The following is a 70,549-nucleotide window of genomic DNA, read 5'->3' on the forward strand; positions in this document are numbered from 1 at the left end:
TGTCAGTTCTCATCTACTCACTCATCACTCTCCCCTTAGTCGAAGCAAAGTTGCCCCCTCAGCCAGGCACTGCAGAAGTTTTCTTTGTGCCAAAAATGAGCTTTTTCTTTTTACTTAAGATTTCTCTTGATTGTATAATGTAAGGTGGTTTGCAACAGACAGAAAAATTAAATAGAACTGAAATCTATCCAAGCAAAGACGAACACTTCTTTGCATGTGAGTGTGTTTGGGTTTGTGTCAGCAAAGAGACACCATGGGATGCAAATAGGCAAGCTACACCTAAAAAAACCCACACAATTGGTTGCATTAAGATACATATAACATACTTCTCACAGTCATCCTTTTTTGCCTCACTTAATCCTTTTATAAGCACACAGGAATAAGTATTTACCTATATTCCCATGTCAAAGATAGTCAGAAATGGGTTGCAAAGTAGTTGTCTAACATCAAGAAGCATCAAAGCTTGTATATTTGGACGTCTGCAGTTGGACGTCTAAGTCTGCACCTCCCTGCCTCCTGACTGCAGCCTTTTTGACTTTGAAGACTGCATTTTCTCCCCTTGCGCATCTGTTTGTAGGCAAAGTTTAATCCCATATAAACAGCCATGGGCCAGACTACAAGCCCCGAATATTGAGTTGTTGCTTTTTTTTTTTTTTCTTGCAGATTTTCTCTGCACCATCCTCCACGTGGCTCTGTTTGTCTTTGCGTATGTAGTTGAGCAAGTTTCCACCATAAGGAAGAAATGCCTACATTTTTTTGTCTGAAAGCATCCAATTTTAGAGCGCGCGTGTGTGTGTTTGTGCGCGTGTGTATCGTCGTGCGGCTGAGTGGTTCATGAACGATTCCCTTGACAGCTCGGGAAATAATGAGATCCCTGGGGCTGAACGCAAGCTGCCTGTAAAATAACAGATGTGACTGGACTCGCTCAGCCTCTCCCGCTGCTGGAAGGCGGATGACTGACAGGGTAGGAGGGCTCTGGCGTGGGGAGGGACAGGCATGAGCAACTGGGAGGAGGAGGGACGTAGTCACCTGGGCTGACATTTGATCCCGCAGGTTGGTGATCTCCAAACATCCGTCTGACAGCTGAGAAACCCCAAATGTCAACAGCATATCACAATGAATATGTAATAGCGATGAAGATGAGACCTTATACTTTTACCTTTCTAAAGCGAACCGCATAATCTGACATTTAAAGGACATTTTTTTGGCTTTTAGATAAGAATTTGTCTATAATTACATCAAATGACCAGTCATTAATGTGACTTAAATGCAGAACACTTGTAAAACGTGTAAATGGCAGAAACAAATCTGAAAGGAGGATCCTTTCATATCAGTTGACATTTCAAAACTCCACATCACCGCTCTGAAAGATAATTCAGGATGTAGTCTCTCACTTGTCTTTCTTAAAGTCCTGCAGAGAGCCAAGCAGGGAAATGGCAGAAGCCCTCTGTCAAATGTTACCGCAAAGAGCCAGAGAAATCACAATAGAGGTCCTGTGTGAGTGGAAAAAAACGAATGGGAGTCCAAAAAARCACACTCAGTCACACAAAAAAATCCCTCTGCTCCCTGGGCAGATAGCCACAGACCCACTGCATTCCCTCTCTTGCTCAGTAGACTTTTGTCGCGCTTCCTGCAACAGGAACCTGCAGCAGAAACCTGGCAGTGTGCAGGCTGGTACAAAAATTGCCAAAGGTGTGGCGAAGGCCAACCAAGGCCAACCAATTAGGGTCAAACGAGTAGCATTCATTTTAGAAATTTGTCGTGAAAGCAGAAACTACTCCAAATTCAATGCCTGTGTGGCTGTAGATGTGCTATCAATGCAAAATGTGTCTCATTATTGAATAAAGGTGACTTAATCCAACTCTGACCCCGACTTCTGTTTACATTTACTGCATATTAACACGACCATTAGCCTAAAGTGTCATAATTATGATCTGTTTTGCCCTTTATGCAGTAATGTACAGTAGCTAATGCCTGCTCTGTAGCTCCTCTGTTCCTTTATGAGACAACATGTCATTAGCTAGATAATCAAGCTTGTTTCCATTATCTCTGCTCATTTTAATGAGGTTTTACAACCACGGAGCAGCCTCCAGAGATGAGCCATTGCAGAATAAGGCCCAATTCTCTCCAGCATTTTCTAATGCTCATCTCATTTGCCTAAATGTAGACATATTTATTTTGTAAATCTGTTTTCTTTTGAGGCAAAAAAAAAAGAGCTGAGAGTCAATCTGCATACAGTTTTTTTTTTCTTTTAAACTATTCATGTTTCAATAATAGCAACCCTCGACCCGCATCATCTCCATTTCTGCTCCATTGCCACCCAATCAGCACACACAGGACGGATATTTTCCAAAGGAAATGTGCAGAATCTCCCCATCAGAAAAGGCTTTGATGCATGACCTGTCTGACTCGGCTGATAAATGATTTATCAAAGAGCACAAACCGCCAAGCGAGCCGAGGACTATGGAGGGATGCATCAACAGGAGCACTGAATACAAGAGGACACCGTCGGAGATCCAGATGGAGCCGGAACAGGTGTGATCATCGCTGGGAATTACGCTACGCTTGTGATACTCTGCCTACACAGAGCATGTAATATTTCAACTGTAATTTCGAGCGCACACATCTCGGCACAAGAAAGTGGCTCGCATCTTGAAATCAAGGAGGGCGGCAGATGAAGACAGACAAAAGCAGATGTTTATCCTGAAGCTATAGCGTGAAAGGGGTTCAAGAACAGCAAAGAAACTGAGCCAAATGAATACAAAATAATGTTTTTTTAAAAATATTTTTAACCTAAAGAAGTAAGTTACAGTATGACCTCGTATGCCAACCCTGACATGAAATCTTAGACTTGAGCCTCGTTGGGTTCTAGGATGTTCTTGAACATCCAAATCAGTTTCAGTTCATCTGAAGGTGATGCCTGGCATCTGAGGGGTTAAAACTTGGGGCAGTTTCTTATTACAATAAGATAACGACACAAAACATTAATAAAAAACAGCTTTTAGAAAACCAAAAGCTTTCTGTGTGGCCTTTTTAAAATCTTCAAACTCGTGAAATTAGTGAAAATCTGTGTAGTCTAATCAAAAGTCAAGCCTGTGCCAAAAAAACCCAACAAGAAAACAATGTGAATGAATCCAACCAACACTGCCAAGAAGAGAGGTCAAACATTGAGCCAGAATCTTATTGCAATGAGTTGCAAGTTTCGTCGCAACTTGTAAATGAGCACCAAAAACTAGTGCAAGTGCTTTATATCTGCAAAACTGTTAAAATATGTCAAAACTCTTAAATCAGCGTTTGACTCATTACAACTGCATGGAAACTCCTGACTGGTATGTCACACTGTGTAGCCTTTGGTGTAAATTGTGCAAGAAGTAAGTGGTAGAGCTAAGAGGTAGGGGCAGGAGAAATATATACATTACAACTTAAAGGTTGCAGTAGTGACATTTAAAGAACAGAGTATTTGCTTTGCCATTAATTTTCCTCTGCAGCTGCAACCATCTCTTTTCCTTGTCGCCACACAAATCTCCCTTTGTTGACGTTTTTCTTTATTTCTCACCACTTCTTTCATTTCAAATTCTTTTCTGCATTTTTTTTGTTGTTATCCACTGTTTATTGGATTAATGGCGTTCACATATGCACAAGATGAGAACAACGTCCCTGTTCTCATGATCTCCACTTCCACAAGCCGTCTTTGTTACTCTGTTTTGACATGCATCACTGGGACGAGCGGACGTGGAGAGAGAAAAGAACGAGGAAGGAATTGAAAAATGAAATCTTTAAGTGTCGTTGATGCTCTAAATGCAAATTACAACAGCCAGAAGCTGGATGCCATATTAACATTTAGCTCTGACAATATGTTCCTTTGACTTAAAATATAGCAGCTGCTTTCTCTGCCTCCTCATCTCAGATGCCTATTATAATTGGCATTAATTCAGTGTTAGAAAGCTGTGAAAACATAATTTTCAGTTCAAGAGCTCCAATCAGAGCTTAGGCAAAGTGGAGAGCTTTACACTGTCTGTCGAATTGGTTTTGCCTGACTGAGATTGCTGCAAATCGTCTGCTGAGAGGGACAGGTTAATAGGAGAAGAAGAGAGTGCCGTACATGCAGATGAATAAAGAAAGAACAGCAGCCAGTTGTTGAAAAGGTAAAAAAAAAAAAAGACCAGAGAACCAGACGAGTTATTGACTGACTTTTGGAGCTCATAGTGCTGCTGCTTTCCAATATAAGGGCGTTAATAGGAAAACAGTGTGGTTAGATGGTCAGACTTATTTGTCAAAATTGCCTCTTTGGAGAAAATTAAGAAACCCCAGACAGGGCAGTTTCCTTTCTGGGCCATTCTTCCTTTCTCTGTCGTGTGTTTCTTCATTCTTGAGGTATTTTATCATTTTGTAGGCAGCAGCTCCCAGAAGCATTTTTGAGCCTTTGTTCCTTTTGTTCTCAGCATTGTCTAATTAATTTTAAACGTGTGTGTTTGCGTCTTGTCTGTCATCTGCTTTTCGTGATGCCGAGGTTGGATGTTTTTGTGGGACTTTTTATTTTTTTTCTCTCTCTTTTTGTTGTGTGGGCTCCTCCCTCAACACAAGTCTGTCTCTCAGGAATCCTTGCTGCTAACTGGGCAATGCTGGCAAGTCTTTGTGTTTATGAGACAGCGGGCATGTGTTTGGCCCCACCTGGCAGAGGCAGTGAGAAAGCGGGGGGAGTTGTCGCTGGGGTTGGGGGGCCTTGAAGGAGTGTGAATGAGAGGCCTGTTGTGACACTGTGGGGAGCGGGTGGGCATATTGGAGAGCAGCAGGTGCTCAGCCAATCTGGGAGGTGGCCCATGCCCCCCAAAATGGGAACCTCAAAGGGGGGGGGGCTCTGATTGGCTGATGATCAAAACTGACAAGGGTAGGGACTACGCTGTCTTGCCAAGGGTCCGGTCTGAGTGCACCTGGCCTGGAGTCACATGACCGGAGGTCCCTCAGACGGTCCCTGTGTGAGGTGTTTGTGTGGGGCTGCTTTGAAGTCCTCCATTCTGGCTGGCTTGTGTTGTGACCACATGGGTTGTTTAACTCCATCTCGCCATCTCAGGAGAGGCGGCGGGAGGGGTTTTAACAGTCTGCCCCCCCCAACGCGCAGGAGGCGGCCATTAGGCGGGAGCTTCTTTGTTTTTGAGCCAATTTCAGTTCAATTCTAAACCCTTCTCTTGTCATTTAGTGCTATTCCCCTTCACCATTATGATACAAATAAAACACCCACATTAAGTAATGAACATGGGAGCGAAATAAGCTATTTTACATGCCATTTGTTTGTTTTTTCAAGCACTAAAATAGTTTGATGGTGTGTAATATCTGATTTTACTACCAGTTCAAAAATTATGATTAGAAACAGGCTGATATTTTTATTTGTCTCATTCAGTGACTGGTTTGCAATTGCACAGGGAATGTACATCATTTTGTCTACAAAAGAGTAGAACAAAGCCTTTATCTACTTATGATGATGAATTCATCATTTTTCTTTTGCAGTTAACATCTGTTTCTTGCAAGACTAAATTATCAACTTGATTCTAACAACAACTAACTAATTATGCTCTAGAATTAACCTGTAATTAGTTTATGTAATTTTACTTTAAACTTAATGTTTTTAAGTGAGGAATGTGAGTAGAACCTGCTGATCTTGATAACCATTTGGTGGTGCAAAACGAAAAGTTTACAAGATTATTTTTTAGGGGAAACTTTGGATGCTTTGATAAAATGCTGAGAGATTTTTCTCCATGGAGAAACAGCAGACTTGGGTTCTCTTGTTGCTGAAGATCTTGCAAATTTTTGGTGGAGAGTCCATCATCTGTTTAAAATAACAGCAGCAGGGACCATTATTTTAAAACTTGAACAATCTGAACAGGAAGCATGACCTGACCTGAAGACTCCTCTGGATCCTCCATATACACTGCTCAAAAAAATAAAGGGAACACTTAAACATCACAATATAACTCCAAGTAAATCAAACTTCTGTGAAATCAAACTGTCCACTTAGGAAGCAACACTGATTGACCCGATGAAGGTCCCCGTTGTCAATCAGTGTTGCTTCCTAAGTGGACAGTTTGATTTCACAGAAGTTTGATTTACTTGGAGTTATATTGTGTTGTTTAAGTGTTCCCTTTACTTTCTGAGCAGTATATATTACAAAGACATACTGTTGGGGTTTTTAAAATTAGCTCAAGACCTGTAAAGAACCAGACACAAGACCAATGAGGTTTTTATGCCTTCCTTTGCAAAGGGAGAGATCCACAAGCTCTAACCCACTCGGGATCAAAGATTGGTGAGCTCTGCTCAACTCTGCTTGGAATTGGCTTTTATTATGATGCCCTTATTCAGTAGAACAATGGTGAGATAACAGAACAGATGGACCCCTTGAGTAGGAAATTACATTATAGATAAAGAAAGAACCTTAACCCTTGTGCATGCGAGGACTGAGGCAAACGTACAGTGTTACTTGTGTGGGGTTCGGTTGGAACCCATTTCTAAACACAACGGTTAAAGAACAATTGATCAGAGCCAGCTAGGCAACCGAACGTACTGTGATAAAACACTTGAATAAAATGATAAAGCAATGATTAGTTTTACCCAACACATACATTCCTGAAATTGAAAATATAATTGATAATCCTGATAACCCCCTTTTCATGTAATATAGCCATCTGGAGTCTTCAGTCAGAGGCTGCTTTGGGTCTGCTGCAACACAGACTTCTTTAAGAGATTATTTTTTTCTTGCAGCTTTAAACGTAAAAAAAAGAAATAAATTCTTTAAAGAAACTTTGAACAGGAAAATTGAAATTGATGACTATAATTTCCCTTTGGGTTTATACATATATTCATTAAGGGTATAAATAGGTAAAATGAAAGAGCCATGGTCCATGGAAGCATAGACATGCAGCCAGTGATATTTCACTAAGGTGCTGTATAAAAGCTGTGGTCATGTGATATAATTAAATGTTTGCCAAAGACTGTGACACATTACGCTATTAAACTGTTGAGCAAGGTTGTGAAAATGGGTCTTTTTTAAATTCTCCTTAACGTGTGTGTTTATTGAAGACTTTGCCGACTTATTTTGCTAATGCAGAGTTAAGTCATGCTGATGCAATTTGCCACTAAAAGCTAATACCATCAAAAGGGCATGTCTCCTCCCGTACAGTTCTCCATGACCTTTCTTCCTGAACCTTAATGATCCCTGACCCTGTTGGATCCGGATCCAGGGAGATACAATTACCACAGGGAAGCTGCAACCTCCCACCTCTGCCTTGCCTCTGATTCTCATCTACACCTCGCAAAGAAAAACTGCAGCTATTACCAGTAAGTCATTACTTTCAGCCTGAGTAATGAAAGTCTGTATAGTGGAAAATGAAGAGAGATAAGTGCAGAGGAGGGAACAGAAGACTAAATAGCACAGTCTATTGTTGCAAGATTGTTAATTTTTCTCTGTCAGGACAAAAGGGAAATCAATAAGAGATATTGATGTTGAGCTCAAGGCTCACTTGTATTGTTGCTGCTTGGTCATGTTTCTTGCTCTCACTGATTTGTGAAAGTGTGCAGTGTTCATGATGCGCTTTTTGGCCATAAGTCTGCATTTTCTGACAGAAGTCGCCACTTTCAAGTGCATCAGATCTTCTTAAGCACCAATAGGTGGTGTAAATGGGACAGGGGGAATATATTTTCATTTGAATTTGTCACTCAAAACTTTAATTTTAAACCAAGTCTTCAGTTTTACCCTTTCACATCAATGTGTGTGTGTGTGTGTGTGTGTGTGTCATTACAGCCATTCTATATTCCAGTGCCTTGCGTGTTACTGGTTGTAAACTGCTGCCAAAGGCATAAACTGAAATGAACATGATGGAACTGAATTCAGTTGAGATTAACTGAACTGAGGCTGCACAGATACTAAGTTCTTGGGGTCACATGGATTGTCTCTTGGTCCAGTAAAACTGTTGATTTTGTCTGTTTTGTGTGTTTCCCTATGATTGGCTGGAAATGGTGTAGCCTGTCTTTCTCTAACTTAGTAAAAAAGAGTTTAGATGAGCATGAACTGAACTGAATAGAACTGAATTGAATTAGGCTAAACTAAGAATTAACCTGAATGAAATGGAAGTAAAGATGTATGCAGAAATGCAGACTGTCTATATTTTCTTGAGAAAAGTTCTTGGCGAAAATTATTTTTTGTCACAAAATTGAGCTTGATTTCTTTTCAGATTAAAACAAAGAACTGAAAGGATACCAGTAGACAAAATACACAAATAAACTCTTTGAACAAATGATTGATTTTAACAGAGAAACCATAAAATCTCTTTAAAGAAACTTTGAACATGAAAGTAAAAACCAATGACTATAATTTCTCTTTGGGTTTAAAGAAAACTTTATTTCAATATGTTACTTTTAGCAGAAATAATAGAAATAAATCGTATTTTAATTATCTAAACAGACAAAACTGAAAACTACTGGAGTTTCATAATTAAAGAAGAGATTTTGTCAGTAAAAATAAAAATGTTTAGTTACTGAAAAAGATTCAGTTGCCACAGTCCATGGTCAAAGATCTTGTTATTGTTAAATCTCTCAAAAACAAAATGAGGAGAAACAAATTGGGAGAAAGCAGGATTTTGTTTTAGAATCTTGTTGCTATTGGAAATAAAACCTGAATTAAACTAACGCACATCTATTTCTGCACACACTTCTTCGTCAGAAAGCTCAGCTAAAAGCATTGCAGCTGTCCTCCAGCGGATGTGTGGGAGTCGCTTTTCTTTACCTGCATATCGCGCTTTGGAAATAAAATGTTTTCTCCTCTTACCTTAAAGTACCAACTATGAAAGATTCATGGATTTAAGTGTTTGTATAAGAGCGTGACCTGACCCGCCTCTTCTATAGCACCTTCTCTCCTGCAATGAATCTCAGCTTTTCATTTTTCTGCCATCTTCCTCTTCCATTCAACGTGTCGCTCAGGTCGTTTTTTCTTCCAAGTGTTAACTCAAAATAACGATGCTGCTGCCGCCATTGTTGTTGCCACACACACACACACACACACACACACACACACACACACACACACGCTATCATGCAGTTTTCCTTTTCAAACAGATCTTTTTTTTTTTTTTTTTAACAAGTGCTTGTACAGGCAGCGCTGCACACGCAAGTCTCAAAATGTTTCATGCAAACACAATTAGGCCAACAAATCTGAAATGGAATCACAAACAGTCTAATTTCCCCCGGCTGAGCCACTCTGGCCACATCTCCTGTGATAACTGGCTGTTTGGAGATGAGTCTTTGTCATTGCTGCGGCTGAAGAAGTAATCAGTGTGCAAAAGATAACGACTGAATTAGAGCAGAACAGGAGATGACAAAAGAAGAAGGATGATAGACTTGACAGAGGAAAACAAAATGGAGCGTTTTAATACAAGTGCAGGATGTTTGCATCCAAGATCTTCCTAATTCTGTTTTAAACGGCCAGTCCACTGTTTAAATTTCCCAATTCCTTGACAAAGAATTTCTATGCCAGACTAGTTTTTCTCTGTTCCCATTTGACTCAGACTGTGTGACACCAATATTGTAGAAAAATTAATAATAGATTTTAAAAAAAGAAAAGAATCTGCTCTCAGAACATTAAACTCCCTGCTATCTGGTTGAATTCAGGCACAACACAAATATCCACTCAGTTTCTAAGATTTCCATGCTCACTCGGGCCATGCATTTCGACTGGAGCACAAAAAGATATTGCAATTGATTTTCTCTCTCTTTGCAGCTGCAATCTGCCAGATGTGGCTGGAATCTGTATTTTATGAAGAGAAATTAGTTCAATCTTATTCGAAGTGATAACGGCACTAATTATTTTTCACCACTTGGGCACATAAAGCTGTAACAGTAAATATGTGTAAACATGCAAGAAAGTGATATGCAGTCAAATATGTTGTGGAAAATGGGAAGCAGCCGAGCAGCTGGGGAAATAAGCCGTAGTTAAATAAATCATGAGTTCTTTTTTTTTTTTTTTTTTTCATTAAATCAGCTAAATATCCACTTTTTTTTAAAGACTATCAGAGCTTTGGTGTTTCTGCAAGAAATCCCCTCATGTGACACATTTTCCCTGTTGATGAGGGGGACTGGTGGGCACACAACGCGACCCTCTGACTGCTGAGGTAGTCGGAACAGACCTGGGACATGGGCCGGAACCAAATGACTCTCCAGAAGTTTGTAATTGTTGAGGAGTAACATCAAATGATCTGCAAACAATCTGAAAATGTCATTATTAAACATGTTGTGGGAAACTAGTCATCCAGTAGTTATTTTTTCTACTTTTGACCTCTTTATCTTTCCTCCTTAGGACACGGTATTTAGTCATGGTGAGAAACAATGATTCAGTAGATTTCTTTTTCAAATAGACATGGGCAAAAAATGATCTTATTGATCAAGAATCCATTAAAATTTGATTAGCTTGCGGTGCCGAGTGGCGTAGCTGTTAGAGCGACGTGTGGAAGCTGCAGTCCCTGGGTTTGGTTCCCTGTCTCGGGTCTTTTGCTGCATTTTTCCCGTTCTCTCTCTTCCCTATGTACTAATAAAACCCACTAGAATCTAAGAAAATCTTTTTAGAATATGATTAGCTAAGCTACGTTTGTAGACTGTTCACACGGAGACTCATGGGTTCCTTTAATGGAATGCAGAGCATCTTTATATGAACAGAAAAATTAAAAACAATGGAGCAATCATTTGTCTTTTTAAACCTTTAGTAATCTCTGGATGATTACTTTTTTCCATTTGTTGTTGTTTTATGAGCTGCCTTTATATTACAAGCTCTTAAGTGTCTCGGCAGGCTGTGAAGTTTATTTTCTCTGTACGATCCGTCTCCTTTTTCCTTCATGTTTATCGTTTCACCATTTTCCTCTGAATTTTGCCGTGGCGAAATCCTGCTGGATGCTCGTTTGTCAGGCCGCAAAATCACTTTTTTTCCCCACCCTCCCTTTTACCAAATTTTATCACATTTTTGTTCTCCTCTAGTTTACAACCCAGTCAAAGTAAAATAACCTTTAGGTGTGTTTTTACTGCAGGAAACCTTTCCCAGGAACAAGGGTGTTTTATTCTTTTTTATGGCCATTGCTTCACACTTCTTCCAGAATCAAATCAAACAATTTGGATAGACGCTGAGCTAATGGGTGGTTGTTAAAAAAATGTTCCCAGTTTGACCTCCTCTAAAGTTTATATTTTCATTAAGTTTAAATCCTAGAGAAATAATTGGTACTTTGGTTGACATACAACACTGAAAACCAGTCATTCATAGTAAACTTTAGTCTTTCACAGCAATTGCATTTAAATACAACAATAAATTCAGAAAACCTTAGTGGAAATAATGGTTACAGAAATTACAGAGAGGGTCTGTAGAGGGCAAAGAATGAAAGCTTTTCTGGATCAACCCAGGGCGTTGCAAAATTCAACAGTTTATATTCTAAGATACAAATGAAAACGATTGCAACTCTCAAGACTTCTGCATTAAGTTTGAATTATTAAATAATAGCTGCAGCTGCTGTTACATATGTCTCAGTGAGCCAAGATCTTCTGGATTCTTAAAAAAAAAAAAAAACTTGCTCCGAGATAAAAGTGATTTCAGTTTCAGATGTGATTGCACTGATATAATCACAGGTTGCAGCTGTTGAACCCAGTAAATCTGATTAGAAGAACTAATTTCCTCCTCCACTCCCTCCCAGCACATTCAAGACACAAGATTAGCACAGCATGGTTGAAATCAGTTTTTAGTTTTTAGCTCCACAGTCTGACATGACTTTATTTAGCCTTTAAAATATTACCACTATGGGGGGAGAAAAAAATCAGAGATTAATTATGTGTTTCTCCTTCTATAATCTCGTCTTGAACTCAGGTAGTGAATTTCAGGTCAACTTCACATCACCCTGATTAAATAATTGACTAAACTCAACCCCCCAAAAAAGAAAAACACCGTGAGACTTACATTTAAGCCATTTACGTTAACTGACGCCATGTTACTCGTATTTCGAACTCGCCCTCCTTCCTACTGTTTTACATAGCAGAACGTTGTTTAAAGACCTCCACAAGGAAAAACGTGCTGTCATAGCGCAGCAGTTTAAACAACTCTACCTGGACGCCCCGCCCCTCCTTTGCTCTCCTCTTATAGAAATGGATGAATTGCAACACTGCATACATAAACATAGAGCCACCCAGTCAAGCAAGTGCCTGCAAAAAGAAGCTCACACACATTCAGTATAACAAATAAAGTGTGTATAAGCCTATTTAAGGGCTTTCGTGACGCAGTTGTTAACCTTCAGTTCGATGCAAAGAAAAAATGTAATTATTTATAACGAGGCATATGTTTGTAATATCACTGAGAACAGTGTCTCTAAAAAAAAAAGGAGCAGTGCTCAGAAAGCATACCATTGTTCTTTTTTTTTTGTTTGATAACATGCAAAATTTCTCCTGCACAGCATTAACTGCATTACCGACGGCAAGTCAGAGCCGGTTTTTGTGCTTTTATGCTGCTGCCATTTCCACTGCAGAGCATAACACCACACTCTGTAACAGCAGTCCACATAACAAGGTGCCAGTCTGTTCTGGCCTTTGAGTCTGAAAGCTTGGTGATATGCCACGATTGCTTAGTTGGGTCAGGACAGCATCCAAAAAAAAACCCTTCAAGCTCACTGAACAACACACATCCGTGTTCACAAGCACCGGGGACGGTTTGCTATGATGCATACAGCTTGAAACTAGATGCTTACACTGCTTAAAAAGAAAACAACAATCATATTTTCACTGCCTGATATTAAATTACACTAAATGTTTTACACTAAAGGCTTAGATCACTAGCAATACTGAAATAATTTGTAGTTGCAAGAAAATAAAAGAGAGGTTGTTTTGGGAGATGGTTATAATACCTGCTTCAAAATCAAAAGTGTGCATTTAGTATTTGAAGATTGCTATATATTTTTTAATAATTTGTGAATGTCCAGATGATTTCATGACTTTATAGGTTTTTTATATCCGAGTTACCAACAAGCATATCTATTTATTCATTTTAAGGGATGAAGCATAATGAAAAATTCTAAAGAAATCTTATTCTTGGGCACAATTTTTAGATGCCTGAATTTTTATCCATTTAAACAATTAAATGCAATCATAAACGTCATGGGAATTTCTGCTGTACTGTTCATGAGGAAGGTGAACTTTCTTTGGTGTAAAATGTACAAATCAAGACCAGAACAAAATCGAAAGGCCTGTCAAGATGCTGGCTAAGCTGGTGAGAGAGGGTAAGTATGATTGGTGAAATGAGTCGTGTACAGACATGGACTGAAAAGCTATTCTGCGAAGAAGAGCCCAACATCAACAGCCAGAAAACGGTTTGCAAACACAAGAAAAAAATCAAATAAAATTTGGACACATGTCCTCATGTTTCAGGAGAGACCAGAGAACGTCACTAAGAGATCCCATCACGAGGAAAGAAACTTATGTGGAAATAATTCCAAGGAAAATTTCAAGACAAAAGACAGGAAATTTACACTTTGACACGTCTGAATCTTCCGGATTCAAACTGGCTGTAATCACAGAGTTAGATTAGTTACAAAGTGGCTTAAGGAAAGAAAAACCAAGTCTAAAATTGTCAATTGCAAAGCCCTGATTTCAAACCCACAGAAAACTTGTGAGCAGGCCTGGAAAGTGTGTGAGGAAGGCTAAACTTTGAAGACAGTTTAAAAAAAAAGTCATTATTTTGTCATTTAGCTGATGGCTGTCAAGATTGAGCTTAACTTCCCGATCCACATGCAAGAATCAGACAGGAGACGATGCTTAGAAAGGCTAAAAAGTTTATTTAACATGTTCTGATCAAGTTTGGAGTTGGAGTAGAGAGGAGAGGAGAGAAGAAAAAGGTCAACGAGAGGTGAATATTTGCCTTACTGGTTTAGGAGTTGCAGTTTGTACAAACAACTTTTGCTAACTGAATGTAAGAGGCAGGATGTTTTGCTTCTCCAACTGTTTGCAGACTTGGATGTAGAAGAAAGAGGAGGTGCGTGAACAGCAAACAGGAAAGTAGGGACTGTGTAAGGGAGGCAGTAACGACTTAAGAGATCAGCCATCTCAGGAGGAAAGTCTTACAATGGACTTGAGTCTAGAAGCGCTGAGAATGTCAAACAGCTTCCTTTATTCCCTGCAGCCTAATGAGGAGGTTGCAGTCAGGTGTGAATACTGCAGCCTGCCTGGCCACACCCACAGGTGATGATTGCATTATATGTGTATATATATTATATATTTATATATATATAAAAAACCTATATATATAAGGTGTGCCGATCAGGTTTTTTTCTGCCGATTCCGATCACCCATGAGGGCCGATCACCGATACCGATCACATAATTGTTTATTTTTTTAATCATAAACACTACCGGTTACATTATGTGGAAAAAGGAACCATGAATTCACCTTAATTTAGACAAAAACTTGTTTTTAATAACTTTTTCCAAGAAGAAAACTAAACAAAACGGGCATTCTGCAAATTGTACTGCTATCGGTAATACCATCTTTAACAGACTGATAACATATGAAGGCTCTGAAGAGGCTAAATAATACAAAGAGCCAAAATAAAACCTCTCAACAGTGCCAAAAAATTCAACTATAAAACTTAACATTCAAAGGCAAATACAGGTTCCATTACAATAAACAATCCAGAGTTACTGAATGAAAACTTCCTGTTAGCATGGCGGCTAGCTGATTACTGCTAGTTCTGAGTGGCTGTTTCTGACTGAGCGTAGTAATTATGCAGAACAGGGAGGAGATCGATTATTTTTTTAGAGATTATCTGTCTCATGTTAGGACAACAAAAGTTTTAATACATATATACAATGTATTTTTTTAGTTAGATGCTGCAGCTTTAAACAGAGGTTCGGTGTGAGAGTCACTACCAGGTGGAGCAGAAGCGGCGCTCCGTCTGTGAAATATTACTACCTGTAGCGCGGAGCAGCGGTTCAACAGCGACAGCAGAACCAGCGTCTTACATCGCAGCTCAAAGACTTAAATAATTTTGCGGGTTATTTGTTTAGCTTTCTGACCGTCATGCTAATCCGGGTGAGTGTTTGTAGCTGTGCGCTGCTTTACCTGCTATCTGATTCTCCATATGTCTTTTTACTGCAGTGAGCATCGATGTAGCCAAACTTCGTCAAGTATGACATTGTTTTTATGTCGTATTAGATTCGTTGTGTTGATGCATTTTGACGTGCTTCAATTTTCCGCCGCAACACGCCTCAATTACTCAGTGCGTTATAGTTGGACATCACTTAGGATTTGCTGCTGCGCGTTTGCGCAGAGTGAAGGAAAGAGGAGACCAGCTGCACAGGCAGGCTGAGAAATGAAATGCAGGTGATCGGTTTGTGTAATCGGCAACAAGAGACCGTGATCGGCGATCACCGATCATACACTTTTTCACGGAAATCGGCCGATTATGATGGGTGGCTGATCGATCGGCACACCTACATATATACATATCTATGTAGCATAATAAAATATCTGGTTTCAACTGCAGAATCATTATGTGCAGCAACACATAAGGGAGGTTTTGATGCCGGTCTTCCTGAAATAAATCAAATTCTCGAAGTTTGTGCACTTTTTCTTATAGACTGAGTCACAGGTTGGAAAACATCTGTGACCTTTAATAATGCAGAGGCAGAACACGCAGGATGCAAAGAGAGGAGGTGGACAGAGGGCTAAACACTCTCTGGGCTGTGCGTCATGTTGGATCGTGTGCTGAAGGCTTCACAGCCCTGATTAGAAGTAACTCAATTGCTTTTTTTTTTTTTTTTTTCCCCCCCCCCCTGTACCATCAGACTGCCTATGCTCACATTTCCTCTTCGTGTTGTTTTTGTCCATCCAGCTCTAACAACATGCTGCACTTTCGCTTTGTTTTGCTGCTGTGTTTGCGTACGTGGAGTGACTCACCAATGTCAGGTAACTGACAACATGTCTTGGACCTGAGAGAGTTCATTAYCATTCTGAGGCACGTTCATCCTCATCAAAGGTGCCGTGACGTCAGTGTCTCTGTGGAAACTCACACAGCCATTAAGGGTCAGATTCACTTCTCGCCACAGYGGTATTACTATTCATACCGTCAGGTTGTCAGAAAACACTCTTTCGATAATTGTCGTTTGCTTCCTGCTCTCATAATTCATAATCGGTGGTGTTGTGCTGTGCACCGATGAAAACTAGTCTGAGAGTCTGGAACACCTGCAGAGAACGCGTACGAGTTGGAGAAACCCAACAGGAGTAAGGAGAGACAAAACARCTCGTTAGTGTGTGTTTAATTTACCTCAACTAGAGTTCCAGTCCATTGCTAAAGTCTGCAGTCTCTTTTGAGCAAAACATGAGCTTTATAGCTTCGGAAATGGGTTTTGATACTCTTTAATCACCCTTACTAAGCGACTGACACAATTTCTATCCWGAGAGACGACAAATGATGGCCTTGTCTCCCCGTTGACATTAAGAATCGGTGATGCAGGTCGCTCGCTCTTGCAAGGTGCACTGACATTATAATTTTCTAAAGTGCCTGTTCGACTACACGTTGAATGAGCCTCTGCATTTTCAATGTCACGCAGAGAGACTCATTATACGAAGCCTTTTGATTACTTTATTGTTCTAAAAGGCTTAATGATTTGGTAGTTACTTATAGAAAAATAACCCTATTTGCTCCGAGTCTAAAAAATTAATGTTTTCTCAAATATAAAAAGTATGGAGTCAAAAATTATGCTATTCATAAAACAAAAATTATCAATGAGGTAATGATCCTAACACAAGTAATGTAACCTGACTGACACAATAATGATTTAATTCACTGAAAAAAAAATCTATTCTGACTAAACCAGACTTAAGTGTAAAACTAAATACCACTAAACCTAATAACTAATAATAACCATTTACAGAAACTGGTAAATTGTTCACTTCACTCTGAATTATTGCTGGAAAACGTATTTTCTGAAAGCTGAGTGTTTCAAGAGTTAATATCGCCTGATTGCAATGACATTTAGGCCCAGACTTTGACTAGGTCACCACAAACAGCTTTCTTCATTCCTTGCAGCCTAATGAGCATTTTATGCTCAAATATCAGCATAAAATAAATATATTGAGGTTGATCAGGATGCAAAGTGAGGAGGTTGTTCAGCTGCACACCCGAACTGAGCTTCAGCCTGGATTAAAGACAGACTTCAAAACTTTCTAATAAGAGCTGACTTATACTTCATCAAAAGTCATCTAGGTTTTGAAGAAGCAACGTAGCAGTAAACCATCACACTGCCACCACCATGCTGTCATTTTCTTCTGAAATGTTTTGTCAGCTTTGTACCAAGAATGTAATGGTAAAGTTGCACTTTTGTTTTATCACTTCACAGAAATGGAAGCTTAAGCGAAAGTTCAAGCTGGAAGACTCCACCCCCTTCGTTCGCCCATCGACGTCATGCCCATCTCYGACCTCAGCGCTGGACCTCACCCGGCGCGTTCAATCAGCAATCAGGCTCTGCATAAAAGGATCCACACCCAAGCCGTCAGCTGATTCCCAGCTGCGTTCAACCCACCACCTCCCCTTCTCCACCCACATCCTTCRGCTCTAGGATGGCACCCTTTCCCGACCACCACCACCAGTGTCGGGCCCCGGGGGGAGAGCATCCCTAATCAGTTATCGGGATGTTCATCGAGTTCACATCAAATCTCAGCTCAAATTAGCTGCCGGGGTCCGAGCGCCAAAGAACTGTTATTCATTCCTGTCATTAAATCTTTTAATTGTTCCCTTTTCTCCGTCTGAGTCTCTCCAGATTGAACTGTTTTTTGGCAAATGTTTGGTGCTTCTGCAGTAGCTTTTCCATGGAACTCCCCCATGGATGCAAATTCTGTTTTGTTTTTTTCTTATTAGTGAGTCAAGACTGACCTTAGCTGAGGCAGGTGATGCCTGCAGTGCTTCACATTTTGTCCTAGGTTGTTTTTTTTCTCTCTCTCTCTCCTGGATGAGTTGTTTGAGAAGGCTGGTCACTCCAGGGAAAGTTATTTACCTTTCCATGTTTTCTACATTTGTGGATAATGGCTCTCACTGTAATTCCTGGAGTCCCAATAACCAGATATCAGAGGTTTTGTTCCTCAGCARTTCTTTGATTTCTTTAGATTGGGACATGATGTGTTACTTTTAAGATATTTTAGCCAWCTTTTTTGTTGTCAGACAGGTTTTAAGGTATTTTATATGTTTTATAGCTCAGACGGCAATAGTCAGTAAAAAAATTTWATAACTTAATTTATTCTTTGAAAAGGTGCATTTAATTTGTTTTATGGTATGACAAAAAAAAAAAAAGAAATCTGTATTGCGTCAATGACTTTTCCACAGCCTTGTACATTGTTAGGAAATTATTGTTCTTTATTCTGTTTTAWATATTTTTTGAGGTTCAAGGTTGAATGTGTTCATTTATTTTAATAAAGGCACCAAATTAATTAACCTTGAGGATAAAGTACCAAAAATTGAAACGAAGCCAACGCCATCACCACTGACCAGCGTGTGATGTAATCTACTCAACTTTAAGATAACTTGAATTATCTCCTTGGTGTTACTGCTGGTCATATATTAAGCACTGATGCTGTCTTTTAATTGATAAATGCAACTAATGTGTTTACTCAGTGCGTTATGTACATGGATGCCTGATTGATTCCTCATATCACAGCCAGCCRCAGCAGAAGACAGGAGCAGCATTATTCTGGGCACACAGTGTCAGAAACAAACACAGAAAGACGTGAGGAGACTAAATTAGTGCAGCAAAAAGACAAAGCATAGGGGTTGGGTGGCTTTACCTGCTAGCATTCGTTTTAGGGTAAACGACAGAAATGAAACACATGATGCACCTTTACCGGTGAACTTTATGGAGATAAGTCTACAGTGACACTGCTTGAGAACAAGCTGACTGCTTTTCCTCAGTCTCTCTCTCAAAAAAAAAAAAAAGCTGCTATTTGTCAAAATTATTAATGCTATAATTCTTCCCTCGTTTTTTTTTTTCTTTTAAGATGCACAAGGTCCACTGCTTCCTTTCCTTTTCTTTCCTTGTGTGTGTTTTCCGGATTAACCCACTGAAGTAATGACTGACAAAAAGCTCAATGTACACTTTATTTTTCAATCCCATAACAATGAGTGCAGTGTCGAAAAACACAAAACACCTGACCTTGACCGCACTTATTTCTACAGACATGTAAACACTCCACTGTTCTAATTAGAACAGTTGAAAATACCTTCAGGTTGACATTAAGGATGTTTAATGTCACAGATTGTGTTCTTGATATTCTCAGAGTGAATTTCTTCTTTTGTTGTGAATGTGAATACATGTCGAATAACGCTCTATAAAAGTAATATTTTCTACAAAGTTAAAACTCGGTTAATTCAATTAACATTTTCTCGTTAGTGCACAAATTAGATCTTGAAAGAACACACTGGTGAAGAGGGACAGAGAAGAAGACCACAACTGACCTTTGAACCAGGATGTTGAGCCCGGTCACATTGACAATAATAGCTTAATGAAATTTGGTAGAGTTTTTTGTTTATAGTTTTGGGTGTTGGGTGTATTAGTTTAGTTAGTGGTTAGTTTGCTGGACCTTTGTATATTCATTTTGTTCCTACTAAACTAATTTGTTGAGTCGTTCTAGTAATCACCACCCCAGCAGTGTTTTTTTTTTACCCATTTGTTTTGTCAGTTTCTTTACAGATCCTCCCATTATGCCTATTTTTCTGTCAAAGACTCTACATCATTCTGGTTTTCTCTGTCTGTACTTGTAAATTTGCTATTTTTCTTTCCCAGCAGTATTTCTCGTTTTGACGCATTTCAACAGTGCATCTCTGAAGGCGCCAACACGCATGTTTTGCAGCTGCAGATGAACTTTGATGGCCTAATTTTATACCAAAGATCAGCTGACTCATAATCACAAACGTCTAAATTACAAAACTGATGTTTTCGCTTTCTTAGGAGCTCAAAGCAAAGGGTAAGGTCGCAGCTTTTCGAGGGATCTTACCCTTTTGGGACGGATGAATAAATAATGCCCTTCTGTCTCTTGGGGGATGACAGTGATGTGTCCTCATCAATGCGCTAAACCCCCAGCCACTCACCTCAAGCTGCTCKATGCCAAATAACAAACAGCTAAAAGGCCATCTCCCTAATGTGTGTACGTGTAGATAAACAACGMYGTGCAAGTGTTATAAAAATCCCCATATATGTAAGCAAGTATATGAATTTTTGGGCAATAATTTTWATTTTTATTTTAAAGTATTCTGACAAGGCTGCACAGTGGCGCAGTTGGTAGAGCTGTTGCCTTGCAGCACGAAGGTTCTGGGTTCGATTCCCGGCCCNCACCAAATTAATTAACCTTGAGGATAAAGTACCAAAAATTGAAACGAAGCCAACGCCATCACCACTGACCAGCGTGTGATGTAATCTACTCAACTTTAAGATAACTTGAATTATCTCCTTGGTGTTACTGCTGGTCATATATTAAGCACTGATGCTGTCTTTTAATTGATAAATGCAACTAATGTGTTTACTCAGTGCGTTATGTACATGGATGCCTGATTGATTCCTCATATCACAGCCAGCCRCAGCAGAAGACAGGAGCAGCATTATTCTGGGCACACAGTGTCAGAAACAAACACAGAAAGACGTGAGGAGACTAAATTAGTGCAGCAAAAAGACAAAGCATAGGGGTTGGGTGGCTTTACCTGCTAGCATTCGTTTTAGGGTAAACGACAGAAATGAAACACATGATGCACCTTTACCGGTGAACTTTATGGAGATAAGTCTACAGTGACACTGCTTGAGAACAAGCTGACTGCTTTTCCTCAGTCTCTCTCTCAAAAAAAAAAAAAAGCTGCTATTTGTCAAAATTATTAATGCTATAATTCTTCCCTCGTTTTTTTTTTTCTTTTAAGATGCACAAGGTCCACTGCTTCCTTTCCTTTTCTTTCCTTGTGTGTGTTTTCCGGATTAACCCACTGAAGTAATGACTGACAAAAAGCTCAATGTACACTTTATTTTTCAATCCCATAACAATGAGTGCAGTGTCGAAAAACACAAAACACCTGACCTTGACCGCACTTATTTCTACAGACATGTAAACACTCCACTGTTCTAATTAGAACAGTTGAAAATACCTTCAGGTTGACATTAARGATGTTTAATGTCACAGATTGTGTTCTTGATATTCTCAGAGTGAATTTCTTCTTTTGTTGTGAATGTGAATACATGTCGAATAACGCTCTATAAAAGTAATATTTTCTACAAAGTTAAAACTCAGTAAATTCAATTAACATTTTCTCTTTAGTGCACAAATTAGACCTTGAAAGAACACACTGGTGAAGAGGGACAGAGAAGAAGATGACAACTGACCTTTGAACCAGGATGTTGAGCCCGGTCACATTGACAATAATAGCTTAATGAAATTTGGTAGAGTTTTTTGTTTATAGTTTTGGGTGTTGSRTGTATTAGTTTAGTTAGTGGTTAGTTTGCTGGACCTTTGTATATTCMTTTTGTTCCTACTMAACTAATTTGTTGAGTCGTTCTAGTAATCACCACCCCAGCAGTGTTTTTTTTTTACCCATTTGTTTTGTCAGTTTCTTTACAGATCCTCCCATTATGCCTATTTTTCTGTCAAAGACTCTACATCATTCTGGTTTTCTCTGTACTTGTAAATTTTCTATTTTTCTTGCCCAGCAGTATTTCTCGTTTTGACGCATTTCAACAGTGCATCTCTGAAGGCGCCAACACGCATGTTTTGCAGCTGCAGATGAACTTTGATGGCCTAATTTTATACCAAAGATCAGCTGACTCATAATCACAAACGTCTAAATTACAAAACTGATGTTTTCGCTTTCTTAGGAGCTCAAAGCAAAGGGTAAGGTCGCAGCTTTTCGAGGGATCTTACCCTTTTGGGACGGATGAATAAATAATGCCCTTCTGTCTCTTGGGGGATGACAGTGATGTGTCCTCATCAATGCGCTAAACCCCCAGCCACTCACCTCAAGCTGCTCKATGCCAAATAACAAACAGCTAAAAGGCCATCTCCCTAATGTGTGTACGTGTAGATAAACAACGATGTGCAAGTGTTATAAAAATCCCCATATATGTAAGCAAGTATATGAATTTTTGGGCAATAATTTTTATTTTTATTTTAAAGTATTCTGACAAGGCTGCACAGTGGCGCAGTTGGTAGAGCTGTTGCCTTGCAGCACGAAGGTTCTGGGTTCGATTCCCGGCCCTGGTCTTTCTGCATGGAGTTTGCATGTTCTCCCTGTGCATGCGTGGGTTTTCTCCGGGTACTCCGGTTTCCTCCCACAGTCCAAAAACATGACTGTTAGGTTAATTGGCCTTTCCAAATTGTCCCTAGGTGTGGATGGTTGTGTGTCCTGTGTGTCTCTGTGTTGCCTTGCGACAGACTGGAAACCTGTCCAGGGTGTACCCCGCCTCTTGCCCGGAACGTTAGCTGGAGATGGGCACCAGCAACCCTCCTGACCCCACTGAGGGACAAGGGTGAAAGAAAATGGATGGATGGATGGATATTCTGACACTCGAGGGAGGTACAGTGAAAATACAGCTTTGCTCCTGTTTTTACACTCGTTAATTGCCACGCACAGATACAGAAGTTGCATTAGCTGACTCAGTTTCTATGGCGACGATAGACAGTATAAAGGTGACCTCTCGCTTTGAAACACTGAAACGTTAAATCCAAGCAATCTGCTGATGATCCAAAAATACCGAGCATCTGTTTCCTGGGTGAGAACAGATCTAAACAGCAACATCTCGCCGTGCTCTCTGTGTAATTATCTGCTGACAGGTGGTGTGTGTGGCAGCTTGATTAGGCAGACTTAAAATATTTCTTCTGGTCTTAGGAAATCGGCTTCATGCAGCAGACTCTGTTGGTGCGAGAAGTTTTTGCCAGTAAAATGTTGCTGGTGAACAGTTGGGGCGTTGTGGTGTTAAAACTCCATCACTGTGAAGTGGATTTCTGTTTAGTTGCATATTTAGCACCTACATACATTCAAATAGTAAGAATTCTTACATTTTGCTTGCTTTTAAGCTGGTTTATTTAATTTCCATCCAAGTCCCAAAGTTACGTTACTTGACTTTAATTATTGATACATAGCATCGAAATTTAATATAATTTTACAGATACAATTTGAAAAGAGTAGAAAATGTGACATGGAGTAAATGTATATAATGTGGGACATATAGATTATACAGTTGGTGGTGGGATTTAATAAGCTTTATCTTTTTTTTAACAGGGTATTAATGTTTAGGGGGTTTTTTCTGTTTCTTTATTATTATGAGATTTTTTGTGACATTTTTCTTGCTCAAAATAAATAAAGATTTTATTTCAATTCAGAGTTCCCTGCGTTATTTGGGGACACTGTGATTTAAATTGAGTCATATGTACCTGTCTGTCTGTCAGGTCCCTTTGCTGCCAGCTTCCTGGAGCAACAATAAAACTATGAAGAGAGAAAAAACAAAAACAAAACCTTTCCATTTGGACTGAAATGTTTTCCAAGTCACACACGTCAACCCGACCCTAATCTCAAACGTCAATCCAAACAACAGATTGTAACGTTTTTTATTGAGACTGATGACGTGATGGACCAACACAAAGCAGTGCATAATTTTTAACAGGGAAGGGAGGAATGGTACAAATGAAAATGTGATGTGTGTACAGCTCGTGTGTTTAGTCCATTTCATCTGTGAATGAAGTCCAGTTAAATCTGAAAGCATACGTTTTCTAAATAAATTTCACTTGTGCATAATTTAAACTCGACTGCTCTAACAAAATAAATCCAGCTGGCGCGCGAAGGCCTCAGAGGTTTGTTAGAGAACAGTAGTTAAGAAACGGCATCGTGAAGACGAAGGAACACGGCAGACGGGTCAGGGATGAAGCTGTGGAGAAAGAAGTTTAAAGAAGGATTAGTTTTTTAAAATAATTCCCCAAACTGGAATTTACTGAGCTCTTGAGAGCCACCTATTCTTTCACAAATCTGTCTAGAAGTAGCCTGCATGCCTTTGGTGTTTGCTCTTACGTATCTCTGGACAGGGAAAGCGCTAGAAGATCTGAATTATGGCTTTTAATCTACTCTTGCAATTTATTCTTGTACTTTTTAGTTTTAAATTTCTCTACAGCACCACAGTCCGTTCTGTGTCTTTAACAGAATTCTTTTTGCAGTAGTTTGGCAATAAATATATCTATAATACTTATTCCTTCTTAAGCGTATTGCCTGCAAGTCATTTCTTTAATGTTAGCAAAGTAGTATTTTACTTTTCGTCACAAACAGTTCTCTATAGTGAGAAGTGCTCCTACGAGTTCAGCAGATGTTGAAATATTTCACAAGAAAGGTGTTTTGTTTCCCCTCTTGTCTGGCGATACTCATCTTTCACACCTCATGGATGTTTGGGGAGAATTTTTTTTTTTTCAGATAAACAGAGCGTTGGAACAATCCCCCTCTCTCTTGCTCACATTTTCATACCAAAGTGGAAATCAATTACAATTTATCAAGTGAAAAGATTTTTGTTCATTTCAAGAAGGAGTTTGTTTGATTTGCCCGGCAACAGCCTTGAAAGTTTTTGTTCTGAGTCACGGCAGAAAGTCTGCCCTCTGTTTGCAAAATCTAAACAGGGGGAAACTGAGCTCAGTATTTTTTGAGTTCAGATCTACTTTCGCGCAGTTCGGACTTACACACACACACACACGCACACACACACGCACGCACGCACACACACACACACACACACATGTAAACATTCAGATGTTTTAAACCAAATAATCCAAAATAAAACTAGCTCGTGTTAATCAGACTCTTCCTGTTTCGCAGTTCATAGTAAACAATTTGAAATTGTGCTGTAATTCTGTGTAAAGACATGCCGAGAAGTTGAGCTAATATAGACGTGGGGAAATATAGATAAACACGGGCTTGTATATTTTAATGAACATGACTTTAGGGCAGAAAGCATTAAAGATTAGGTTAATTAATCCCCCTGGTCCAGGTTTTCATTGCCTAAACACCTCGGAGACGAGTCCAGGCCCATCTCTATACCTTTTGGGATTTATCTGCAGACAAATATGGAAATATAAAGTTGGAACATTTTAAAAGGTGTCAGAGGAGATGCAGTTAGACTAATATACTCTACAAAGTTCTTACTTATGCAGTAGTGATGGTTTAGTCCAGCACCATAAATGAGGAATGCCAAAACCCTTTGCTGACTTCCTGGTAAAAATGCATTTGAGTTCACATACTGCTGCTCATTACAAATCCTCTCATGACTGTATGCAATTTGTGGCCATGCTCTGCAGCCTTTTTGTCAGCAGGCAGGTAGCTCTCTCCTCCTCTTCATTGCTCTCCTTTTTTTTTTTCTTCTTTTTTTTTTTAACACCGTGAGGACGTGACCCTGTCTGCAAATTGTCATAATTAGCCAGGAACATCTAGAATGATGGGTTTAATGTGCGAAAGACGTCAACTCTGCTCGCTCAGGCACAAGCTGACTGAACTCTTTCTGCTTGGGACATCAGAGGAGAGCAGGGAAACCAAAGAATGCAGAACCAGAGGAGAGAATCCACAAAGGTACTTCTGATTCCCGTGCGGTCTCGGCGTTAAAAGGGCAAGCGGCTGATTAGATTGCTGAAACGGAGGCGAGACATCCTGCAGTAATAATCCTGGGTGTGAGTGGGAGTAGATTGTCAAGATAATGTCTGATGCCCATCTGATTCGTCTAACAAAGCAGCTGCTGATTTGTATTTATCCTGACAGGACGCATCTAAATCAGCGTCTGGATGACTGCTGTCATAGACAAAGCAGCGGAGTTGATGTTTCCTCTGTGAAGAACACAGGCGGTGTTGGACTAATCTTCTCAAGTGTCAGTTTAAACTGCGGGGACACAGCAGGACTCGCACCTTTATAGCCCTGGCCAGCCCCTTCTTACAGCTCACTGATCTCTTTATCCATGTAGAATTGATGAACCTCCACTTTTCTATCGTGATAAAATCTTGTACCTCAGAGGCCTAAAATGTGTAACCATAGCAGCAGGAGTAGCAGCAAGTTTTCTAGGTCTTCAAAATACTGGGAAAAAGTTTCTAACAGTATTTTATTATTTGAAAAGGACAGAAAAGCCTCCACTTGCGGTTCTTGGTGGGTCACAAGCGTAAAATAAAGGAACATGTAAAAAGAAACAAAAYTACTACACAAAGTCTGAGAATAATGCCAGATGTACAGTAAGTAGTGAAGAACCCACACTTTAAAGATTTAGAAAATATTTTTTGAGATGAAATGCTTTTCCGTTCTGTGGGCAGACAGTTCAAAAATGCTGTGGATATTTATAACCCTGCTGGGGAAAAAATAAATAAATAAACATTCTCAAATTTGATATTTCAAAATGTTGCAGCATTATGTTAAAACATACCATCCCTGCTGCCTTGGCTTGTCTTTTCAGAGGAAACTCAGAGCCGAGGATTACAGATGTCAAAGTGTCTTTATAGGGAAACCAGGAGTTTCAATTATTTCATTCAGTTCTTAAATATAAAATGTTAGTTTTTTTTCTAGAGCTTGACAGATCCAACGAATGAGGAATTTGTTTTGCTATAATAAGCAAACATCTACGTGGGAACATATGTTGTACTTGTTTATTTTAATTGGCACTAACGGTGAGATTATGGATGTGTATCATGTATTCATGCTGATAAAGAACCAGCTGGACGCTTTTATCTTAGCTGAGAGGACGACTCAGAAACATCATTTTAAATTGTGATTTTTATTTATTTTTTGCTCACCAGGCGGTTTTCTGGTTCCCTTCAGACCAAAGCGAGCAGAATCTTTCATTTGCGACAAACATCAGTGATATTATCAGCGATAATATCTCTGCATGACGTTATGGGGATGCTGATTATGTCATCAAATTCACTGGAAGTTTACTTTGAGAATATTAGCATTTTTATTTGTCGCATAAGTATTTTTTTTTTTAAAGTGGTAAAACCTCTCTGTGTTTTTACAACTGAAAATGTTTTTTTTTTCTCCAATAAACAGTAGCAATGCTACTGACCTGACTGAGCAGGTAATCAAGGAGGCCTAATCAGATGAAAATGTTGAAGCAGGTGTCTATGGGAAGTGAGCATCTGCTGCGACCTGCTGTTTCCTCTTTCTCGCGTTAGTGGAAATGTGTTTCTCTCAAAAAGCCAAAGCAGACGTTCACCTAGCAGGAAGAAGGGAGGGGAGCGGCGCTCCACTGTAACCCGTGGATGCTGCTGCTTGATGGTTCTGCAATGCCAGTTTAATTATGTAAGCGCACATAATGATCATGTTGTGGCCACATCACTCCAGCTAAATGGCCTGGAGATTATATCGGCTCAGATGTTGAAACACGGAGTGGGAATGATGTAAACGGCAGAGGAGAGAGAGATGATAGAGGGGAAGGAGGTTTATCGAAACTGACATCTTCCCCCAGTGTTTTTGCACCCGTATTCCATATATACAACAAGATTTATTATTTTTTTCTTATTTGACACCTTACAGATTGACTAATTCAACATTTTAGAGAGAGAGAGAGACTAATTTTCAGCTTTGGATTCAGCCTAAAGGTAAAACTGTTGTCAGGTAAAGATAATAAATCTCTGACAAAGGATGGATTCTGTCGGTTTAATCAGAGCTGCTATCTAGTTGTGCTGCAGCAACAGAGCTGTTCTGTTTTAACTCTTGCCATGCTGAAACAAGAAAAAACAAGAAAAGAGAGATTTTCAAATCTTAATAGAGGGAATTTTGGTTTAGATGTAGTATTTGCAAATTATTTGCTTTTTTTTGTCAAACTTGGCGGCTTCAGGTCACCAAATATATTTTCCTATTAGATAATGATGAGCTAATCAAATATAGGATGCGGAATTGAAATGAAGATTTCATTCATTGAGAGGGAAGAAAACTGTGTAAACCAAATGGCTCTATGTCATTTAACTGACTGATCTCTGTTAAATCATCATTTCATTGTGGGCTGCACAGTGGTGCAGTTGGTAGAGCTGTTGCCTTGCAGCACGAAGGTTCTGGGTTCAAGCCCCAGTCTTTCTGCATGGAGTTTGCATGTTCTCCCTGTGCATGCGTGGGTTTTCTCCGGGTACTCCGGTTTCCTCCCACAGTCCAAAAACATAACTGTTAGGTTAATTGGCCTTTCCAAATTGCCCCTAGGTGTGTGTGTGCATGGTTGTTTGTCCTGTGTTGCCCTATACGACAGACTGGCAACCTGTCCAGGGTGACCCTACCCCTCGCCCAGAACGTTAGCTGGAGATGGGCACCAGCAACCCTCCCAACCCCACTAAGGGACAAGGGTGAAAGAAAATGGATGGATGGATGGATCATTTCATTGTGGTTAGCCAGATTTTTTGGGCAATTTCATTTACCCACAACTCAACAGACTGCTTAAGTTGAACCTGTCTAACAAACTGAAATAGGCTAGGTTACTACTGGTGGCTAAAAGGTACACAAATATGATGTTAATATGATGAAAATGCATCTTGTGGATCCCCAAAGCGTTTAGAAAATATTCTTTGGATCAAAAAGACAAAAGTATTTCATTGAAAAAAAACATCGACAGACAGGAGGCAACAAAGTTCTGGATAGATTTCTGTAATTAATGAAATCATAATTTCAGACTCGTTTTTTTTTTTCAGTTTGCTCAGATATTCAAGATGCACTTTATTTTACCTTTAAATTAAACCTTTAAACTTGTCAGGAAAAAAAAGGAAAAAACAGAATAAATCAATCTGCAGCATGTTCAACGCCATTGAAATAATGAAAACAATAAAATACAGTTTAACCAGAAATTACACTTTCCCAGAGTCCAAGCACAACAAAATAGCCCCGGTTTTTAAGCATTTTATTTTCCCACAAATCTTTAAAATTGTGTTAACAGCATTAATCCCAGTGAATCAAACTGGCACAAATGGAGCAGATGAGGAAAAATAGTGTTAAATTGGAGGGAAAAAAGAAAAGGAAATACAATATTTTGTTCCTAAGATGCACTTTTGGTGATAGTGCTCACACACACACACACACACACGCACACACGCACACACACACACACCATTAACAACATTTCAGTCTCCTTCCACCACCTGCTCTTAATAGACTGTCATCATTCAGATAAACACCAGAGTCCACTTTCAGCATAAATGATGGATTTGCTTGTTTTCCTCCCAAATTTAGCAACTTCAGCCAGCCGAGCAACGCCTCCCGTGGAAAAACAACAAGTTTCATTCGCTGATATCCTGAATCAACACGGCTCCCCTCACATGGCCACTTCCCGCTCGCCGCCGCCGCCGCGCCATCCTTCTCAGGAAATTAATTTCACTTTAATTCCCTCAGACGAGACCGCACTTCCACTATCGGGGCTTCTGCATTTCCAGAGGGTTAGTCCAATTTGCCATGGTTTCAAAACAACACAAAGAAGTAAACAGCTTCTAAAGTATGCGCACGCACACACACACACACACACACACACACACACACACACACACACACATACAGCAAAAAAAGGGAAATAAAATCCAAAGCATTTGTTTTCACAGAGCAGTGTTTTTTCTCTTCTCCCTCATCTAGAGTGCAAAAAAATTGAAAATGCACAAAACAAAAAGAAAAAACAAAACCCTCTCAAATAATAAATAGACTTTCTCTTTCATATATTTCTGTTTTGTGTATTTACATATATACTGCATATCACTGAGGCCGGGGCTCTCTCTACATTAGCGTACAGCTCTTGGCCCGGTCCTTTTGGATGGCCGGGGCGGGGTCCGTTTGCTCAGTCCGACCCGTCAGAGGCGGCAGGGGCAGATGCGAAACCCTCTTCAGGCCTCTGCGGGAACTGCTGCGTTTCAACTGAGGCTTATGCGGCTGCCGCACCGACGCTAAGGTGGTGATGTGGAACACGTCGCGGACGCTGTTCTCCGAAACCTTGGAGGTGCACTCCACGTAGGCCACTGCCCCCATCTGTCGGGCTATCGCGCTTCCCTGGAACAAACAGAGAGGGGAGATGAAGTTAAGAAAGCGGCACGGTTTAGCTTACCAACCACAGAAATGACGTAAAAAAACATTTTTGATGGAAGTGTCCTAGGCCTTGACACTCATAGAGAAACATCTCAATTCTTTGGTAGGATAAAATACAGAGCAGCTTCGCACCAAGCATGTGAAATACTGCTCCTAATCTTGACAGGAAACGGGCAGAACTGACTTCCCATTGACGTCACATGCATAAACACAATAGGAATATGTCGTTTGAGTAGATTTCTGAAGGTGCAACCAACATCCATCCATCCATTTTCCTGACACCCTTGTCCCTCAGTGGGGTCGGGAGGGTTGCTGGTGCCTATCTCCAGCTAACGTTCCGGGCGAGAGGCAGGGTACACTCTGGACAGGTCGCCACTCTGTTGCAACCAACAGATAAGTTACATTTTTGTTACTTGATTCTCATGGAAACCAACACTGCAAATAAACAGAATATGACATCTTCATGTTTGTTGTAATCTTTAAAAGTTGTTTTGATCAGAGGTTTTCTACTTGCACTCAGTCCAGTACTTGGTTGTTTCAGATTAGTGTTTTATGCTTTATAAGTCACTAAATCTGATCCATAAAAAAATTATATAAATACTCATGGATAAATGAGTGCAGTGTCTACACATAACAGATAACTTGGCAAAGAACCGAATTTAAATCACATTCAGGCACTTGGTTGCCAACAATCTGACTCAAAGGCATTTCTTAGTCTTGGTTCTATATTTAGATCTAAAAATACTAAAGAATAAACATTTTGACATAGAAAAAGTAGGATTTTAGGACCAAATAGTAATTTACAATACAGTAGGTAATCAACTGAAGGAGGCTGAATCTCTTGGGTCCCGTGTAACTTAAAGATCGACATATTTCCTTGAACTGGGTTCCTTCAAATTTTTCACTCCAACATTTCAAAGCACAAATTCCTAAAACTCTAATCTATTAGCCCAAAATTAATCTATAAAATCCCAAAGCTTGTTATAACTATAGAAGATATTTCCAACAATATCAGACTTTAAACATGAAACTTGTCACGTTTAAAGTCTGATATTCATCTGAATTTCCATCTGATTCTTCCTTGCTGGTCGATGCTCAGACTGAAGTAAGCAGATGTAAACCCGGGCAACACCGAGTCAAGTTTACCTCAAGATTATAGAAAATAGTCCATAGCAAAGAAATTACACTCAGTTTTAAATGTGTGGACAGTTCAGACTGCTAAATGTAACTTTTGCACGAAGCGTTCAAGTTGCAGAATGCAACAATTAGTGAATAAACAAAGGCCTTTTGTCACAAGATGAACACAGATGCTGATTTCTCAGGAAGAGGAAGCGCCTGATGTTGTCAGTGAAGCCGTTCAGAGAGACTAAACTCAAACACAACTCATCTAGCTCTGAAGATTACCCCTGAGTAATGTAACAATAAACAGAGATAATTAAGACCGCAAATTGTTCGCTTAAGATCGAGTGAAGCAAATTTAATTTCAAAATCCCTCGGCCCCACTCAGCGGTGCACTTCAGACTCGGCTGATCTCTCGTGTTTCGCGAGCGGCTTTTAATTCGCATGCAGAGGTTGTGGGACACAGGATGCRGCTTAAAAACCGCAYGATCTCCAAACGGCGCTTACATCCTCAGCTGACGCGGTTTGATTTCTATCGCGGCGCGCGCTCCCAGGTTGGTGTAATGAGCAGCGAAGCCTTCATCGGGTGGAAAAACGGTTTTAGACTCAGCTGCGGCAGGTTGGAGGGGGYCCAGCTGATCGAATCTCCAGCAGATTAGAGTGGAAATACCTGGAGTTCACCCAGTGGTCACTGTCGCTGGCGACTCTTCAGCTCTACTCTAAATCAATTTGAGATCAACAGCAGGATAACAACACAAGCTATTGGATTAGAGCGCCAAAATGTTTGTGTGCTCAGYTCTGGTCTCTGCTGGTAGACTCAGTTTTTTTGTGTGTTTTATTTGGGGGGGGGGAGGGGGATCTTCAAACACAGCTGCCCCGAAACAAAATTGAAACCAAAACAAGTGTTTCATGTGGTCTGCATACGATCTGCTCCTCTGTTTATCTGGATTTTGTTTGTTTAATCTTTTTATGTGGCTGAGCTTTGGAGAAAAACCTTGACTTGTACACCGAACACAGAAGGACAGTAACGAAAGCACAATGAGAGCTGATTAAAAAATTCCCAGATTTACAGTTTATCATCAGCCTCCTGCCCTCTTCTCTTCCCCCGCGTCCTTGGCTTAGAGGCCAAGGCTGAATGCGATAAAAGGACTCGCCCGTTTATCAACGTCCGTTTTCTATTCATTCTGCATTTTTAAAAAGAAAAACCTCTACATCTGCATGGTTATCGTGGACGTAAACTCCACTGGCCGCTTGTTCTTCTGTGGCCTTTTTTTAAAAAAAAAAGAAAAGCAGCCTTGAATTACATATCAGCACATTCTTGGTCAGTGGGCCAACCACAGAAAGCATCCTCAGGGGATTTTACACTGCACTTTTTGTGCTTCTGTAGTATTTGATTGTTAAGAATGCAAAACCAAATGAATATCCCTGGTGGCTTCCCTTCTGCTTTAGTTGATGTTTCAAGAAGTGTTTCTTCCAAGGTTTCTCTCTGGAAGCCATCTTGGAGGAAACGCTATCTGTGTATTTATCCCAACGCCCCCTTTYCATCTCAGATATCCATCTCCAGCTCATCCTTACCTGCTCATGAGTGACAGGGATTAGTCGCTGCTTGGAGAGTTCCCTCAGGGTGTTGACGTCTGTCCTCATGTCAAGCTTACAGCCCACCAGCACCACTTTGGCGTTGGGACAAAACTCTTGCGTCTCTCCTTGCCACTGCAGAGACAAAAGGGGAAAAATAAAATCTATATTCACACATCACACACAAACACACAAAAGCTGAGGTACATTTGAAACTTCTGGCTCCCAGATGGAGTTTAATGCTGCATTTATGCAGTTTTTTTTTTTTGGTCATGCAGAGGAGCTGGAGAGTAATGAAAATTGTTTAGYTGTGTAAAACTTTGCATATAACCTTGAAAGTTGTGTTTCTACGAACAACCAAGAGGTTAATTTTAACTACTTTTTCATTTTTACGTTGCATACTTTTTGACATTTCCTTGAAARAGTTTGCACATTTTCAAGTTCTTGCCAATTTCAATTTGATATAGAAAAAGTCTTTTCAACAAAGACTTCCTTCTAATTTGTTCCAACAATCCACAAACATGCACAGATGAACATGAARATATATCTGGAAGGCCTTAAATTGTCTTGGAATGAATTATTTATTAGCAGTAGTAGTTTATTATTTAGGGAACGCAAAATGAGAAATTCAAAAACCCAAGAAGTCTTGATTAAACTGAGAAAACATTTAGGAAATTTTGGATGCGGGGTTCTGTGGGTTGTTATCAGCTGTCAGTATCTTACCATTGTTAAGGGGCATYTGCCAATTTTACAGTTTTTAAGATCTCTTAATGTTTGAATGAACCAGAAAGTTGTTGTTTTTTTAATGCTGCTACTCTAAAATATCAGAACTCTGTTTGGAAGCAGCTCCACTYTGACTGGCAAACAGCTCAAACCCAGAGTGAAACGAAGTTTCTGAGAAAGAGAGTAGGCTGAATGCTGTTTACAACAGATGCGATTGTGAATTCTGGAAATAACCCACAGAACTCCACTTTAACAAATCTGGGCCATTAATGYAAAGAACTGATTATTCWGRAGTRGTGATATACAACTGCAGATTTTTGGAAATATCTGAGTTATAGAGTTGATCACGTTATGATTAGGGGAAGTATTTATTTTTACAAAGCTTTGAAAATCATCACCCTAAARAGAAAKAAATAAATGTCATGTCCTGGCTCAGGGTTACTGTCAGTTCCTCCGTTTCTCAGGCTTTTATTGAAGGAAAACTGCCGTATAGTTGATGAAAGGTAGGATTTGTTGGCTGTTTGTTCTCAGAGGCAGAGCCCCCAGAACAAAGTGTTTAAATATCAGCCAGAATTGCAACCGCAAAAAGAAAACATCGAGCAATTGTTTTTGTTTTTTTTCAGAGTTTGAATATTTTATTTCCTTTTGATGGTTGTCCAAGTACCTCAGTCCGATGCTTCAGCTCCAGAATTCAAAATGCTGGAGCTGAACACTATGAAGAAATATGCAATATATAATAAAGTAATGGATATTACTTTACTATTAAAGTGTTATTAGTAAATTATTACTCAAAAATAAATTAGCCTCTCATTGTTTATTTTATTGCAACTCTAAATGGAGGCYGTTCCCCGTGAGCTGATTCTCTTGGAGAGGTCTCCGGTCCGCTTGGCATTCACATGTTGTTTGCCAAGCGCYTCCACTTTGCAGAAAATGGAAACACTGAAAATTTACTCAGAAACAACAACTTCTCTGATTATGATGAGAAAAATGTTTTTGCTCTTTTCCTTTCATCAGCCGCCATATTTACCAAGAGGCTGCRCTGATGTTTGTCATATCCGCAAGTAAAAACGATTTGTTGAAATCACTTTCCTTCTGCCTCTGTCTGAAGCAATGCTCAGTGTTTCACTGCGCGAGCTCAACCGGGTGTTATCTTGTGCAGCTCAGATTTCCACTCTACCTAGAAAACATTACACATTCCTCATGCATTCTCCGTCAACAGATCTATTTCAGGTTCTCCTCAGAAAAAGGTCTAGGTGTCTCCCTTCTAAACTCACTTCAAGATTAAATGTCACTCTGAGACACGGCTCAACCAACACCGTCGCTCTTCCCGGCGACCCAAATGCAAGGAGGCTCAGAGTTATACCGCCTGCCGCGTGCAAAATGTCACGGTGTCCGCTCATCCTTCACGCTTAGCGCCACCTTTAACCTCCCAAACGGGCCCCTATTCTGTTGATATGGCCCAGTCAAAAGCTTTGATTGTTTAACGCTCTCTCCTCCCCCAGCTGTCATCCAGCGACCTCTAAGGCCTCCTCGCTTCTGCAGGTCAAGAGTCTAATTTGGGATGCGGATTGTGCAACAGGTTTTCCATGCGCCCCCTGAGTTTCAGGGATTACCGGGGTGACAACGAGGGGCMAGGGGTCACGGCAGCCCCTCCTGCGAAGTAATTCCTGGGAAAAAAAAAWGTTAAAACGAGAAGCAGGCAATGCTCCCCGTTGTTGAAAGAGGCCACCGAGATACGCYGTCAAGGGTTAGACCTGCAAAAACTTCAAGGGAATTTTACCAGCTCCCCACAGACCTCTAAACACGTCAACAGGGGAGCTGTGGGAAAGTCTTTAGTCTGCAAAGTGTGTAATTTAAAGGCGAACACATTCACATGGACTCAAGATGCAAAGCCAGTAAAAAGAAAAAGCGCCTGTTCACATGATAGACGTGCAAGCACAGAAAACTCATCAAGTTGGTAATTTAAACACCTCAGATATTTCTCCATTTGTGGCCCACAGGCTGTAAAAAGTTCACAAACCACAAGGGGGAACTCCACCCCTCTATCACTCGCACTGCAATGAATTCTAACATTTAGCCCTCACATCCGGACAGCTGTTTAGCTAAACTTAAATTTGAAATTCTAAAAGCTCAGTTTGTAGTAGCGGTCGCTGAAGCAACCCGTCGGATATGGCTGACTGATTTGCATTTTAGATATATTTCTCGAAGCCACCCGGCTGCAAAGCCTCCCTTCTCATTCTTCACGCTGACCTTTTATTTCTTAAGGCGATGCAGGTCAAGTATCCGTGGACATTTTGATGAAAAAAGAACGGGAGGCTGTAGCCTCTCATTTGATCAACCGTTGGAGCATGAAAAGCTGCTGGCACAGAGATCCGTCATTATGAGATGCTGATCGGGTGGATTTTCTGGTTGCTTTTCCTCCATAAGCACATATTAAGTGCTGATGTAAAGCGCTTGAGAATAGAAATAAAAACACTGACCTTTTTAATGACACTGTCCAATGTTTCTGGTCGGCTGATGTCGAAGCAGATGAGAACAGCGTCAGAATCGGGGTACGCTAGTGGTCTTACGTTGTCGTAATAAGAGGAACCTGTGGACACACATGGACACATAGTATAAGGTCATGGCGAATTTGGGAAAAAAAATCTTGTAAGGATTTATTTTGAACCAGATTTAACCCCACAAGGTTGTTTTATATCAGTGACGTGGCTCGTCCTATCAATGAGAAATTTCCTGAGAGGTGACTGAAAGGTCATTAGTACGTGCAAAACACATTAAAGCATTCACAGTACCATGCACTCGAACACACTCTGCGGATGCAAATGAGTCCTGATCTTCACAGTTATGCGTGCATATCTTTGTGTAGTTTCCTCTTGGGTTTTTCCAAACAGCTGTGACCTCTTCTTATCACATGAGAGGGGCAGCTCAAAAAATTACACACACAAAACTGAATTTTAGAAGGCTGATTGGAGACTTAACCCATACTCATCTCAAAATGGCTTTTGAGAGGTTGAAGTAAACGCTCATCAGTCACTGGTTTTCGCTAAAAACCGTTGTTTGTTCTTTCAAATCGCACATTTTCTAATAAATTTGTGTAATCCACTTCTGCATTTTCCCAACGCTTGAGTTTTATTATTGTGCCTTGATCAAGTTTAAAGAGACATGTACAGCCACAGACTTCTCGGTTATGCGACCCAGCTCTCATTAGGAGACTTGTAAAAATATCTGGGCAATCGTAGGAATGTGACTGCGGCTGTGGAGGGAACCCTCCACACTCTTCCCCCCACTAGGACTTGACAAGGGCTTGATGTCCACGACTGCACTTCAGGGCACAAAGAAGCAGTTGTTTGCTAAAAATGTTCCCATTTTACACCCCTTGGAATGCAGGGAAATTAGTAAATCAAATCAATTATTTGCACACGTCAGTAAAGTGAAAAGCTCGACTACTAGATTTATTCCCCTAATGTTATTTAGGCTGAAAGATTAGCGCAAGGCAGGAAATCACTTGTGCCTTTGTCTCGTGAGGTAAATCGAGTCTGCACAAAAGAAATAAAGTGTTGTTTTTAGCAATGCTGGGTCCTTTTTGTCAGCGATGGAATGACACAATGACAAAAGCTGCACAATGACAAAAGCTGCCTCGTCATTTATCCAGCTGTCCTGCAGTGACAGCTGGACAGTAGATCAGAGCATCTGTTGAAAAATCACTGGATGAATAAATAAGAGTCGCAGTTTAATTCTGAATTCATTTCTTGCCTTATTGCACTTTGTCATCTCAGGCTACAAATGCACTGAATACCAAAAAGCATTTGTTTACTGCACACTTCAGCTGGCAATAACAACTTAGAATGTTTTTTTATTCTGTGGATTAAAGTGTGCTACCCTGTGTTAAAAAGGTTGTGCTGTGAAAAAGCAGGGGTTTTTTTCAGTGTCACACTTAAATGATCCAGATTATTAAACAATTTAAAATTCAATAATAAAAAAAAAGCTGAGTGAAAAAACTGTTTTCAAATGAGGATTTTATTTACTGCAGAAAAAAGTGATAAAAACCAACCTGGTCTAGTGAAAAGCTTAATTAAATCATGAAACAACTACATTTAGCCACATAGCTGGATTCATGGTTACAGCCAGAACTATTTTAATTGTGAGTTAGGGTTAATTGTGACAGTTAATCCACTTACGATTAACTAACTGTCTATTAATGATAAATTAGAAAAAAAAATTCCAAATTGATTAATAAAGTCTGCTTAGAAATTCTTTTAGTGTTGTACTTTGGCCGCCATCCAGCAGAGGGCGCCGATGGTAATCCTTAACCACAGCGGTTGATACAAGATGGCGGAACCATGTCAGAACAGGAAAGAGATGCGGTCCAAACGGAGTCCGCCGTGGGACGAGATCAACTTCTCATTCAAAACTTACTTATGTGCTACTAAGGTGAGGATCTAATGAAAGCGTTACGTAAAAAGTTATAATGTGACGGAAAAAAATACATAATGCTAATAAGCACAGTTGATTTTGAGGGCGAGTTCATGCACTTCACGGAGTCAACTTTTATTACTCCGAGAGCAACTACAGAAGATACTTCTGTATAGATATCTCTGCTAATTGATGGGGGATTAAGTGTTATTCATATTTTATCCTTTTTATCTTTTATTTTTCTATTCAGTAATCTAATATGTTTGTACTTTTTATGTTGTATATCCAATATAAAGCCAATTTTTTTTCTGTTTGTGCAGTCAGTATTTAGTACAACTGACACATAAATAATAATTTAATAATGTCTGTTTTTTAATTCAGCGTAGCCTATGATGAAATATTTTGCTCTTTAAGTTAGTTGGAACCCTTGATACGAGAGTAAACTCAGATTTTAAGAATTGCCACCTATGAATTAATCGTAAGTCGATCTATTAACTTTAGAGTAACTCATTAATCAATAACTCGCATCCCTATTGTTGAATGCTTGATTTTCCTTTTTAAAACTGTTTTTACAACTCATTTTGATTTGTTGTTGCTTTTTAAAAGACTGTTAAGTGAAAACCCCTAAATAAAACAGTTTAAAACATTTCATGTTGTCACAGAGAAGCCTTTAAAAACTACCCAGATACTGTTTTTACAGTGAGTTAGGCTAAATATTACAGGACGGTTTCAGGAAATCCACTCTCGATCTCATTACCTCAAGATTGCCTCTTTTCTGTACTGCTGAGACCGCAGACTAACAGCCAAAAGAAACCAATCGCATGAAAGTCCAACAGTCAGCAAACCTCACATTGTATGACAGCAGGCCCTGATTGGTGCCGGTCTCACTTGAAGTGCTGTAGCTGTGCAAGCTTGTCTTTAATATGTATTACGCACTTGCAGACCTCTATTAAGGTATAGAGTTGGGGAAGAAAAGAAAGTCAGTACCTGGGGTGGAATGAGGTAAAAAAAAAAAAAAGAGAAGCAGCTATAGAGGTAAAGCAGAATCCAGAGAAAGTTGAGGAAATGTCAAATGAAGCAAAGATGAGACAACTGTACTCGTTTGAAATGAGCTTGTAATAAGAACCTGAATTGAGCCCATTGGGGCGAATTTGCTGAAAATGATTGGCAGGTAATTCATCCGACAAGTCTTGTCAAGCCAAACCAATGCAGAGCTCATTTCTGTCCTGAGTGACAGCAAGGCTACATCAGCACTTTATAAAAAAAACCCCACAGAAGTGCACTGAGGGACAGGATGAGCAAATTGCAGTGTTTGAAGCAAGTTGAAGAGGTGCAAATAAAGTACAGCAATCACCGTAACAATCACGGGAACGAACAACAGAGGAAAGCAGCAAAAAGAGACCCTGACCAGGCAAAAAGGAGAACGACACTGCAGAGGAAAGGATGAGCGGCTGCATGGACAGAAAATGAAAGCTTTGGACTCGGTAGGACAGATTACAAAAAAACAAAGTCTTGGTGAAGCTGGTTTGAGCCCATTCAATGTGAGGTGGAACAAAAGGTCAATTGAATTTAAGACGGGGGCAGGTTGAGATGGATGTGGCAGGAACAGGCCGAGGAGGAAGGAGCAAACACCCTGGCAGGGGCTATTAAAAACCATCATGCCTGGCAAGGAGGGAGCACCCTGCCATAGCGTGCCAAGTGAAAGCATAAAACATCCCTCAAAAAAAAAAAAGAGGTCTGCGTTCGCTTGATTTAACGCATGCAATCTTCTCTCCCTTTCAGAAAGAGTCGAGCTGCAGACGTATTTGCAGGGAGGAGGTGACAGAAGAGGGAGGAAAACATCACCCATCAGTTGGGCTTCATCCAAACGGTGAGAATAAACCGTAGGATGCTGAGGTGGACTGGAACTTAGTATAGTACCTTAATAAGGCCTGAGGGTTTGTGGTAGGAGTTCATTTACGCTCTTTGTCTCCTGAGAAATGGACTCCCCTCCATAAGGACAGTCTGTCTGAAACTTGACATCGCTCTAACTGCTCGTTGAACAGCTCCTTAGGGATATTTTGGCCATGCAAGAACAGACAATAAAACAAGACAGTAAAACTGAAGTGAGGCATTTGATTGGGGAGGCAGAGTGTGTGTCGCTACTTTACGAAGCCTCGCCCGTCTCACTGCATTACTCTGTAACCCCAAAGCATAGTTTATATCCTTCCAACACTTCGTAACCAAGAAGGAAACCATTAAACCAGCGTTGAGCTCATGCAACGGAAATCCTCATTAAGCCATCAAGAACCTTTAAAAAAAAACCTCGGTAAATGTCTGAAAAATGCTCGCGCAGATGACAACAGCAAGCCCCACTTGATCTTTGTTCTTCTACTGCCTCTGTATCCCTCTCAAAATCCACCTTCAAAGTTAAGGGGAGGCATTTCAAGTTGTGCCGGTAGAGTGTCGTAGCAACCTGCAGGGAGCCAAATGGTTTCATTGTGAGGCATTAAAAGGAAGTTAGGAGGAGGAGAGCGGAGAAGCGACGGGGCTCTGGCGGCACTCTGCTGCCTCGGTGATTAGAGGACGCTCTGAAAGAGGAAGTGACTTCAGTCGTTGCTCCTCTCTTTCACAGGTTCTGAACCACTGTGGCTTTTTTTTTTTTTCCTTAAAAGTTTTGCCTCAAACTGAGGTAAACAGTTTGAGGCAAAACTTGCTGAGGCACCTTTTGGAGATGAGGTGGATTTACTTTGACCCCGGTGCAAGCCCTTTCCAATACAAACCAGCATGTGTTTCATTATGTGAAAGATGGGCTGCACAAAATTTTATCTTGCATGTCACCGCCTCCAGAAACCAATATTGTTTAGTTTAAAAGCCCCTGACCTTATTACCAGCACAAAAATTGTCAGTTCACACTTCAGAATGAAGCAGAACCCGCCTGGGTAGATGTGCATAAACTTTTTCTTGCGTGCAGTTGGGAAGCAAATCTGTCCTTCAATTCATGCAAACTGTTCATCACAAAGTAGCAGTAGGAGCTTAAATCAAAAATACTTCCTCTCTAAAAAAGGAAATGACTGTAGCTGCACTTTAAAATTAGAAATGAAATTTCCAAGCAGGCCTTTTAGTGTAAGATTACTAAAATTCAAGCATTTTCCAAGGATTTCTGGTCCCAATCTGAACCCCGAGAGTCATTTGTCAAACAGTCAAATGTTTCTCAGATTTAAATTAAAATAATTTCTTTAACCGCCATTAAAAATCACATTTGAATTTACAAGAAGGAAATATGTAAATGTTTTGTAGACTACCGTATTTTCCGCACTATAAGGCACCTAAAAACCTTCAATTTCCTCAAAAGCCTTATAACCCATTTCGCCTTATATATGGACCAATATTGAACCACAACAGGTCTAGCAACTACGGTAAGCAGCCGGCGACTTCATTTTCCCCCGTAGAAGAAGAAGCGCGCGGTGCATGCTGGGATAGTTGTCAGAACGCTGGTTTGTAATCTATTGATAAAGTTTGACTGACCTATCTACCTACCGACATGATAATCAGGTCGTCTGCAGGTCATTTAGCACCAGGTTCTCCACCAACATGCTGTGTGCGAATGGAGAAGGGTGACCATCGTCCGGCCACGCCCCGGCCCAGTCGCGGAAGGCTCTCCTCGCCGACCGGAGTCGGACTGTTTTGTTGACATTCCCTTTAGTGCAGCTCCATCTAGTGGATGCATAACGTAACTCCAGCCTCTACTGTAGCGTCTTTTTTATGCGCCTTATAATGCGGTGCGCCTTATTTATGAAAAAAGTTTTAAAATAGGCCATTCATTGAAGGTGCGCCTTTTAATGTTGAAAATACAGTACTTTATTCTAATTGCATTTGTGATATTGACCTATATTGCATAATAACTGGACTGAGTTGAGTTTGCATTATAATCTGTACTGTAACGGGATTCCAATCAGCCAATTGCAATAGAATTAGACTCATTTGCAACTTCATTAAAACTGAACTGAATTGCATTTATACGTGAGAAAAATGCATATTAACTTGACTGAATTCTATTTGAACTGAATTTCACCTGCAAAGTAACTGGATGATGTTTGCAGGTTAGCTGGTCTGAGCAGCAGCTGCATTGTGATGGGATTGTGTTTTAATTGCTTGGAACTGGATTTAACTGTAATTGCTTGAGCTGAAAGTGGCTTCAGCTGGGAAATATGATTTCATTAAAGGAAGAATTAAAACGCTGGTTGTTTCAAAGCTGCAGAGTTCATAAGACGAACACGTCAAAAGTTTATTCAGTCAGTAAAAGTGCAAGAAACATACAGTTCTGACTAACACACACTGTTGCAGTTTTACTCTAGGAGCTTGAGGCTGTCAGAAAATAAACTCAGCTCAGAGAAGTAGGTCCTTATTAGACGTGTAATGAAGCTACCTCAGCTGGCCTCGGCCGAGAACCGGAGCTTCTATGCTTTTATTGCTCTTCCAGTCTCACACACACACACTACGTTTCTGCTCACACACAAGCGCAAAAAGGCTGAGCTGTTGATTATGGCTGTCTCAAGATTTCAAAAGCATTAGCAGGCAGACTAGGCAGGGGAAGCGACACGAGGTTAAATGTCCATTAACCTTCCATGTCTGCAGCCTTTGCATGAGAGATATTGATCAAAGCAGCAGTTTTCCTTTGTAGACTGTGCAGCCTTTGAAGGGCATCAAGCACCTTTTATGGTTCTAAGCTGATTTAATGCTCGTGACTGTTGTCCTGTTGCAGGTTTATGGAGTAGCACTCACAGCTTTGAGGTAGGAGACAGAGYATCATGGCCGTCTGCATCCCAGACGCCTCATTGGAATAGAGATGGAAGAGTGTCTTCTCTCAGTTTCCCTCAACTCCAGCATCTCCTTCATTATCACACACACACGCACACACACCCCCMCACACACACACTCACTCATCCCACCAGAGTAGCAGCTACGCATTTCATCCGTCGCTGTCTGATCTCTTGTGTCTGTCTCGGGTTCTGGTTCATGCTGAGCTTTGCTTTCAAAGATCACTGAGCTTCTTTGTCACACACAAGTCTTCTGATGATCTAAATGCACACTCATTCTCTAGCTTTGCTCGACTTATTCCCCTGCGAACTGCTTGAAACTGAAAAGATGTGTGGCAGCCTGAACAGTGACAACCGTTATTCCTCAGAGATGTGCGTCGTCTTTGTTGCCGCACTGCAAACATTCGCAGGCAATTGACTGGAAAAAKCAGGTGACTGTAAATAATTGTTTGCGTTGTGCAGGATGTGTATGAARWAAAGAGTTTTGTCCGCTTTTTATTCTTGTTGTTCWGTAAGTTTGGCAATTTCAGACAACAGTCGATTGAATTAAATCTCGTTTTTGGAGCGGACATGGTTCCAGACGCACACTGTTTCGGTTTTGTCCGTTTGGCTCAAGCATGTAAAATAAGAGGAGCCTCTGAGAAACTGCGGCYGTTTCTGTGAAGAAAGGAGGGATGTTACACAATCCAGTGCAAATCARATCAGATCAGATCAGAGGAGACAGAGCTTCAAAGGAGCACACATAAAAGTGAAGTAAAATTGAATCAAAGATAAACACGGTCAGACGGGTACATAACTGACCGAGGAATCAGTTGACTTTTGTACCCTGCRCAATCTTTTGAAAGCAGACGGTAATCTAATTGTCACTAAAGAATCTTACAAATAACTTTATAAAAGTTAAGTCCGGATATTTTAACTGACCCGCAGCAACGTGCGTTCCACAATTCAGTGTGATGTAATAGTTGCTACAATCAATCAGGGTGGGATTAAAAACTAGATATTAATTAAGAACTAAACCCGTAAGATGATTTGATTCCTGCTCTTCCTCCTCCTGCCTTCAGTTTGACATTTACCAGCAGCCATGTGAGGATGATTGGATAAGGTTTGCCTGCAATAAGCAGTAATAAGAGAGGTGGCTTATTTAATCACCTTCCTCTTTTAAAGTGTGGCAGATCATTCATTAGCATTCATATAAAGTAAWGTCAAACCCCCTGGGGAAGCAGAGTTAAATACCATAAAATAAATAAAGAATGCTGCCGGCATTTCAGCTGGAACGAGRCATATAAGCAAGGTGCGTAAAAAATCTTTCTTACCTATAGTTTAGTATGGTGGAGGATCTGTGATGCTGTGGGACTGTTTCTCTTTCAAAAACATTGGACAAATCAACACAGAAATTGTTTGCAAGACACAAAATCAATCCAAAATATTGTAGAAAAGTTGAGCCAAACAGAAGACTGAATAATAGAGCCAGCTAACTTTGTTACCCAAGTACCACCAAACAACCAAAGGAGATAAAAGGAAATGCAAACTAAATATAACACTRGGTCTAAATGTTGRGACTTTCAATCTCCTTTGTACAACGTTCCTACTTCAGCGGGAAGTTGACCAGGAAGTGACGATGTAAATCAGCTCAAGTCAGTCTGAGTGTTGGTTTGAAAAATACTGTTTGTTTTATCTCAAGAGGTAATGGTGTGCAAATTTTCTAAAGAGTCCTCCTCTGTCTCAGTCAGAGTCTTGGCAGTCAGCAAGATGTTTTTTKGGGCAAATGTGAAATGTATGTTTATGTTGTTTTTGGTCATCAGTGTGTTTCACCTTGGATCCCTCGTAAAGAGGCATTTTCGCCCATCCTGATCCGTACYGTAAGGGATTAGTTGGCGTTTTCTGAAATSACCGACTGCGAAGTTATGATCGACATTAGTTGTCACGTCAACCCGAGCTTGTTGGAAAGTAAATAAACTGACTTTATCTGAAATGATACTAGCAGTCTACAGCTTCAGGGACTCATCATCCCGCTGATGATCCAATCAGATYAATTGATAACACAAATTGATACAGCATTCTTCTTTTTTTTATCGCATGTAATCCAAAATTTGCTTCCAAATTGCAAGCAAAGGATGGCAGGTTTCTACACTTAATTTTGCCAAGCCATTCCTCTCTCGTGGTTACATTTTTTTTAAAGAAGCTTATTTACCCATTTTGTTTGATGATTTATATTTCTCTCCTGAACAAACTGAACTTTAGGRACTTTAAACTTTAAGAACCTTCTGCTCTCTCCCAAGGATATTATAAACAAAAATCCAATTTCATTCACATCCATCTTTCTTTTCTCATCAAAATCAAAAGCAGGGATGCTTCACTGACAGCTGAYAAATATCCAACAATCAATTCTGCTCTTCTCTTTTGCAGTTTAGCACCTGGACATTATTTTTGCAAAGGCATCCATTTTTTCAAAGTTCATCCATAAGTGAAAGACCCATAAAACRGCAAAAAGCTTTGAAGTCTCTTTTAAAAATGACTTTACACTTTAGAAAATACTTCAAATGTGTGGTGCAAAATGGCAGATAAGGGAGTACACGGCTTTCTTGAAATCGTTTCCCTTTTTTTTTTCTGCAAATCATCTACTTGACATCCGTGACACCGACTACTAAACACTAAGACAAGCTGCACAAAGTTTTATTTTGAAGCATGAGTTCTACTTTATTTGGGAGCTCACCAAGTCAACTGTCATCACTTCAAAGCACTCCTGGCTTTGCAGAAAGAGCACTCCACACCCGCAGAATTTTAACTTCATCTGTACATTCCTGAAAAAGGCAATCACAGCCTTTTCATCCGCTCCTACTCCTCTATCAATCTCATATTCRTCTTTCAAAACTTGTATCTCAACTTGAAGGTTTTCATTAAACTTGTAATAACACTGTGACAGCTTCTCCTCTGTCCACAGCTGTCTGTCTGATATGAAAGAAGGAAAATGAATATCCAGTCAGCTCCTGCTCAGACATATGAGAGAATTGGGGAGGGAGGGAAAAAAAAACATTTTCCATCAACTCAACTTCCTCTGGTGTATAACCATCCAAACACATCCCTATCATGGTGCCATCTATACCCAGCTCACTTTGCAATCTCCAAAGGAGGACACCAGGGAGCCAGGGAACCACTTTAAGTGCAAAAAACCAGGAGCAGCAGTGAGAAAGTGAGCGCTTTGGACCTTGTTTATAAATAAAGTCATTCATAAATGATAGGATCTTKCAAGTATCCGAGCCAGGTGCAGGTCGGCGGCTGAAGGATGGAGGCATCCCGYATCTCCTCGCGCTTGGATGGGTAGCAGACAGACGCTGAAGGGGTATTGCTCATGTGGAAGCTGTGAGGCCAGAGGGACTCAGGGGGGGYCAAACCATTCAGAGCTGATCAAAGCTGGAGCTGAAACAGTTGCTGTGGTACGGAGAGGAGGGAACGGACCGCAAGAAAAACACACAGAGCTGCGGTTTTTGTTTCAGGTTTCCGTGACTGCATGAGCCGCTGAGGCACTGTGACTTCATCACAATATGTTGCTTCAGCTTGTGTGGTTTAGTTGTCATCTCAACATTTCTCAATGTTTCAGTTAAGCTGAAGTCTGGACTTTAACTGGGTCACTGTAACATCTATGGCTGCAACTAATGATTATTTTAATCTACTGATTATTCTGATGATTGAGCAGACAAAATAAACGGCATATTCTGCAGATTTTTCACTAAAAGATGGTAATAAATTATTTTTTAAATTAAGAAATCTAACATTTTATTGCCTAAAATACGATAAGATGGCATTAGTGAATTTGACCTGGGTGAATATAAAAAGCCACTTGAGGAGTTTTGGGAAAAATATATTCATAGACAATGGTGCTTTTATCTTATATGTTAAATTTATATTTAGCTTGTACAGTTTTGCCTTAATTACTGCTATGAATGTGTTTTTTTTGCACTTCAGTTAATGATTAATCGATTACTAAATTAGTTGATGATTATTTCAATATTCTATTAGTGAATTAATTGTTTCAGCCCTTCACCCTTTGTTTTTTACAGTCATTCTGATGCTACTGTGTTTGGAAACATCATCTTGTCAGSCACCAGGAAAACATCCAGAGAAGTTCCTGGTGAGAAACAAATCATCACTCCTCCACCACCGTGCACATTTGGTTTGTCCTTTTTTGCTGTTTGGTGGTCTGGTGCTGTAAAAACGTCTGTGCAAAGGACATTGTTTTCAAATTGGGGCTTTCTCCTAATAATCTTTCCAAACAACCAGTCCTTGTTCAGACTTTTTATAGTTGTTCTAAATTGCTTTTTAATATTTAACATGCAAACTGAGACCTGCAGATTCTCAGATTGGGTTCTTACCTTGGGGTCATTTTCCACATATGAAAAACAAAAAAAAAAATGTCAGTGAAATGTTTTCCACCCTTTCCAGATTGATAATCTGTAGCAAATGTTCATTGCTGGTGTCCTTTTCCCACTTGGCATCTTGTAAACAGACACACAAGCCCTTGAMGACACGAGAGCATGAAACTCCRARTAGGACGGTTTTATTTTGCTACATGCCGCTGAAAGTTCATCATCTAACAACAGGCTACACGTGTTTAACATGTGACACGGCTTGCTGTTGGGCATCTGTTTCTCTGTGAACCAGAGCAGGTCAGGTCTCCAGGGGGCAACCAACAAATTTTACTCGCAACACAAAGCCTCCGACAGTCGGCTGTTGGATGGAAGTGGGAAAACCACAGATGTACTCGTTCTCCACCCCGTTATCCCTTCTAGGTTTCAATCCAGTGCGCTGCATGCACATCCTGCTCTGAGGGCGACCCACTCACACCCTCTGTACTTATTATATTGAAGTCATAACTCCCCCACCTTTTCTTGCCTACTGCTCAGGGCAGCAGATGTACTTTGGACCTTATTGTGCCTCCTGCTCTCTCCCCCCCCCAAAGCCCTTAAACAACCCCTGTTACGCCTTGGGTCAGCTCTGCAACAATAGGAAGGGTCAAAGGGTCAGAGCTATAGGAATTTCCACACACTAACTCACTCAATCATGCATATGATTAAGTACATGTGGTCACACACATCCGTCATCTATTGTTTGTATTCCATAGTGCAAAATGGCATTTGTTATCTGAAGGTATGTGAGAAACGACTAAACTGACTTTACATTCAACAGTTTAAGTCGTTTTTTTTTCCTCTGGTTGCTAACAAAGGAAACCCGATTTTGTCATGACTAGCTAGCTAACATCARTTGGGCCTAAATTTACTTCTTGATATAAGAAATAAAATAAAAAAAGAACATTTACAGATGTGGAAAAAGTTGTTTCTTTAATTTAAAAACTTTCGGGGGAGGGTTTAAAGTCATTCTTTAAAGATGCGGAAAAGATATATTTTTCACGCACGTGTGTAGAAAATTAATTCTCAGAGGTGTATTGAAACTAATTACATTGAATAATAATGTTAAATTAATCACTCAACTTGTCAAAAGGAAACTGTGGAGTGTGTACTTTGTCTTTCATACATTTCCCAGTATTCAGTTTCTTTTAAAATAAGCTGATTTTACATGGCAATTAAAATGCAAAATCTTGCAACATTTGAAATCTAATAAAATTTAGACTCACATTTATTACCATCCAAACAGTTTCTACTTAAATGCATAAAATACAAAAAAATCTTAAATCAAAACTACACTCGTTCTAATCAATGTCTTGATTGTAGRACTAAATAACACCCTCAAAACAAACACTGAAAGCATCAATATGTCTAGAAAATACAAGAGCTTATCCCTTAAAAGCTATAATGGAGGGATATTATTAATTAATAATTAATTCTGTATTCCAGTACATGACTTTGATCTAAGAGGGAACAGCTGAAAATGGAAATGAAGTCACATCAATCTCAAGAAAACCTTTGTGATCAGTCAGCTTCACTGGAAACTGTGGATAGAAAAGACTGCCTCACTTTAGTTTTCATTGCAGTTTAAATTCATGAAAGTTGAGTCAACATAACAACTTACTAAATGTATAAGATTAAGACTAAATCCTCCATGTTCTAGAGGTGTAAATAACATCAAATTCACTTAAACTTTATACAAAATAAGCAAAAAGCACTTCATGATAAACAGAACCACTAGTCAGATGTTTATCAATTTCTCCTTTCACATCAGAGTATTTTACATCTAACCAATGTACCAAAAGTAAAAAATATGTCTCTTAACCATTAAAACTATAGAACAGTGGTTCTTAACCTGGGTTCGATCGAACCCCAGGGGTTCGATGAGTCGGTCTCAGGGGTTCGGYGGAGCCTCTGCYGCRGAGGTAAAGACACACTTGTGTAAAGTCGTGATGACGCCCCGCTTTGCCATCACTTGCTGCAGAGGATCACGTTRCATTGCTTAGCCAATCAGTGCTGCGGAGGAGCACTGATTGAAGGAGATSTACTCAGCATGGATTTGAACTTTTGTCTTTAATTACTTCAGCAAAGTTCACAGTTTTTACCAAATTCTATAGTCTAAATCTGCTCCTTAGTCGCATCTTTTCGGGGTTGGTACTGCCTCTAGTGGTGTGGGGGTGGTTACACAGCTAATATAATTACATTACTAAATCAAAATACCACAAAGTATTTTGTGTGTTCGGTGGGGGGTGAGGGGGGGTTGGAATAAGAAGGGTTCGGTGAATGTGCATATACAACTGGGGGGTCCGGTACCTCAAAAAAGGTTAAGARCCACTGCTATAGAATAACTGACGTGTTCTGCATATTCACTCCTCACCCTGTTATCTCTTGCATGTAATCATTTCAGTRAAACACAGCAACCACGCCATTTGCTACAATCAACAATTAATATTTACATTTTTTATTAAAGCCAGCGAAGTAGATGGTCTGAACTGCAGAAGGACAGATGAGKGTGCTTTTGTTTCATTCTCATATTTCCCACTATGCACTTTTGTTTTCCTTTGCCTATAAAATTATATAAAAAAAGAAGTCTTGATTTTATCCTTCCGCACTTTGTATGTCATTGTTACAGCCAAAGCTGCTCTGTGATAATAGCACTCCATGAGGAGGCTTAAGAAAGTGCTTGTAATTTGAGATAGAGCGAGCCATCAGAACTCGAAGTGTTCCTTTTCTTTTACAACGTACCGAAAGAGTTCCTTTTAATTCTGTCCAATCAATGTTCACTCCCGACCCACTTATCGCTGTGACTCCTATGAAGGGACATTTACTAAGTCAAAGCTGAAAGCAGCCCATCAGCCATGTGCAGTGCTTTTCAGCTGTGCTTTTCAAGCAGATTATACAGGACGACTGTAACTAGAGGTTCTGATGGGGTGGAAGAGAGATTCAACCTGTAGCTGTAACCATAGAGAYATTTGCAGCATCCGACTTAAATAGGAGTTCAGAAAAAGTGGGGAGTTGCATCCTCTAGGGTGGTTGTTTCATTGTGTATGGGCAGGTGGGCAACTTAAGTCCTTTGTGTGCATTTAAAAGTGTGTGAAGTTCTTGGGCTCTTGCAACTAGCTGTGCTGCGTTATGAGCAGAGGTAGTGTGTGCTTTTTTTGTCGCTGAGGAGAGCAGCTTATTCTTGGCGGTAATTACACATCTGCCCACCACCAGCTGCCGTACAATCGCTAACTGCGAGTGACCTAAGCCCGATGCTGTGGCCGCCATCCTCGCTAATGGGCTATCAGAGATGGAGAACACAGACAGGGGAGAAGAAAGAGCGGAGGATGAATTGAGAAAAAAGATGTACTTGACAGTTCACCTTCAAATGAGTAGCTTTAACTCCTCCGGTGCCGGCTTTCATGATTTAGCTCACTTTATCACATTCATCTTAAAAAGCCTCAGAGATATAGGAAGCAATTACTGTACTTTTTTTTTATACCTCCAAAATAGTTTGATTGGGCTTTTAACTGGTTTTCTTTTGAAAAACACCAGTATGCTTTTCTGCAACCAATTTTACCCTGTGGTTTTTTTTWWWTTTTTTTATTGGATCATAGTGAATGAAGTCAAGCTATCTGGACAAACAATAATAGTTGTGTTACCYGTTTAAATTTTWAAAATGTATTAGAAAAGAAGCYGTGTGTTTCTTGAAAGGTCATTTTAATTAAGACTGGATTTGTGATGTAATTTAACTATAAATGACATCACAAACACGATTTAAGCACAGTTTTAATCAAAATCTCATGCAAGTACAGTGCTGATTTAAGTCATACGCTACATTCACTCTTTTACTTTTTACACATGGTCCTCTTAATATTTTAGGATTTGGTCACCTTGGCTGAAAACTAAATTGGCTCTTTGTTCTGGCCCAGCATAGAGCTGGTATTGCTGTAGGAATGGTCTTTTTGGAAGCAGATTTTGGGCTCAAGTGCTGGAAATAAAAATAAATCCTAAAAATGGATYGGCAGCAAACTAATCGTTTGGTTTCTGAAAGAAAAGTGAAAAGTTGATAAAAAAAATTCCAAGCTAAAAAGTACTTCCCCATACAGTACTGTTGTTCAGCTCTTTTATGTGCACAAACGTTTACATGCAATAAATTTAGCAACATCACTTTTCAATTATTTCGAATATGGTGATCTCTGTTATGCCAAAAATGTTGCAAATTTACAGCTTCTTAAAGGAAACATGTTTCGTTTATGTGGGTTTGAGGTTACGATATAAGGCTTGGTGCAAAGAACAACAAGCTTATTTTAAATCTGATGACAGAAAGATTACATCAAAGAGCCAAAAAAAGTAGTCATCAATCAACGGTATTGAAAAAATGAAATGGGAACACTTTTTTCGCATTACACAAGTCATGTGATCAACAACCGGATGTTACTACTAGTGGTAAAGACAAAGATGGTGAACAGGAAGTAGAAGGAGGTAATAATTTACCATGTGAACAAACTTATTCAGATGTGATTATGATTGGCTTTTTGTATTTTATGGAAAGACCACAGTTCCAAAACTGTTATTTTAACTTTTTTTTTTTTTTTTTGCACAATTGTAATGGAGACACAGCTACTGTTGCCTTCCTATCATCTGAAACCAGTCTCCACATTATCCTCTGACAGAAATAAGACATAGCCGGATAATTTCCATCTTCTGCAAACATAAAATCCTCATACCAACCAATCTGGCACCAACCAAATTCTTGGGCTCCGTTTAAACTCCCACAAATCATCACCAAATATCTGAGCAGCAACTCTGTGATTGACTGAATTTCAAATGTTTCAAGTTAATAAAATGGCCTGTAAAATGAACAATGCATTTTATGCATATTTTATTTTTAAGCTTGTACATCTTAAGAGGAAAACAAAAATCTTTGCAAGATTTCAAATATGTGGCTTTAAAAGTGGCCACAATATGTAATACRTGTTACACTTTTGTAAACATCCAACAGAGCGCACACAAATCCAGCAACGTTTTTTCTAAACTGGCTCCAGCTGCTCTTATGTTAACATTTCTGATAGGAACAGAAACATTTATCTAATTTGTAGAGTTGTTTCTTCCCCCAATGTGCATTTTCATTATTTATAAAATCTGCAGCCATATTTGTGTCTCGGTGAAGGAGCCTTTGTGCTGCCAGGCTCAGTCTTCAATGTCAACGCTAATGTGCTGATACTTCAAGTGCTCACAATTTTTTGTGTGTGTGTCAGTTTTTAAATAGAAAAAAGGACAGACCTTTTCTGTTCTGAGATTTATAAAATCCACACATATTATCAAAGAAAGAAAGAAAGCATGCAAGCATGCCCTTAGACAATTCACCCATTTCCTCAGATTTCTTGAGACCAAATGCTCTGTTTGGGCCAGAGGAAAGAAATGATCACTACAGCAGGTCATATCAGCCGAAGGGCCTCGGATGAAGGGAAATGTAAATTTTTGAAAAGCTTTGTATATCTCAAAGCAGATATCTAGCCCCACAACAACAGAAGGTGCAAAAAAATAACTGCAACTCCATTAACCCTGAAGATACCTCCTCCTTTTACCTGAAGTAGCATGCTATTCTCTCCAGAAAAAGACACAAAGCTCAATTGGTTCCTTTTAACTTAAAAATAGAAGCCTTTATGAAATTGTTGCAAAATGACTAATTCCTCTCAAATATAACRACATCTTGATTCATCTGCTAGATGGCTTCCACAAAACCAATGACTTTTGTCTATTTTCTTGTGCAAATATCTTAGTACACTAGAAATAAGAAAAATCTAACTTACAAATAACTTTTTAACAAGCCACAGGAGCTTGTTTTTAGTAAATAACTCAATATTAATATACTTTTAAAAAAGTATGACTTCCACTGGCAGATTTCACCTAAAACATGGGAAAATGTCTTGTTATAAATGCTACTGGTACCTGCACTGTTTTTTAAAATCAATATTAAGTAATTATTGACTTAAAAAAGCTGAAAGGTTGCGTTTMATTTAGTTTTGTCTTATTTCAAATACTACCGTATTTCCACTACAAACTAGACCAAAATTACTTGGTAAGATATTATCCTTTTGCTGTCTTTAAAAGCTAATCACTTGATGTAGAAATAAATAAARAAAGAAACATGTTGATGTTAGTTTCTCCTCAGTCTTGTGCTTTAGTTYACTGATGAATGCGTCTCGCAGACACCGCAGTAGACGGGAGTGTCTGTCTTTTCTTCCTTGCATGCATCATCAAAACAGGTTTCGTTTAGGCAGCTGTTGCCCCAGGCAGGTTCGGCAAAGAGTAGCAACAACTTTTAAGGCCAACGCTTCTCGCTTACGTCTGGGCTTTTGAACCAGAGTTGAAAGGGTTTCACCATCCATCCCTCCAGGATGCTGAAGAAAGAAAACTAAAGGTGTGTTTATTGTCTCTGTTTGTATGTTGCTGGTTCAAACACCCTAACCAAGCTGGCTTTGAGAAGAATACGTGAAAATATCGGCCCTTGCTCATCAACCACAAATCCCTCATGACGGTAGTGATTCAGAGAGGCCGATCTGAGTGGCTGTATAAACTGTGAGAAGATAATGTAGGCTACAGTGTTCAGTATTGTGGTTACTTAGATCATATCGGGTCTTGGAGCACTTCCCGAGCATCCCGCTGCTCCAGCGAGCCGCATGCTTGAGGGGAGAGGAGACTGTGTTGATTTTATTTCTGCACTGTGGGTTTAGTTCACTCATTGTCCATTAAAGATTAATCAAGTGGAAAGTGTTGAGGATCGCAAAGCCCACTGACCTCAGCGTGTTTTTATATGCCGCTGGATGCACTGATGGTCCACTGAGCTGAGAATGTGGAGCTTTAGGAGCATAAAGTCACCAGGAATGTTGGAAAGTCGGACACGTGACGAAGAAGACGCTTTCAGACCAGGCTGATTTTAAGAGCGTGTGGTAACTGGGAATGGCACAGCGCATTGTAACCATCTTGTTATTGCCTCATAAGTCAAATATAATTGCAAGGGAATTTCGTAATGGGAAAATTAAAAATGACTTCAAAAGCCGAGGACCCATTGCATAGAATTTACACAGAAGTACTGCAATATTAATGGAAATATCTCAAAACAGCAGGCATGTTATACTCCAAGAAGTACATGGCTGGATTTTCCACGTTGTGAGGAAGGAAACCAACAGGAAAAGTGTGATGGACACGCGGTCTGGATGAAAAGTCGTGTCTTTAAAGTTTAACATGAAAAGTAGCACTAAAGATGTTTTCAAAAGAAGAAAGAGAAGCAAGATTCTTGCGGTTTGCTTTTTCAGAGCACAACCCCGCATGACTAAACAGAGCGCAAGAGTTTCAAGTGAGAATCATGTTAGGCATAAATGAGGCAGCTGGAAGTAAAACGGGGAGTTGCACTGCATACAGCAGAAACATAAGGAGAGCCCGGCCTGCCGAGGCTTTAGAGGCAACACGCCGACCTCTTTGAGGGGTTTCAAACCCACGACAGGACCACAGAGAGCTTTTCCCAGGCTCTCTTAGCATGTTGGGAACAAAATAAGTGCAATAATACCTCAGGCACAGTAAAACCCCAGACATGCTGGCTACCAGTGGGGCCCTGGAGTGTTTGACAGAAAACACTAATGGGTCTCAAACAGGTTATCACCAAGCYGCATTGACATTTTGACTGGTTGGCAGCTTGAGTTACTTAAAGAGTTAATCAAAAACACAAAGATAAGCGCTTTGTGAATCAGACTTTGCTGTTTGTCTCTATGTGACAGCTCAGCAATGTTCTGCAGCATGAGTCTGTAATACCCACATCATCTCTGTAACTCTCCAGATGGCCAAAAGCTGCAGGACAGACAAAAAAAAGAAGTACCTTAAAATTTTAAATTCTTCCAAAAACCCAGATCYGATGACATGCAGAAACATCAACCCCACTCCGATGCAAAGCTCACCATTCCTGCTCTGACCTCGAGGAAGTGTTGGATTTAATGAAACCAAACTAATCAATGGCCAACTTCCATGCAGCAGCAATGAATACCGGTAATACTACATAACCACATCAGAGAAATGTGAGCTGGGTGCAGCGCAGTAGCCTGGCCTCAAGCAGTGATCAATAATGCTTTGTGGACAAAGCCAGAATGCAGAAGCCTGATTATTAAAGAGGAGACAATTCCTCATGTGAGGGCTGAGGAGAAGAAATCGGATCTAAGTGTGGATTTGATGTAGCAGGTGGAAAATTGAAGCAAACCTCTCGTTAACATAAAAATGTCAAGTGGACTGTGGCTGGACAGAAAGTGGGTAGAAAATCATCAGAGAGTTCAAGCTTTTGTAAAGCTTTGACCTCCCTAAATGAATTGTGGCCATTTACATTCTCTCTATAATTAACAGCATTCAAAATATTTATTTCTAACTATCCTCCTATAAGCACTCACTAATTATTTATGCTAGCAGCCCAGGCAACTTCTCGCCATGTTTCAGACAGCAGTCACTGTAAAACACGGTTTTACTCATTTAAAACAAAGTCTTTTAAACTGTATTTAGCATGTTATGGTGCCAGTTAGCACAGTTTGCAATGGTTAGCCCCAGTCTCCATTTTCCAAGAGAGTGTAGCTTCTATAACTAAGACATTTCTGAAAAGCTCTAATCGAACATGCTCCATGACAGACAGACTTGACAACCTGTAATATTGAGGTAAGAAGCACCCAAAACTGCTAAGACACAAAACGGTGAGAAAATGACAATATTTAGCTCTTATTAATGCTATTCATCATGGTTTTGATCCCTCCACAGAAGTGAATCTGCATTGGTAAATGACTGCAGTCAAGCAGCAAAGCACTTATAACTTCTGTGCTGGTTTGACTGGATGCCAGTGTTTGAATGATAACTTACTAATTGACAGAGTGCATAGATGAGTGGGGTTTTCTAGGAATTAGCTAGAGCTTCCTGGCAGAGGAAGAATTAATGTTAGTTGCTGAATATGAATCTACACAAACAAAGATCATAAGTGGGCTCCATTATTCAGTATCCATGTTCTCCATCATCTAGATCAGGAGTGTTAAACTCATTTTCATTTCGGGCCATATCAAAAATCTGATTGTTCTTAAAGAGACATTCTTTAAGAAAAGAACGGCTGTGTTAAAAATCAGAAGAAAAGTATAGAAATCTGTAGATTTTGTGTGAACTTTTGAGTGAGTTTTGCTAATTTGTTGAAAAACTGGAGGGACTTATTGATGTAATTTTGAGTCTAGAGGGCCACATAAAAAGCTACGGTGGGCCAGATTTGGCCCCCGGCCCTCGAGTTTGACCCATGTGACTTAGATTATGGAGTACAACATATCCTACCATACGTCTGGTGATGACACACAACTTTTTATCTCTGTCACCACATCACTACAGTCCATCAAAGGTTTGCCACATTAAAGATTTTTCTATTAAGACCCCAAAATGAGGGATCATTTCATGTTAAATGAGTTAGATTATTTCAATGGTGTCTCAAAAAAACTTTACAGAAAGTTGCTTTTCCGAAATTCCAGCAGAGTTCAGACTAAATCACTGGACTTGCTCAATGAGAGAACCATGATGGATGTAATGAACCTCTCAGGTCATCTGACTCCCAGGAACAGACTAAACAAGAGGAAACAGCATTTGGGTTTGATGCTTCTCAGCTCTGGAACAAACCCCCTGAAAACCTGAGGTGTGGCTCCTTTAAGTACTCAAAATATTAACTTTTACTGCATAAAATCCATCAAGGTGAAACTTTAGTCCATTTCAGGACATTTTACTACTGTCTTTTTTTATTTTCTTACCTCACTAGTTAGCAGTAAAAAACAGCTACAGCTTTTTCTTCCTCTAACTTTGTATTTAAACCCCTCGGACACTGAAAATAGCTCACGATACATATTGTTCCCTCAGTTGTAACTTTCACACTGAAGAGTGCTATTAACACAACCTATAAGTGTTTTTTGGTGTTGGATTTTTTGAGTTCCAACTGTATAGTCAAGTTTTATACAAAAAAAAGAGGAGACAATGAGATTCAAACTGCAATGTTTACCTGTTTTCCAAGTGAGTCTTGTATTTTACAACTAATCAAAAACAAAAATAAAACACATTTTGGTCTGAATGTTAGTGTAATTAACGCGTAGCTGAACTGGCAGTGATTGTGTCTTAAGAGAAGAAAATGATCTAAACAACAAGGAGGTGAAAGGTAAGAAGGGGAAGAACTGTTAAAAAAATTAATTGGTGTCTAAATGGGGAATGATAGAAGACGGACCGCTTTCTACTTGAAAGCTTTTTTCATCTAAGTGTGAGCCAATTATTCCTTCTTGTCGAGAGAAAATCTGAACATCTGTGTTTGCCGTGAATCAGTGAATAATCCCGCACTGCGCGAGGACCTCTGAGGACACACACACACACAAAGAAGCACAAAGGCAAACACACATTTGCCCTGTGGGCTGGGTGACGTCATGTTTGTAGTCAATTAGGCGTCTCCTGACTGAAGATTAAGGCCTGAAATCACCAGAGGTGGTTAGCCGGGGGTTTCAAGGATGGACAGAAGCACAATATTCCCACTGCATCATTAACTTCTTACAGCTGAGAGATAAGCAACTCTAAACTGTGGCCCCCGGGCCCCAGAGGACTTCAACCCTCTGAGTGACGAGCTCAAGCTGATTTACTCTCTGGGTCGAGGCTCGGTTCAAGGAAAAACAACATTCCTCCATGACTCATCATGTGACACAAAAATACTCCCATCATTTCTCCCCTGGAATATGGCCTTCAGTTCAGGTTTGGGAATGTTTATGTTAAAAAAATTAAAAAAAAGAAGTCCCCGTGGGAGGATCCAGTAGAAGTGCTCACCCATGTCACCGGCCTGGTTGACAGGAGCCAATTTGGCCCGAGACTGCTTTGACATGCAAAGTCTCAGAGTAGCTCAGAGCAGTAAATCCATCCACATTGACAAGAGCAAAATAGAGTCTCACCAGTTCAACTTGCTGGGCTGCATGACTGGGAAATCCACTTCCTCAGCAAGAACCGGTTACTTCAACCTTAACTATTCAGCTGCTATCAGTTTCCACCGGACTTTCCCACTGATGTCATCGACAGTTATTATTTTTATAACGGGTCATCCGTTTTAAAACGAGATCAGGTGACTAAAACCATCAGCTGAAACTCTTATGAATGAATCGGAACATTGAACTACATCTGTATTCTGAGTAGAACCACCGTATGAAGTTTTTATTATATAAAGCTCTCTGATGCTGAAATGTGCTTTACAAATAAATTTGAAACTCCTTCGCTAAAATCTGATGCCACACCATTTTTGTTAGCATTTCGTGAAGAAGGAAGCTCAGAGTCTTGTTCAGATATTTTTGTGTCATTTCCTTCAGTGGTTCTTGCTGCAGCGCCACCTCAGGCAAGGAGGTGAACAGGCTGCTCAAAGGTCTGGTTTTGTTTGGTTCGCCACACCAGCTGAAAATGGAACAAATGTGATTTTTGTCCTTAACTGAACCAAGTCTACCAAACTATCAGATGTGAAAACACCCTAGAAGTTAAAGATGCATTGCATTACACTTTTCTGACTCATTTGTGAAAAAAATAGAAACCCAACCAAGTATGATTTTCTTCCCAGAGGCTCAAAGGGTATGGATACTTTTGCAAGACACTGTGAAACTGCAGACGGCAAACCACATAGTTGACCTGACCGTCTGGCAAAACTGCATTCATCTAAATCGGATGAAAACATTTAAACAGTTAGAGCAATTACTGGTCCCTTCAGGCGCATCCTGTCTGAATTATCCATGCCTTCACCCTCTTTTCTTGTCTCCTCCCCCAGTGTCGCCTGACCCTCAGCCGGAGCATGGGAAGAGTCGGCCACAGACAGCGGCCTGCCCAGGAAGGAATGCAAACACAAGGCGCACAGAAGCACGGCTGGCACCGGAGTCTCCTCGAAAAGAAAACAATCATAAAAACCAAATGCCTCCAAGCGGAGACGAGAAGAAAAAGAGAAACATAAAGTTGGCAGGTCAAAGCAATTTGTCAGAAAGATGACGGGGGCGCAGGGGGTGGAAGTTGGATGGGGGGGAGATGGAGGCAGACCTCTCACGATCTTAGCCTGGGACAGACAGGCAGGCAGCATGGCAGGGTTTGATATCAGCAGCAGGCGCACACAGAGATATGAAGCCGTCTTTACCTGACGTGTCCCACATATTCAGCTCAATCCGGTGCTTGTCGATCTCAAAACTGGCAGTGTAGTTTTCAAACACGGTTGGCACGTAGTTCTGAAAACAGAAGATCCCTTTCAGCGATGGAGAGCATGATAAGCCGCTTTTAAAATGTTTTTGACACTTTTTACGACTTCCCGATTCATACCAATGCAATCCAATCAGATTCCATTCAGCTTTTATAATTCAGGAGTCAAATCCAGTCAAATACTACAAAAGTTCTCCATGCATAGATTATTTTCAGGATTAAACATAGATGCATCATGTAAGGACACAGGCGGTTTGTTCTGTGATTTTCTAAGAGCCCCCCCTCCTCAGCCCCCTGCATGTATCTGCACTTCTTTGTCTCTCTCTGTTGGGCAGGTGGATGTACTCGCTGAATCAGACCTGATGTTTCTGCTTTTTCTACATCCCCCTGTCAATTATTGCATAAACATTTTTAAAAGTTAAAGTTGAGAGTTTTCCCTAAACCCACCTCTGGGTAGCAGTCCTTGGCAAAGACGTGCAGGAGCGCCGTTTTCCCGCACTGGGTATCCCCGACCACCACGATCTTGCAGCGGCTGCTGCCTATGCTGTCCATGGTTAGTCCGTCAGAGCTGGATTCTTGACACTGAGAGCGCCTGCATCCAGCCTCCGATAAAACGCGCACAGGAGTCGCACAGCGAGAATAAAAAGGAGCAAATTCATGCGCAGGGCCGGTGCGCCTTTTAATCCAAAGTCTGTGGTCTTCTGCGCGCAGCCCTTTGGTTTCCACTGACGGACTCTATCTGAGCTGGTAGGTGCCGAAACCAGGAGCAAGACGCGCACAGCCTCCACTGGAAACTCTGGTACTTAATGACTGACCACGCCTTCCCAATATTGGCGTCTGACTCACATGAGGTCGCATTTTGGGGTCGAGGGAGAAATTAAAGAATCTGACTTTTTTTCTTTTTTTTTTTAATTATCCGGGTTATCAAAAATGTCTTTTATAGAGCTGCAAAAAATACAGCTTCTTGCTCCCCTCTGGTGATGTGCGCTAAAATCACTCTGCGTATTTAAAATTTTTTGTTTTTTTTAAAGTATAAAGTATATTTCTTGGCCAAGAAATATACTTTATATATAAGAATCCACGTAACCTGGGGGATGTTGTTGCTGCCGAGTGCCATTATTATTATCTCCCTCAACTATTTTTACTTTTTCAGCTGATATCAAATCAAAACTGATGACGACTTTTACGCAAGAATATAGTTTTTAGGTCCCTCTGCAATGTTAAGCGACTTTTTTTATTATTATTATTTTTATTTATTAAATATCGGCTATGGCTAAAAAGTTAATTCATTTACAGGCAGCACGACATTTCAATTGCAATAATACTGTAGCAAACAAAAAACGTCTATTAATATTGGTAATTAAAGTTGATGGCTTCTTTAAAGAACCCTTGACGCGTTTTTCTGAATGAATGAATGACGAAGCACCTCTTCGCGGATGCTCAGTCATTCTTTCGGCACTGCAGACCGACAGCGCCCCCTCGTGGAGACTTTGAAATGAGTAATTCATTTCAGAATCTTTAGTATGAAATTAATTTTGATCATCTTTTTTCTGCAAGTAAAGAGAAACTATTTTACTAATGAGTAACATATAGGTCTCTAATAACCTTGAGTTTTATTTATAAAAAAATTATCTGAATCTTTTCTTGAATTATACGGTGACTTAAAGCCTAAACTGTTTAGACTTTTTTATTTTTTTTTGCTGTTTAAAGTGCAAAAAAAGGACCCAGAAACAAAAATAAAATTACGTTTAAACTGAATCAGGTTGTTCATCTTCTGAACAAAATATGTGATACATTTAGAATTCACTACTAAGAGCTCAAAATTAGGACTGAGTAGTGAATAGTTTTATTAATCATTTATTAATCATTTTAAAAATGTGTTTACGGATGCCGCATTTAACCAAAGCGCTACAAAATTCAGCTACTGAAAGAAAGACTGGAATAAGTGGATGTGAACAGGTCGATGACGAATAACCTGAGCATGATTCACGACCATATCTTCAAAATGGTGGCCACTGAACTGCCACCAAGTATAGAGAGCGACCAAAACCAACCAAAGCATCCTAAATATGGCAAGTCACATCTTAAAACTGTTATTAAACAAAAATAATACCATTATGTAATATAAAAACATAACCAAAATTTAAATGTTGGTTATTTTGGAAATTTAAAATCTACAAATGGAAGAATAAATGAATAAAAACATATGTTATGCAAGCTGATCTCAAAATGAGGGAAACGCAGCAAAACATGAGACGCAAAGAAATCACTATGAAATAAAAGCAGCAAATCAAGCCAAAAATTGGAAGAAGTTGAATAGTGATCATTATGTTTTTAGTTGGTGGAAAAACATAACTATCTTGTCAATAATATTCTACTTTATTGAATGAGTGTTTGTCAAAAAAATTTGCAAGTGCAGCCTTAAAAAGTTTCCCTTTCAAGGGCTATAAAGGTCGTTTCCCTACCCTATGGCCTAATCCTTAGAAATCTAGGGTTCAAGATGAAGAGTGATGGGGAAAAATCGAAATGAGAGACAACCTGAATGTGTCCTGCTTGAAAACGATACAAGTGTAAAAGTACTGCCATTACAAATAAACGAGCTCTATAAACAATTTAGAGTTTAATTACTGACATGTACAAACATTTAATGATGAAATGAAGCAATAAAAAGCTAAATAAAGAAATGGTTATACTTTGAATCTTGTAAAATTCCTCTAGGCAAAACATGACTTCCAATACCATAATTTTTCCTTACTAATATGGCAGAATCCATATCCTCCGTATTCTATGGCCAATCCTACTGGAGCAGCTTCTCTTAGCCGACCATAAGGGCTGCGCATGTCTGCTGCCTTTATTAAGCTTTATTGGTAGTAAAAACTCTCTATCTTAATTGTCTTGAATGTTGGCAGCAATAAAACAGAAGGTGGCAGCATTCATTCATTACAGCACAGACTGTGGTACTGAGCTACGAAAACGTTAAAGTTTGACATGGCAGCGTAGGATTATCTTTCAGTTAAAATGTGCTTAAGTGTTGGAGTCAAAGGTCATCGTGGAACGGTCACAAGCTTTGATAAATAAATACAATCCTAGCATGCTGTTGCATTGTGCACATGCTGCAAAAATCAAGTGGCTTATTTTCTTAGGTGTGGGATGGAAAAGGGTGTTAAAAGATCCCTGATATAACAGAAACAGAAACGCTCTACATAAAACAATGACTTTTGTTCGATCAATAATATGTGAATGCATCTATTTAGAAAAGGTTTGCGTTGTCCATGATGCTGTAAGATGAAGATTAAATAGTATTTGTACTTTTACTTGTTTAATCATTTAAATACAATTCAACTTGGGTAAAGAACATTTTACATAACTGACTCCTTTACAGAGCAAAGCAAAAGGTCTAGTTAATGTAAAAGTGATATTACATCACATAAAAGGTCTGTCTGCTTCTGTTAGAATAACAGTGGCTGTTTTAGAAGTTAAAAAAAAGAAAAGAAAAAAGATAATACCTGCACTTTCTCTCTGATCAATAAGAGAAAGTTGAAAAACAAGCTGTCATCTTTATGGTGGGGAAAAAAAGGCAACTAAATCATGTGGTTGCACAAGTACACCATTCAACTGATAATCTGTTGAAACACCTTTTGGTTTGATCACAGTTCTCTATCTTTTTGGATAGCAGTATATCAACATGACACATCTTGACGTGGGAATATTTACCTCCTCTTCTGTGAAAATAAAATAAAATCTCCAATCAAGTCAGATTCTGATGCAGAACCCTCCTTAGACTTTCAGTGAAGTTCAGGTCTGGGCCACCGGTATAAAAACTTTAATCTTCGTCTAATGAAGCCGCTCTTTCATTGACTTAGATTAAGTTAGGTAAAAGATGAAGTCAAATAAAGTCAAGTTTATTTGTACAGCACATTTCAGCGGCAAGGAGATCAAAGTGCTTTATGTGATAAAACATAATACAGTAATAAATTAYGAAGCTAGCAACAAACAAACATTTTGTCAAATCCCATCACCAACATCATCCAGTTGTTATGAATCAAGAGTAACTCTTGGTTTTAAGGAAATCAGTGTTTCAGTAAGTTTGTATTTTTAAGACTGGAAGAAATAAAACAGAAAAATATATATTTTTTCTGCTATCTTTTAAACTAAAAATGATTAAGTTAAAGGGGAGTCTATTGGCTTTTTGGATTAGAAACGGTCATAAAAAATAAATAAAATACAACAAAATGGAAATATTTTGTACTTAATTTTTTTTAAGTGGGCAGAACAAAAATAACATTTTACAAAAAAAAAAAGGTGCTGTCATTTATTGCACTATGTGAAATGGAGTTACTGGATTGGACTGATTGAGGCTTGAAGGCTTTTATCTTGTTTTTCTTACATAAGCAATTAAATCTGTTTATTCAAATTGTGCTTTACGGTTTCATGGTGACAGAAGGTGAACAGGTTTAACTTGTCATTGAAACATGATGAGTTGACTGATGAGCAGATAAGTGACTGAAGCCACACAAAGGTATTCATTTTAAATCTAGCAGTAAGTCATGCAGGCAGCCGTGTAGGRGATTCRAATCTTATTCATTTATCTTCATAGATCTCTTTTAAATCTCTGTGTTTGCTCAACTTAATGGAACGGCAATGTGGGTGTGTTTACAGTTCAAACAGCACATCCTCAGAGACTCCTTGCAGACTCCGTCCATGTGCCTGGAACAGAACACAGGAGTTTATCCAGGCTGATTATCCTGCTGAGCAACATCACGCTTTCTGCAGCCTACTGCAACAAGAAGCTTCCCGACGACATCAGGTGTGCAGGTATCTGTCGTCCTTTAACTCCAGCCATGTTAAGCTGTGACGGACGCATTTCTGAGCTGCTGGAACATGCTCTGCAAAATGGCAAAGAAAAACTTGAGAGATTAGACTCTGGATCCTTGGCAGAAAAGTAGGAAGGTAAAAAGACTTCACTCAAGTCTTGCAGAGTATTTACAGAGCAGTTGACAAGAGAAAACATTTTAGTTTGTAACATTTTGCCTGTGTCAAAGCAGCGGATCTATATCGCCTGCATTATACATCATTAAGCCCCTGTGGCATATTGATTGGGACTCTGCTGACTTAGTGCTGAGTGGCACTTTAGAGCCACAAGGTGTCTCTGCACTCCTCCTGTGGTCAATCTCCCTGATGGACACTGGGCAAGACTTTTATGCGCTTTGTTGAAATCTACTCTACTTTATTTTGGGGCGATTATGAATTGCAGCGATAATTGGTTTCGTCAAAGACGCGCTTCTTTCTAACTGTAAAACCTGCAGGAAAACCCAAACGTACACAATCCGACTCAGYGAATGTCTCTTGTGATCGCTCATTGGTCATCCCACCTGCCAGCTCTGGATTCCCCCTCGCTCCTGGCCAAGCAGTGCAGAGCAGATAATATTATTTCACCGAGAAACTGGCCTGACCTCAACACTAACTCATATTTTTCTGAGCTGCCTGTGCAGGGAAGTAGCAACAATGAGCCATACGCAGGCCCAAGGTTCCTGCAAGTCCTACTGTAGAATAGGCAGCATAAACAGACGTTTCCTCCCATTCCTGGTGTTTGAAAAACCTCTCTGCTAAACACGCCGCAGTAAACAGAATGCAGATGCAAGTGGCAATAAATTAAAATCCCTTAATTGTGTCAGTGCAGCTCGTGATTTATCTGGCAATCAGACCAAAAGGGGGGAAAAAATGTCAGCAGTAGCTGAAAAAGAAACAACTTTTGTCTTTTCTGTCTTTATTATTAAAAAAACAAACTCTAACACTAACAAATATGCACTGATACAAACCAAAGCTGGGTAGCCAGACTGCAAGATTAAAAAAAAAAATGTATTAAATGAAAACCTGTGTGTATATTTGTGTCACAGGAAGTATAAGAATCAAGCTGATTAGCTGGCGTTGGTGACCACAATGCTTTCATCCATTTTATTGCTGACAAACTGTCTTGAAATCTCAAGTGTGGCTCAAACATTTTGCTGAATCAATGCAGAATAAAAGTGAAGAGCTTTGAAAAAAACATGCAAATAAAGAAGAAAAAGCAAAAAAAAAAAAAAGCAAAAAAAACTCAAATAGATGGTCTCAAAAAACATCACCAGGAATACAGAGCTTTAATTTTTAATCTCTGGAATTTTTGTCCATGTTTTGTCACATTATAATCACAAACTTCAATGTATTTTTATTCCAATGTCATGAGAGACTAACAAAAAGTGGTGCATAACGGAAGTGAAAGGAAAATGAGAAATAGGTTTAAAAAGATTTTACTGATTAAAATCTGAAAAATGTAGCTTAGCAGGTATTAGCATGAAGAAAGGAGAGAAAGTCATGAGGATGCCCATTAAAAGTGGGAGAAGGTGCTCTGGTCAGAGAGTAACGGAAAACCAATACTGCCCAAAGCATGGTGGTGGCAGCATCATGCTGTGGGAATTGTGTCTTCATCAGGCACAGGGGCACTCTGGGAAAAACAGTTAGAAATGCCTTAACATATTAGCATTTCTGAAAGCATTTAAAGATTTTATTTTTATTTTTTATCCAGCTCACACTGATGCTAAATGTCTGTTACAGTTTGTTGTTGTAATGTGAAGAAATATGAAATTGTTCAAGGATTAAGAGTACATTTTCAAGGCACTGTATGTGAGACTCAGTTTTAGGAAGGTGGATTTTCTATTTAATGAGCCTTATCATAAAAATAAAAAAAAATAGCCAAATAAATAGACGCATTTATTTTCTACAGTTGAACTGTTTTCATAGAATAGTCTGGCCAGCAGTTTTAAGGCAGGTTTTAGCTTTATTAAGCTTGGCTTTGCTTCCCTGGGACTATTTCTCCAGCTGATCTCTCTGCTTAATGCTTTAAGGACTTAATTTATTGCTCCATCCGAACAGCCAAACCCAGACAGCCACATAAGCCAATCCCTGAATTTTTCCGTGTTTTCCAGTCTGCCTCCGTCTCGCCCCACTCACACTCTCAGTCAGAGCGCGGCGTTGACAGCCACTGATCAACCCACTTTGTCGGGGTTTGTGTCTCCATGCAAGACTGCTGAAAAGAGAAACTCTGACTTTTTTTCTTTTTATTCTTGCAAAGCAAATCGTGCACTTCCCGCCCGGAGAAACCGTCCACGGCTGCAGAATTCACTAAAACAAAAAGAAAGAAAGAAAGAAAAAAAAAAGTAAAAACAAGCAAACAAAAGAAAACCTTTTAAAGTTAATTTTTTTTTTCTAGAATCCCCCACCCCCACCGTCTCTGCACAACAATGTCTGGAGAGGACGCACCTGCTCAGCAGCAAAACGCCGTGGACCAGAAGCAGGAGACCAAGCCCGCCGAGGAGCCCAAAGCCGAGCCGCCCAAGACGGAGTCCGCGGAGGCAGCGGCCACCCCGGCGGCGACCACCGAGAAGGCCCCCGAGGAGGAGACGTTCACCTACCGCGCTCTGGTGCTCACCGGCTACGGAGGCTATGATAAAGTCAAGCTGCAGGTGAAGAAGGGCAAGCCGACGCTCAAAGCCGGCGAGGTGCTGGTCCGGGTCAAGGTCTGCGGGCTCAACTTCGCCGACCTGATGGCCAGACAGGGTCTCTACGACCGGCTGCCGTCCCCGCCGGTCACCCCGGGAATGGAGTGCTCCGGGGTGGTGGAGGCTGTGGGGGAAGAAGTGACTGACAGAAAAGTAAGCGCACATCCCTCTGRCATTCTTTGCATTCAGATGAATATTTGTTTCTGTGTTTATTTTTTAATATGAAAGTGATGGATATTGTTTAATATCGGCTCGTTTTTTGGGGCGCTTTGTGGATATATGGGCGTGTCAGGCTTCACTCGCTGCTCGGAGACGGCAGCGCAGCCTCATTGTGTCAGTGGCACAATGTAATGAACTTCAAGCTTCAAGGTTCAAATTGATTTCTTTTTTTTTTTTTTTTTTAACGAATGTAACACTAATTACAATCAGTTTGTGCATTTTGATCGCCCTTTACTGGATGTTAAAATGCAGCTTATTCAGTTAGTTCTCATGTCCGAATAATTGAGGAGCATAAAAGTTGAGTTTATTGGTTTATTTGTCGGATCTGGAATCATTTAATGTCTGTAAAAAAAAAAGTGGTTTGATGACACAAGTTGTAACGCCGCCAGAAAGCAGGCGTCGCCCCTTCTGTCTCACCATTTTTTTTCAACTGCAACTTAAGCCAACTTCCATTATAAGCTGCAAATAAGTTGCAAAGATGCAGTCTGTTGTTTCTGTCTGTCCACCGCTGCGTGTGTTGTAAGCGTAAAGCTAAATAAGACCATTTAAATCCACGAGATGCCTTCGATCGTCGCTGCGCCCACGCTGCTGCTGTGCGCTTTGATGTGCGCCACGGTGCGGAGCGCTGCGTTAAGCTGGCAAGCGGCGAGACAGGAAATTGGAGTTTCTTGCCTTTCAAAGTTAAAGCTCTCCTCTCTCCGTTGCGAATTGGATCCGTTTTTGATCACACATACTTAGAATGAATAATAATAATAAAAAAAAAAGAACCATAAACGGAGAGGGGAGGGGCGTGGAACTAACTCTGTAAAGTGTCAGAATCCGCGCAAGTGGCAACTGTGAATTCAAAGACGTTTGATTTTGGTGGAGAGGCAGCAATTTATTTTGGAGAGTCATCGGAAGGGGCTCACAGTGGTTGATGTGGTTTCACACCGGTGGAGGAGCTCGGAGTCAGCGACGCCTTTTGTTACCGGGAGCGACGCTGGCGCACAAACGCGCAGAGTGGAAAAGGGCGAGGCGCGGCAGGAACAGACACCGTCAGGTGTGAGCAGTGGGGCCGTCTTTGTCCTCACAGCTGCAAGGCTGCCGGCTAGAACATATGTGCAACAATAATTATATCATAATTCCATTTCAACTCTTACTGTAAGAAGATTGTTGGGCTGAGTGGGGGTGGAGGTTTGCGTCTTTTTGCATTTCGTGATGAGTCACAGGTCAGTGGTCGCTCGTGGTTCTATCCTGGCTGCATGGCATCACCACGGCAACGTTCTCTGAGAGGCAATTTCACCTCACACACACACACACACACACACACACACACACACACACACACAGCGGTGGTGATTCACATTGTTTGAGCATCATATTCCGGATAACATCCTGATTAGCACATGTGTGATGCAAGCGCGAGCAGACTGACTTCACCTGGCTGGGCGTGGCGCGTGCGTCTGAGCGCAGGATGCTCGCGGAATCAGCGGTGAAAGTTCAGCCCAGATTAATTTATTGCTGTTTTTCCCTCATTGTCAGTGATGTTGATTGGATTTAAAGGTCACAAACGACACATATGCAGCTTGTCATCACACTCCCACATCCATTGGCAGCCTTTTTTCTTTTTCTTTTTTTTTTTTTTTAGCTAATTGAATTTAGAGCCAATCCCTCTAATGACTGGAGATCTCTGAGATCCGTTGTTTGTTTGTTTTTTTAACTTCTAACTCAGAGGGAATTGGCTGACCACAATGTTGCAGCTTTTATTTAGGGAGGTTCATCTGCTGCTCTGTCCATCTCTTACACACACACACACACACACACACACACACACACACACACACACACACACACACACACACACACACACACACACACAAAGACACATAATGGGTGTGTCTGAGTGTTTCCTTCTAAGAAAGCTCCAAACACATGATACTTTTTAAACAGATTAAGTAACATATGCAGCAAATCAAATGGGATTTTATTTCATCTTTCTGGCATCTCTCACTCTCTAATTTGTTTGCCTCTCAGAACCATAAAATACATTGTAATATGAATTTATGATATTAATATTGGAAACATTTAGATTTCTATATTGAAAATAAACTTTGGTATAGAAATGTAATCTATGCTGGATGGCTTGGATGTGTCCTGACAGACTCCAGGCTCACTTATTCGTTTGATGATTGATTCCACTTCTTTTGTCTTGCAGATTTCATATTTTGCTGTAATCCTATAACTTTTACAAAATAAGCACTCATTCAGATCCTCGGTAATGTTGAGTGAGCCTGCAGTGAGCTCACCCGACATGACCTAAGAGGGATTGTTGGGAGAGTAATGGAGAGTAAGCGGTGAGAGAGAGAGGAAACATCACAAATCACACCAAAGCTCCCCTGATGCCAAATAGGAGCATTTTTTTTTCCCCCTCTTCCTCCAGGCTTGTTTAAAAAACATGGAGGCTCTCTCCATTGGCGAGTTTTGGAGGGATCTGATCCATATGTTCTCAATTACCTCCCTCCGGTCCACATTGTCAGTCTGGTATTTCCTCTGTCGTCCCCCTCCTTCCCTATCTATCTGGTCTCAAGTCATCTTGAGAAACCCCCCTTTACCCACTGGTCATATCTGAATACCTCGAATGACAAGCAAGATGACTTGTTGCTCACTTTTAAAGAACAATACAAGGCAAACGGTAAAATATAATTGATTTTCTAAGGTGAAAACTTTTACTTTGTTTGTCCAGTTGCAAAATGAGATGAGGTGATGCATTCATTTGAATAGTAAAAGAGAAACGTCAAAGTTTCATACGGCTTCAGTCTTCAGTAAACACATCTTGCTTCAATTGTGTTTTCATGAGGCAAATGTTACTGAAATGCTAAGCTAACGCTAACATGCTCGCTTTCTGTTTTTATGTACTCGTTGATAGATCAACTTGTAAAAAATATCTTAGGTTGGTTCAAGTTAATCTTGTGTTAAAATTGAACAAAAAAGTTATTCTTCTACGTCATAAAATTGCTTTGAGCATCATAATTATTAGTGACTAGTGTTTCAGCTGCTTTCTGCACAGCTCTGCCTGCACAAAAAGCTAAAAAAGCAGGAGACATGATGGACAGGTAGCCGTAGCAGCCATTTTTTCAGTGGGAACGTCTCAGCAGTGGATTAAATGCATTACATTTTGGTAGATCCAGTTTTGTTTTATTCACAGAATAATACATGAATATGAAAGAAGGGGAGAATCCATCCATCCATCCATCCATCCATTTTCTTCCACTTCATCCGGGATCGGGTCGCGGGGGCAGCAGCTTCAGAAGGGAGGCCCAGACTTCCCTCTCCACAGCCACTTGTTCCAGCTCCTGGGAACCCCAAGGCGTTCCCAGGCCAACCGAGAGACATAGTCCCTCCAGCGTGTCCTGGATCTTCCCCGAGGCCTCCTCCCGGTGGGATGTGCCCCGAACACCTCACCAGGGAGGCGTCCAG

At 40.1% G+C, this 70,549-nt stretch overlaps 2 protein-coding genes across 2 annotated transcripts in view; one reads left to right on the top strand and one right to left on the bottom strand.

Annotated features, from left to right (window-relative positions):
• Positions 1-29,606: 29,606 nt before the first annotated feature.
• Positions 29,607-60,383, bottom strand: rnd2 (Rho family GTPase 2). The gene is made up of 5 exons (XM_008417001.2): positions 59,787-60,383; positions 59,281-59,368; positions 35,974-36,083; positions 32,771-32,905; positions 29,607-30,040 (listed from the first exon to the last, which is right to left on the bottom strand). The coding sequence occupies exons 1-5, from the start codon at positions 59,889-59,891 to the stop codon at positions 29,771-29,773; spliced, it is 708 nt and encodes a 235-aa protein (XP_008415223.1). The 5' UTR covers positions 59,892-60,383; the 3' UTR covers positions 29,607-29,770.
• Positions 60,384-66,103: 5,720 nt separating this feature from the next.
• Positions 66,104-70,549, top strand: part of vat1 (vesicle amine transport 1) — a 34,656-nt gene continuing 30,210 nt past the window's right edge. The window contains exon 1 of the mRNA XM_008417000.2: positions 66,104-67,027. Coding sequence (XP_008415222.1) covers positions 66,617-67,027 — 411 coding nt within the window. The 5' untranslated portion in view covers positions 66,104-66,616. The remainder of the gene's footprint in view (positions 67,028-70,549) is intronic.

Source organism: Poecilia reticulata, linkage group LG8, assembly GCF_000633615.1.
Source record: "Poecilia reticulata strain Guanapo linkage group LG8, Guppy_female_1.0+MT, whole genome shotgun sequence".
Classification (NCBI taxonomy): domain Eukaryota; kingdom Metazoa; phylum Chordata; class Actinopteri; order Cyprinodontiformes; family Poeciliidae; genus Poecilia; species Poecilia reticulata.

What these genes read in the sequence shown, in the direction of transcription:
- rnd2 (XM_008417001.2), bottom strand. Translation starts at nt 59,891, where the DNA reads ATGGACAGCATAGGCAGCAGCCGCTGCAAGATCGTGGTGGTCGGGGAT. An exon ending in CCAAGGACTGCTACCCAGAG is followed by an intron (nt 59,369 to 59,786) that starts GTGGGTTTAGGG and finishes TTCTGTTTTCAG; the next exon opens with AACTACGTGCCAACCGTGTT. An exon ending in TGGACAGTGTCATTAAAAAG is followed by an intron (nt 32,906 to 35,973) that starts GTCAGTGTTTTT and finishes TTGTCTCTGCAG; the next exon opens with TGGCAAGGAGAGACGCAAGA.